At 38.4% G+C, this 72,089-nt stretch overlaps 1 pseudogene; it reads left to right on the top strand.

Annotated features, from left to right (window-relative positions):
• The first annotated feature begins 13,538 nt into the window (after positions 1 to 13,538).
• Positions 13,539 to 46,931, top strand: LOC130863391 (interferon-induced transmembrane protein 2-like; annotated as a pseudogene).
• Positions 46,932 to 72,089: the final 25,158 nt, after the last annotated feature.

Below are 72,089 nucleotides of genomic sequence, written 5' to 3' on the forward strand. Positions count from 1 at the left end.
ATGTTGAACCAGCCCTGCATCTCTGGGATGAAGCCTACTTGATCATAATGGATAATTTTTCTAATGTGTTCTTGGATTCGGTTTGCCAGTATTTTATTGAGTATTTTTGCGTCGATGTTCATGAGTGAGATTGGCCTGTAGTTCTCTTTCTTGGTTGTGTCTTTGTGTGGTTTTGGTATCAGAGTAACTTCAGCTTCATAAAAGGAATTTGGCAATGACTTCTCTGTTTCAATATTGTGAAATACATTAAGGAGTATAGGTATTAGGTCTTCTTGGAAGTTCTGGTAGAATTCTGCATTAAAGCCGTCTGGACCTGGGCTTTTTTTGGTGGGAAGGTTTTTTATAACAACTTCTAATTCTTCGCGACTAACGGGTCTATTTAGATTGTTCACCTGGTCCTGGTTTAACTTTGGTATATGGTACTTATCTAAAAAAGTGTCCATTTCTTTTACATTTTCCAATTTTGTGGCATACAGGTTTTTGTAGTAAGATCTAATGATTCTCTGAATTTCGTCTGTGTCTGTGGTTATGTCTCCCTTTTCGTTTCTGATTTTGTTAATTTGCGTATTCTCTCTCCGCCGTTTGATTAGTTTGGATAGGGGTTTATCAATCTTATTGATTTTCTCCAAGAACCAGCTTTTTGTTTCATTGATTCTTTGGATTGTTTTCTGTGTTTCTATTTTGTTGATTTCAGCCCTCAATTTGATTATTTCCAGTCTTCTACTTCTCCTAGGTGAGTCTGCTTCTTTTCTTTCTAAAGCTTTAAGGTGGGCTATTAGGTCTCCAATGTGTGCTTTCTCCGTTTTCTTTATGTGGGCACTTAATGCTATGAACTTTCCTCTTAGCACTGCTTTCATAGTGTCCCATAGGTTTGAGTATGATGAGTCTTCGTTTTCATTGAATTCAAGAAAGACTTTAATTTCTTTCTTTATTTCTTCCTTGATCCAGGTGTGGTTCAGTAGTTGACTGTCCAATTTCCATGAGTTCATAGGCTTTCTGGGGATAGCATTGTTGTTGAATTCTAACTTTAATCCATGGTGATCTGATAAGACACAGGTGGTTACCGATATTTTTTTGTAACTGTGTAAGTTTGCTTTGTTACCGAGTATGTGGTCTATTTTCGAGAAGGTTCCATGAGCTGCAGAGAAGAAGGTATATTCTTTCTTATTTGAGTGGAATGTTCTATAGATGTCTGTTAAGTCCATTTGATTCATTACCTCCCTTAATCCTCTTATTTCTCTGTTAGGTTTCTGTCTGATTGACCTGTCCATTGGTGAGAGAGGAGTGTTGAAATCTCCTACTATTAGTGTGTGTGGTTTGATGACTGCCTTGAGTTTTAGTAACGTTTCTTTTACATAAGTGGGTGCTTTTATATTAGGGGCATAGATATTCAGGATTGAGACTTCATCCTGGTGAATTGTTCCTGTTATGAGTAAAAAATGTCCATCTCCATCTCTTTTGATTGATTTTAGTTTGAAGTCAACTTTCTTAGAAATTAGTATGGCCACACCTGCTTGTTTCTTAGGTCCGTTTGCTTGATAAACCTTTTCCCAGCCCTTTACTCTGAGTAGATGTCTGTCTTTGTGGTTGAGGTGTGTTTCTTGTAAGCAGCAGAATGTTGGATCCTGTTTTCGTATCCAATCTCTTAGCCTGTGCCTCTTTATAGGTGAGTTGAGTCCATTGATATTAAGTGATATTAATGACCAGTGGTTGTTAACTCCAGTCATTTTTCCTTTCTTTCCTTCTTTCCTTTGGTAGTAGAGTTTGTGTGTTTCCCTTCTTCAAGTTGTGCTGGTGAAGGGTCATTAGATGTCTGAGTTATTGTGGGCATTGTTGGACTCCTTGGTTTGTGATTTTCCTTCAATTACTTTCTGAAGGGCTGGATTTGTGGCTACGTATTGTTTAAATTTGTTTTTATCCTGGAAAATTTTGTTTTCTCCATTTATAGTGAACGAAGGCTTGGCTGGGTATAGAAGTCTGGGCTTGCATCCATGGTCTCGTAGTTTCTGCAGTATATCTATCCAGGACCTTCTGGCTTTCATGGTTTCCATAGAGAAATCAGGTGTAAGTCTGATAGGTTTACCTTTATAGGTAACTTGACCTTTTTCCTTTGCAGCTCTTAATATTCTTTCTTTATTCTGTATGTTTTGTGTTTTGATTATTATATGACGAGGAGATGTTTTTTTTTGATCCAGTCGATTTGGTGTTCTGTATGCTTCTTGGACCTTCAAAGGAATATCTTTCTTAAGGTTGGGAAAGTTTTCTTCTATAATTTTATTAAATATATTTTCTGGACCATTGAGCTGTAGATCTTCTCCTTCTTCTATCCCTATTATTCTTAGGTTTGGTCTTTTTATTGTGTCCCAGATTTCCTGAATGTTTTGTGATGAGAATTTGTTGGTTATGCTGTTTTCTTTGATGAGAGTGTTTATTTTCTCTATGGTATCTTCAGTGTCTGAGATTCTTTCTTCTATCTCTTGTAATCTGTTGGTGGTACTTGTCTCTGTAGTTCCTGTTCGTTTATTCAAATTTTCCATCTCCATCCTTCCCTCGGTTTGTGTTTTCTTTATTACTTCCACTTCATTCTTCAAGTCTTGAACCGTTTCCCTTACCTGTTTGATTACTTTTTCTTGTTTCTCTTGGTTTTCTTGGGTATCTTTGAGAGATTTATTCATTTCCTCTACCTTTTTGTTTGTAATCTCTAATTGGTTGTGGCAGTTTTTCACCTCCTGTTTAAGGTCCTCTATTATTTTCATAAAATTCACTTTTGAGTCGAATTCTTCTAATTCTTCTGGATTAGGGTGTACACTTCTCATTTCGGGATTCCTGGATCCTGGTGATGTCACGTTGCCTTTCAAGTTGTTGGGGGAATTCTTGCATTGGCGCCTGCCCATCTTTTCCTTCAAATGGAGCCAGGAGAGGCCTGATGTCTTGGACCAGTCTTTGCTGTGACTAACTCTCTAGGTGTATCTCCTCAGTGTAGGGGCAGGAACCGTTCTCTTCCAGGTGAACTCCTCAACACCAAAACATGGATGCGTGGTATTCCAATGACCCGCGTAAAGAAGGCCGAATGCAAGGGGTCGGGCGGGGTCAAGTAGAACACAGGCGACACTGCAGTACAAGCTGGAGGTGCCTGCGCTCCCTTTCGGGGGTTGCTGAGGCCTGCCCGCTAGGCAGGCACTCACCGCTCTGGTTGGGTATCCTTAGTGTAGGGGCGTTTGTGCTCTCTACCGGGACCGTCCGCCCCAGGATAGTACACACTCACCCGTCCCGATGAAACTTCTGGCACCTACACAGGAACTCCTGGATGCCCCAATGAGCCAGGGACTAAGGGAAGTAGGGCGCAGGCAGAGCAGGTCCAGGAGATCACAGCAGAGACTGCAGCCCCAGCAGCAGGGGCCCGCTTTCCCTGGCGGGGACCTTGAGGCCTGCCCTCTAGTCAGGCACTCACTGGTCTGGGCTGGTAGCCTTAGTGAAAGGGCAGGAAACTGTTCCACAGCTAAGGACCTTGCAGACAAGGCAGGCTTGGGGGTGGGGGTGGGGGCGGGTGTGTAGGAGAGAAAGCCTTGCAGCAGGAGCTGGGGGAGGGGTGTTTGTGCTCTCTACCGGGACCGTCTGCCCCAGGATAGCACACACTCACCCGTCCCGATGAAACTTCTCGGCACCTACACAGGAACTCCTGGATGCCCCAATGAGCCAGGGACAAAGGGAAGTAGGGCGCAGGCAGAGCAGGTCCAGGAGATCACAGCAGAGACTGCAGCCCCAGCAGCGGGGGCCCGCTTTCCCTGGCGGGGACCTTGAGGCCTGCCCTCTAGTCAGGCCCTCACTACTCTGGGTTGGTAGCCTCAGTGAAAGGGCAGGAAACTGTTCCACAGTAAAGGACCTTGCAGACAAGGCAGGCTTGGGGGTGGGGGTGGGGGGCGGGTGTGTAGGAAAGAAAGCCTTGCAGCAGGAGCTGGGGGGGGGGGGGCGTTTGTGCTCTCTACCGGGACAGTGCGCCCCAGGATAGCACACACTCACCCATCCAGATGGGACTTCTCAGCACCTATGCAGGGATTCCTGGTGGCCCCAATGAGCCAGGGACCAAGGGAAATAGGGGGCAGGGAGAGCAGGTCCAGGAGATCACAAGCAGAGACTGCAACCCCAGCAGCAGGGGCCTGCTTCCCCTGGCGGGGACCTTGAGGCCTGCCCTCTAGTCAGGCACTCACTGGTCTGGGCTGGTAGCCTTAGTGAAAGGGCAGGAAACTGTTCCACAGCTAAGGACCTTGCAGACAAGGCAGGCTTGGGGGTGGGGGTGGGGGCGGGTGTGTAGGAGAGAAAGCTTTGCAGCAGGAGCTGGGGGAGGGGCGTTTGTGCTCTCTACCGGGACCGTCTGCCCCAGGATAGCACACACTCACCCGTCCCGATGAAACTTCTCGGCACCTACACAGGAACTCCTGGATGCCCCAATGAGCCAGGGACAAAGGGAAGTAGGGCGCAGGCAGAGCAGGTCCAGGAGATCACAGCAGAGACTGCAGCCCCAGCAGCAGGGGCCCGCTTTCCCTGGCGGGGACCTTGAGGCCTGCCCTCTAGTCAGGCCCTCACTACTCTGGGTTGGTAGCCTCAGTGAAAGGGCAGGAAACTGTTCCACAGCTAAGGACCTTGCAGACAAGGCAGGCTTGGGGGTGGGGGTGGGGGCGGGTGTGTAGGAGAGAAAGCTTTGCAGCAGGAGCTGGGGGAGGGGCGTTTGTGCTCTCTACCGGGACCGTCTGCCCCAGGATAGCACACACTCACCCGTCCCGATGAAACTTCTCGGCACCTACCCAAACATTCTTATAGTTGCTCTTTGAGTGGATATTTGTGCTGCGGTTTTACTGTTGTGATGGTCCTCCATGACTAAAAGCAACTTAAGGAAAAGTTAGTTTTGTCTGTGATTCCTAAGGGGTAGAGTCTATAATGGTGGAGAAGGCCTGGAAATAGGAGCAGGAATCTGAGAGATCACATTTTATCCAAACACAGGAAGCAGGAGGAATGCAAGCTCGCAGGAAGTGGGGTAAGGTCATAAATCCTCAAACTGTGTAAGGGGGCAGAACATACCCAGACACTAACTTCTCACTATAAATGAGATTTATTAGTCCAAAGCTATAGGCACAGGGGAGGAGGGCTGCCTCCAGATCAGATAAAGACAGACAGTAAGTGTTTCTGTAGGAGTGGGTTTTTAAGGAGAAAAAAGAGGAAGTCTTTATTAGAATTAGTTGGTTAACTCCTGAATGGACCTGTTAGCCAGTGTATCCAAAATACGAATTTTGATTTCTGGACCTTTTTATTTAGTGTCAGAAATGAGTCACTGGCCAAATACAGGAGGCCCTGGGGCCAGCTTTAGGAGTGTGTTATAACAGTTTAGCAATGAAGAGGGATGGTAAAGAGTCAAAACCTGCTAATGCCATACTTGTTATGATTGGGTCTGTTAAAGAACCCTTCACTCTGCCCTTAGTGATATTCTTCCTACTGAAGGCTTCATTTCTTAAAGGAACTGTAATACAGTAGTTCTCAGCGTGTGGGTCTCAACACTTTAGGGTTGCATATCAGATATCCTGTATATCAGATATTTGCATCATGATTCATAGCATTAGCAAATGTTGTAATATGAGCGGCGGGGCTGCGTCCCCGGCACCCGGGCCGCCCGCATGGCTTATGCCCCAAAATAATTACACAGAAACTGTATTCTTTTAATCACTGCCTGGCCCATTAGTTCCAGCCTCTTATTGGCTAGCTCTTACATATTGATCTAACCCATTTCTAATATTCTGTGTAGTACCACGAGCTGGCTTACCAGGAAAGATCTTAACCTGCATCTCTCTGGAGTGGGAGAATTATGGCGACTTTTTGACTCAGCTTTTTTTTCCCCCAGCATTCTGTTCTGTTTACTCCACCTATCTAATTTTCTGTCCTATCAGGGCCAAGCAGTTTTCTTTATTAATTAACCAATGAAAGCAACAGATAAATACAAGACCCACCTCCATCAAGCAAAATTGCTGTTATGAAGTAGCAACAAAATAATTTCATGATTGGGGCCACCACAGCATGAGAAATTGTACTAAGGAGTCACAGCATTAGGAAGGCTGAGAACCACTGATCTATAAGCAATGCCACCAACTGGGAAACAAGTATTCAAATATGTGTGCCTATGGGGGACATTTCCAATTCAACTTATCACATGTATGTTTCTGAAGCATATTTGAATCATAAGCATAGAAAGATTGGCATGAAAAGAAATCATTTAGCTGAGAAGAGATTATGCTCTGTCTTCTCTTTACAATAAATTGTGTCATCTGATTTTCATCAAAGAAGGACATTAGAAATTTTTTCTTGAAAAAATGAGGATGTATTGAGAAAGTAGTTTGTTTGCTGAAACAAAACTTCTTAGGTACAGAAGGTGGTCAATGTTCTAAAGAAGTGCATTTTACATACAACTACCTATTCTTCAGAGCCGGGAGGAGCAGTGCATCTAGCTTTTCTTTCTTACACATTGAATCCTGTGTGACAATTTATCAACAAGTTTTTCTCAAGCATTTAGAGCCACTCCTCTTTGCTGCTGTGTAGAATGTCACTCTTGGTTTGGGTTTTCAGTTCTGGTTCCCACACCTGTCAGTTGTCTAATTAGGTGAGCTGATTGCTTTATCATTCTTCTTTTCTTTATATGGCATAAAATTTTTTCAACTCTTCTAGAAACACATTGATTAATTGCTACCTTGTGCCTTCTTGTACTGAGCTACACTGAGTTTTTGCAGTTGGAGACTCTGTATAATTTTTTTTTTTTTTTTTTTTTTTTTTTTTTTTTTTTGGTTTTTCAAGACAGGGTTTCTCTGTAGCTTTGGTGCCTCTCCCGGAACTAGCTCTTGTAGACCAGGCTGGGCTTGAACTCCCAGAGATCCGCCTGCCTCTGCCTCCCGAGTGCTGGGATTAAAGGCGTGCACCACCACCACCCGGCTGACTCTGTATAATTTTAGTGTGGTTGGTGCTCACTTTTGGAATTAGTTCCACCAAAGGTACACTACTCAGACACAGTAAGTTAAGTCATATCATTTAGTATTCTAAATATAAAACTTTTTACAATGTTTGTTTCACAGTATCCCACTCAAGTTGTCCTGGTGATTTTTATGTGATCTTTTTTTTCAGTTCTTTTTATTGTTTATTTATTTATTAAAGATTTCTGCTTTCTCCCCGCCACCACCTCCCATTTCCCTCCCCCTCTCCCATCAAGTACCCCTCCCTCATCATCCCTAAGAGTAATCCAGGTTCCCTGCCCTGTGGGAAGTCCAAGGACCACCCACCTCCATCCAGGTCTAGTAAGGTGAGCATCCAAACTGCCTAGGCTCCCACAAAGCCAGTACGTGCAGTAGGATCAAAACCCCATTGCCATTGTTCTTGAGTTCTCAGTAGTCTTCATTGTCCATTATGTTCAGCAAGTCTGGTTTTATCCCATGCTTTTTCAGACCCAGGCCAGCTGGCCTTGGTGAGATCCTGATAGAGCATCCCCATTGTCTCAGTGTGTGGGTGCACCCCTCGCGGTCCTAAGTTCCTTGCTTGTGCTCTGTCTCCTGCTCATGATTTGGACCTTGAGATTTCAACATCATGCTAGGCAAACAAAACTGAACATTTTGTATTTTCAGTGATAATACTACTGTTTATCTTTCCATTGTATAATGCTAGTTTGAATGGAAATATAGGACTGTTGAAGAGATATATTAAATCCCTGAAAGTACAAATTGGTTATATATAATATTGTTATATAAAATATATACTATAAATACTTGCTATATAAATAGTCACTTAGTTGGACAATGGAAATTGCCCCAGACTAACTCAACTGATTCAATTTTTCCATACACATTTTACCAATAGTTTATCTTTGTATTACTTATAAGTAAGGAAGTTCTCATTTCATTCTGAAATGAAAGAGAACTATGAATTACCACTTCTTTTTTGCAATGTTCCCTTTGGGCACACAAATGATTGACTAACTCAGAGAAGCAATGTCAGCTATAAAATCTTGATAAGATTCTATAGCGATGTACATTTCTTAGGCTGTCATTACTTTTTGCGTAGAAGGCAAGTTCTAATTTAAACAAAAAACAAGGTGTGGTTTCTCATGGTGGTCAGCATAGGGAATGACTTTGAATACTTCCTTAGTCCTTTCTTTGAGTCTTTTTGAGCTCTTGTACACCAGAAGTCCAAGGAAATTTTTGTGTTCATAAAGCAGAGAAATAACATGGGAAATAACAATATGCTTCACTTTCATATCAGGCTTCCCACTGACATACAAGTTCAAAACTTAAATCAGTGAGAATCCTGGGTCTGTGACCATGAAGTATCAAACCAAGCCCTTCTGGCCTACGACTCCACCCACACCTCTTATTGGCTGTATGTCTGTGTTGCCTCACTCTTTGTAATATAACTTGTTGATCCTCAAGGCCTTGAAGTGATTTCCAGACAAGCGGACACACTGTGTGCCAGGCCCAGTGCTCCGCACTTGACATAGGGCTCTTTCCTTAGTCTCCAAACAACCATGAGGGGTACATTTTATGATAGCTCAATTTTACAAAATGTAAAGCTTATGAAGTGCTGTAGTTTGAATATGAAATGTCCCCAGCAGTTTCATGTGTTTGAACACTCAACTCAGTCTCCAGCTGCTGGTGTTATTTGGAAACAGTGTGGTTTGGTAAGAAGGGTCTTTGGAAGGTATATACTGGTTACTAGGGATGAGATTTGAAGGTGAGAGCCAGTTCTGATTTGGAACTATTTCTCTGTTTCCTGAATAAATAAGATGCCAAGATGCTGCTGCTGTGTGCCCCTAACATCATAGACAGGAGTTGGTCCCACACCAATGCGTTTCCCACTGTAAAGTCCTAGACACTATAAACTGTTAGCCAAAAGGAATCCTTCCCACCTTTAAGTTGTTTCTATCAGGCGTTCCATCACAGTGACAAAAAGCTTATTAATATACAAAGTTTAGCTTTGTCCTGTGAGGTCACACTGTCCACAAGCAACAGAAGCAGAGGAGACTGCTCTTCTTCAGATAAAACAACTTAATGGCATCCTATAAACAAGGAGTACAGTATGAACTACCATTACAGAATGAAGAGTATATGGCTTAGTAAACCAATTTCATGGAAACTTCCAGTAATACAGAAATAAGTGTATGGTCCAAGTGTGGATTACTGGTGCTTCTTAGGGTCCTGTGAATCATTTAAACAGACATTAAGTTGGACCATTCAAGTCCTGAATGAATTCATTCCTTCCCTGCGCTGCTAGTCAACTCCTCCTCAGTCACAGTCTACCCCACACTCTGTTGGATGGATACACTGCTAAGAAGTCTAAGTATCCATCAAGATCCAAAGAACCTCCATAATTAATTTTGAGGTTCAGAGACTTTGATTAATGAAAATTCTCGAGCTTCAGCTATTTCTATTACCGAACAAATGCTAAAACTGGAGGGGTAACTTTTCTCCAAACTTGTCCTGCCAAATATGCCTGGAAAAGCTGCCTGCGAATATCTTCTTGGTCTGCACACAGAAATAATGGGCATTAGTTCAATTCTTAACTTTCTGTGAGAAGAATAAAGCTTCTCGGCTGGGTGTCTTCTCAGAAACAGGCTTCCTAAGCCTTGCAAAACACCCTCTGTCCCCAGGAACTGCCTAGGGCCATGCGGCCTTTGTTTGCAGCTCTGCCACAGGGACTCCACAGGGAATTTGGGCTTGAACTGTGACTATTTGGGCACACTGTCCACGACCTTAGCAATAAAATATCCTTCTTGAGGTTTTCAGACCTAGGTTGCTGACTTTTCTGCTCTCCCCTTTCTCAGATAGGCGAAACTGTAGTTCTTGATTTATACTGCTATTAAAAAGATCTCACATTCTGGAAATGGATGACAATAGAAACAGTGTCTAGAAGATTCCTTTGGAGAATGCTTAGAGAAGAAAGTGAATGCTAGGTGTGGTGGCCCATGGTTGTAACCCAACTCTTGGGGGCAGAGGCCTGATTTCAAGGATGACGTGGTCTATAGTGGGTTGTAGTACAACCAAAGCAGAAAGGAGGGAGGATCAGAAACAAGCTAAGGAAAAAGGCTAGTCACAAAGGAGTGTGTGTGTGTGTTTATGTGTATGCATATGTGCATGTGCGTGTGTGTGTCTATGTTTTCCTATGAATTACTGTTTGAGGAGTTTCTCAATTGGTACTTTTCTTTTTGGTAGAGTGCTGTGGGGCATTGATTTTGTACCCTATAAAGATCTGTCAGTTGTATTGCTTTAATAAAATGTTGATTGGTCAGTAGCCAAGCAGGACGTTTATGTGGGACAACCAGGAAGAAAACATAAGTGGGGCAATGAGAACAGGTGAATTCTGGGAAGAGGAAAGGCACAGTCTGCAGTTGTCACCCAGACACAGAGGAAGCAAGATGAGAATGCCTCACTGATAAAGGTACTAAACCATGTGGCTAATACAAACAAGAATTATGGGCTAACATAGGATGTGAGAGTTAATAAGATGCCTGAGCTAGTAGGTCAACCAGTTTATAATTAATGTAGACCTCTGTGTGTTTCTTTGGGACTGAACGAGACTGGGAAGGACAGAAATCTCTGGCAACAGTAGAGTCTGCCTCTCTATCCCAGGCAGAATTGGAAAGAACCAAGTAGTCCCAGCTGACCTTGAACTTGTGATCCTCCTGCTTCAGTCTTTTTAGTGCAACCTCATCCAGCAGAAGTATAATATTTTACCCAAAAAATCTACATCAGCCTCTTTAAAGGGTTTAGGAGAAAATTCAATATTTCTCAGTAGATTTAAGTGACACAGGACAGATAGTTTAGAGTTTGAAAATGAGGGGTAAAAATAATCAAAATAAAATAAATAAACAACACCTTCCCTAACCCTGACCTCTATCACTGGAAATATGAAGGGAAAGAGCAGAACCGGTGGCAGAAGGCAACTTGAGGTAGAGATGAGCACAATACTCTTTTAAATAAAAGCCATATAAATAGCTTGTGAAGTTTGAGAAGTGGTGGGTACAGCATGCTGTGACACTCTGCCTTCCAGAGTGATGCCATTTATAATCTATGAAACTATGGGTTTTTGGAGCCGTCCTTTTGTTCTGGCATTAACATATAGGGACACAGTCTGGACAAGATAACAACACAAAGGAAGTACTGTAAAAAATGCTGTGTTGTTTGGATTCAGTCACTAATAATATTGGCAAATCCTTGAAGATTTTCATTGTCCTGTAAAGTGGAAGTAAAAGAAAACACAAAGGTGGATGCCAAATTATTTTGAGTTGAGTGAGTTCCACTTTATTCATGTCAATAGTTTTTTAAAACCTGGTGCAGTGGGTTCAATAAATTTCTGTTTTCCTTGTATTTATTTACAAACTGCATGCATCTCTGACCCTTCTTTAGATTTAATACTAATTACTAAGGATCTGATTTCGTTTATGAAATTCTCTAAGTCCACAAGAATGAAAGAGGTCAAATACTGCTGTTCAATGAGTCCTTCTATGTGTGGATGCCAGGTAAAAAAGGCTCCTGGTCAGTTCTTCTGTTTGATCAATTGGCTTGCCATTTAATCTATTTGACTATGGACAGTTGGTCTGACGTGACTTCAGATTAGCTTAATGGGGATTAAGGTGGTATGAAATGTATAATGTTAAAAATTTATAAATACAAAGATGACTAGAAATTAATTTATCTTTGGGGTTGGAAGTGATTAGGTCAATCTCTAACTATAATTACAAATAGATTCTTGCTGCCCCCGAGCAGTGTGGAGCTGGGGAAAGTAACTGTGCTTGCCTTTACTTAAGCCGCAAAGCATTTTGGGTTCTGCCCAAATAAAGCAGCCTTTTGTCATGGCTCTCTTAGCTGGCAAAATAACTGCATAATGCCTGCAGAATTTAGAATGGGCAGGAGGGGCAGGTCAAAGACAGCCAAATTATGATATCACATCCATAAAACCTCATCAATGGCAGCACACAGAAAACACTTAGTGAATTGCTTTCATTAACTTATCCTTAATTAAGAAATTCTAAGTAGAGCAGTGTCTACATTCCTTGACAGATTTAACATTCTGTCCCTGTCCCTTTTTCATTCATTGCTTTTCAAACAAACAAACAAATAAACAAAAACCAGGTTACTATAGGTATCGATTGACAGGAGCTGAAGTGGTGTGACTTGGGTAACCTGGGTTGCTGAGGTAGTCTGGTGGTGGGAGTATGTATTGTTAATAGTGTCTTTGCTATGGGGATTGTCAAAGATGTTACTGAGTCTTCTACTCTGGTTAGTATCGGAGCACACCCTACAGTGCAGTGAAGGAGGGATGACTACAGAATTCTGTCTTTATTGTCCAGCTAGGGACAAGGTGACACTGTCCCCGTAGAGCTGAGGGACCAGCTGATCCAACCTTGGCTAGCTTGGGGGTCAAATGATCAGATTCTTTTGGAAAGAGGGAATAAGAATGGCTGTTAGGCTGCCAGAATAGAATCAGGATCAGGGAAACAGTGGAATATGCGGTTGAATGCCAGCCCAGTTTTTCTTTGGGTCACACATGTTTTTAAAGCTAAAAATCTGGCTGGTCTACAAAACGACATGAGGAGGAACTGAGAGAAGGGAGAAGAACTGATGGGAAGCATTTCCTGGTAACCGTCTGACCCTGTCGGGAGTCGAGAATGTCACTGTGTGGGGGCAGATATTCAGAAGTCTCTTCAGCTGTGTTGTCTGGGTGCCTGGAGTTTTGCTCAGCCAGCAGAACTTAAGAGCTATTGCAGCGCCAGGAGGCAGAGAGAAAGCTCTCTGTATGGTCCAGAATGGAAAGGAGAGTGGGAGGAAATCACAGCCACGAGGCTGGAAATGAGCCAAAGACACCAAAAGATTTACCAGGGCAAGGAGAAGATGAAAATAAACAGAGAAAAGGTTTGCAAGACCAAAGTGTCAAAGATTTTTTTTCACTGCTTTATAGGCAAAATTTAAAAGAGCAATGTATGAATCAGGAATTATAAATAAATATTTGTTCCTTTATGTGGTCATGTTACTGTATTAACATTTATTTTTCATATTTATTCATCTTTGAAAAATCTAATTTCTCAAATGCAATTCCTTTTTTGACATTTTATTAACAATAGGAGCTATTGTTCTTGTCTGTAACAGATACTGATCAGAACTAATCAGCAACTATTAGGAACTGTGAGATATTTTGGTTATTTGGAAAAGTATAGGTATAGAGATGTATCTTAAAATATTTACCTATATTTTCAAAGTCCTGGTATCTATCTGAAGCTTTGTATAAAATCCAGTGAGGTGATTTCTACCTGATTTTAATCTTGGCACTTGGGAGGTGGGAGCTGGTGAAACGGAAGTTCAAGGTCATCCTTTTTGGCTATTTTAAAAAATCAAGGTCATCCAGGGTTGCATGAGATCCAGAAAAAGCAAAACAACAACGAAAATAAAAGGGAAATGGTATTCTTTTAATGTAACCTTGCGAGTCAGTTGCATTCCTGAGGACTTTTATATCGAATAATCATGTCAGGTAAGTGTCAGTTGGACAGGCCTTGATGCATGCTATGGAAGCCCTGATAAAGTAAACAGCATGGACAAACCCCAAAGTATGGCACAAATAAAAAAATCAAAGAGGATAGCAGGTTTTCTCCCCTTTCTCCTTATTATATTTGTGAGGGAAGTCCTGAATTCAAGTAAGGAAGAGACAATCACAACTACACTCAGATTTCAAGTGAACGAATCAAGCTAGAACTGAGCTTCAATTAGCTAAGAACATCTGACATGAAGGTTTCCTGGTATTTCATAATGAGAGGATCAAGAGACAAAGGAAGGAAGCTGGTGTTTGAGACAACATAAGACCCACTAACAGACAGAACAGTAGAGAAAGGCACCTTGGTGAAAGGCCCTGGCACAAGGCAGGGGCAGAGTTCAGGTGTAGGCTCTACTGCCTACCAGTGGTGGAGGAAGGTACCAGCTGGGCTCTGGAGTCCTTCGGACTCTGCATTTCTGTGATTATAATTCCTGTTTCTGGAGAAACATAGTTCCGGTTTCATTGAACAGCACAGGAGAGTGACTGGATAAGGTTTACTTTAGTGAGGGAGAACTTGCTCTTTTATTTCACTACCATTAGGGCTTCCTTCTGCATATGTTGTCATTATTATCTTGAAGTTTATAGTGTGATTTCTTGGGAAGATGGAGTAGAACATGATTATAATGCTTAGTTGGGGTGGGGTGGGGTAAATCTACTCCCTGGTACCAGGTCTCAATATTTCTCCTTGACAGTTAGCTCTGGCAGGTACAGGCCAGACTTGATTTATCTTAGCCAGTATGCTTAATGTCCAATGCCCATGCTGCTTCTTAAACACGGAGTTCCCCACAACTCCATGCGAGTTTAAACAGCAATAACTTATAGTTTCTGAGTTCCCCTCTGGGTGGAGCAAAATTAACTTACAAGCTCTGGCTGAATGAACTCAAGTTTTTATATCATTCATAGTATGTTCAGGTCAACCATTTAAGCACGTTTAAATAAGAATGAAAATGGAGATGGTTCACAGATTAAAATAATCTCTTGGCTTCCAGAAGAATTTGGCTGATGGGTTTTGGGTATCACTGAAATGGAAATACCAGGAAGGTTGTTACACAGGCACCCTCACCCTTCCCATACTTGCCTCAAGAGGAATGCACACGAGTCTTGCCATCCCTAATGTCAATATGTTTAAAACACCACCACTGTAACACTCAGCGTCAACACCCCTGGGAAGACCTATTTACTGAATGGGGAAACTGACAAACTGATAGTTTCTCACAATTCTTGATAAATAAGTATAAAAATGAAAACAGTGTGCACATGTGTGTGTGCCCATGCTCATCAATGTGCACATGTGTGCTCATGTTCATCAGTGCGCACATGTGTATGTGCTTAAGTTCATCATTGTGCACATGTGTGTGTGCTCATGATCATCAGTGTGCACACATACATATTCAAGCTCATTCATGTGCATATGTGTGTCTTCACACTCATCAGTGTGAACATGTGTATGTGTTTAAGTTCATCATTGTGCACATGTGTGTATATTCATGTTCATCATTGTGCACATGAGTGTGCTCAAGTTCATCAGTGTGCACACATGTGTATTCATGTTCATTCATGTGCACATGTGTGTATTCACACTCATCAGTGTGCACATGTGTATACTCAGATCATCAATGAGCACATGTGTGTTCATTTTCATCAACGTGCACATATATTTATTCACACTCATCAGTGTGCAAACTTGTGTTTGCTCATGCTTATCAGTGTGCCTGTATGTGTGCTCATATACTCACCAGTGTGCACATGTGTGTGCTCACACTTATCAGTGTGCACATTGTGTGTGTGCACATTCTTGCTCATGAATGTAGGAGAGAGAGATGAGATATTCATACTCAGGTTTCTTCAACTGGACTAAGTACTAATTTTTGAGCCCTTTAATTTTTATATAAGAACTCTGCCTCCAGAAGAAATAGAAGCAGCACTAACCCTTGTTTGGCCCTCCTGTGGGAACCCACAGATGATCTGAAGATCCAGTCAGTGTGGGAAAAGTCTCCCTTATCTCCAGATTGAGTGAAAGAAGGTGATATACTATGAAGTAAAAATTCATAAATACATAAATTACTTGACTACTTCCTTTGATGATAAAAATAGGCTCAAAATTGAAGAGAACAAACAAATCATTTCTTCTTTTTAGGTAATTTCTACTTCTCTGAACACATAGGTACGTGAGGGGGCATCCATGAGATGACAGGCAGGGAAGCTAGATACCTGCATTGGCCTTATGTGAATCTGCCTATCTTGTGTGAGACAATTTGTTAAATTCTATTCTTATGATGTGTAGAAACCACTCCATGTCCACACATTTATCACTCAGATGCAAAACAAAATGCAAAATACCAACTCTCTAAAGTTGAGCCAGATCTTTCTTGTCTTTGTACAATCTAAGCTTATAAAAAATTTATGGAAATGAAATATTTTATGAATGATCAAATTTGCTAAACTTTTAACCATTGTTCTTGGTGAAACAAAATGGTCTACATTATGTTGTATTGCTATAAAGATTCTGACCAAAATGTATTTCCAAAAGAGAATATTGTTGCTTTGTTACCTGTTTTTATCTACCCTTAGGCATTACATCAATAAATAACTTTCTGGGAGATTTTTTTTCTCTAAAAGCTCTTCTATCCAGGACAAACATTATCTTCTCAATAGAATGTTAGTCTCTCTTAGGCCAAGATTTATACCTTGTCACAGGGTCCCCAAACAGATACTCAATATCTTTCCATCTACCAGGGCATAGAATATGTAGATTTAGGTTTGAGGAAAGATAGACCATTGACTAATAGTAGACGAATCTTACACTGTGGGAACTCAAAGTATCTCCTATTATTTCTCTCGCTGCCAAGAATATCTCCATAACCAATTCTCAGAATGTCACTGTTGTTTGCACCAATGGGCCAATGTATTGCTTTTGAAAGCATTCTTATATGGAAATCTTTGACTTTTATTCTAAGTGTATTCTTTTTAATTGACTTCTTAAATACTTTAAACTTCTGGATTCTCTTTCTGTGAATACAGATCTGGGGAGTAGGAAACACATAGTAGTTATGTCAGAGAAAGAGAACCACAAGTTATATCTGCTTCCCTTCCTTCTACCTCAGCATAAAAAACACAGAATATGGCACACTAAAAACATTGCTAGCCCAGTGTAGGTCTACAGAAAGTCAGTTTGTTCTTATCACTGTGAATTTTTGGTGATGGGTGCTTGGCCTTTTCATGAGATGTTGATTCCCTGGATGGATAAATAATTGTATTTTCTTAATGTCTGACTTAGTACATTATCATTTTTTTTTTTTTGGTTTTTCGAGACAGGGTTTCTCTGTGGCTTTGGAGCCTGTCCTGGAACTAGCTCTGTAGACCAGGCTGGTCTCGAACTCACAGAGATCCGCCTGCCTCTGCCTCCCGAGTGCTGGGATTAAAGGCATGCGCCACCACCGCCCGGCTAGTACATTATCATTTTTAAGAGAAATAATAAATTCACATAAAAATGATCTCTTGACTAATCTTGAAATCATCATTAACAATACCACTCTTTCATACTTCAGCAAAATATTCAGTGTTTTGAGTTTTTTAGCATTCAGAAACAATGATTGGAGAATTATGAATTGGCTCAAGCACTTCGGAAATAGCTTAGCATATGAGAATAGTAAATCCACAGTTCTTGAATTAGTTTTTGCTCTTCACAGAGAGAGAATATAGAGAAGATATAGTAGATCTCAGTTCAACAGACCATTATGGGTTCTTTTTTATGTAATCTCGGATCTCAAGTCCTCTGATCTCAGTAATGGATTGCTTAATAATGAAGTCACACATGGAGAAATGCCTCCTGGTATTATTTCCTAGTATGAATGTTATAGAATGCAAATATATAACATAGTCACAGTGTTGTTAGGTGACATGCTATGCAATCATAACTATGCATGTGGTATTTCACTACCCAAACAAAATCAGTATACAGTGTAAGAGTGTATCCTTTCTTTTAACAGATGAGTTAAATAAGTAACACTATCACTTACACTAACAGCACAAAGTCCACATGACTCTCTGAAGTGTCCCAGAAAACTGGGATAGGATTGGGACAAAGCAGAAGTACATGGCTTGAGCTTTCCACAGCATGCTCCAGACTCCTGTAAAAAGCATTGCCAGGTTCCTATGGCACTTCATCTCTGCCATTGTAGCCTTAACCTAGCTGATTCACCAAGTACTATTCCTATCATTGTTCTCAGAACTTCTATCATAATGTAGGAGACAGAAAATATTCAACAATGAATGGATCATTGTTTTAACAATGGATGAGTTACGCCACACTGTTGTTTGCTGGATATTCAGAGGCCCTTTCCAGACTGCGCCTGTCCTGAGTGGTCAGACTGTCACCTTTTGAAGTAATGTGGTTGAGAAAATTATGGCATACCTGTAGATTAAAGAAATAGCCTCTTATATTTTATTCACAGAAGATTAATTTATATGCTATAATTAAATGAGAAATGATCTAATATTAAATAACTATATACTGTTCAACATTTAAAATACTTAAAAATAAGCAGAAGTAAATAAACTAAAATGTGAAGGCTACATATTATTTGTGGTAAGAATTATTTTATGTTTCTAAATTGAAAACTATCTATTGTGTTTGTGTATGTGCTGCTGGGCGTACATGTATGTATGCATCCAAAAAGAGCCTGGATATATATGTAGGTACAGAAATATCACAATGTATGGGTAATTAATATTCACCAATGATTTTATCAAAAATATCCATAGATAAGTCATATTTTATTCTAATTGATTATTGTGAAATAGGGCCGTCTTTTAAACTATTGTCCTAGACCATGAAATGTTACAAACAAACCTAGCACTCTTGTGGTTGAGAATTTTTTGCCTGAGGCCATATACTTCACTTAGACATTGTCTTCACTAAGAAGAGTGTTAGCAATCAAGTAATTGCTGCTTGAGGCCTAGGTGTACATTGGGCTATCTATATCACTGGAGTGTTGCAAACTTTTTCTTTTTGGGTCACCAACCAGCTCCCAAATCATGACATGGAGATTTATTGCTGGGTTTGAATGCTTGAGCTAGCTTAGGTTTCTTTTTTAACTTAAATTAACCTGTTTCTCTTTATCTACCTTTTGCTTTAGGACTTTTTACCTTTCTTGCTTTTGTATATCTTAATTTCACTGCTGTTAGTGTCTGACTGACTAGTGGGCTGCCTGGCTTCTGGCCACAGGCATTTCCCTTGTTCTCTCCTTCTTCTCTGGTTCCTCCTGCCCTTAAGCCTTTATTTCTTCTCCTATTTATTTTCTCTTCACAGTGGTCCTTTTTTTCTGTCTCCTTCTTAGCTATTGGCTATTATATTAGACCAATCAGGTACCTTAGGCAAATAAAGTGAGACAGATGCAACTCATTGATACATGATTAAACACACATCCTTACATTGTTAAACAAATAAAGTGTAAACAAAAATAACACACCTTTACACAGTTAAAGAAATATCCTATGAGTGACCTCCACAGGAACAGGCTCCAGCCAGTGATCTCCACGAGACCAGACATAAGCCACCAGCCTCCATGGGACCTGGCCCAGGTCAGTAACATCTTTGGAAACAGACATGAGACAGGGGCACCCACACGAGTAGGAACAAGTAAGTGACCTTCTCAGGAGCAGGCACTAGCCAGTTGCCTCCTCAGGAGCAGGTAAGAGGGAGCAGGACTGAACCAGAGACCCCTGTGTGATAGGACTCCAGCCAGAAACTTCCTCTGGAGCAGACCTGAGAAAGTGATGTCTGTGTGAGCAGGCCTGAGCCAGCAAACTCCACAGAATCAGGCCCAGTCCAGTGACCTTCGCCAGAGGAAGCCCAAGTCAGTGACATCCACTGGAGCAGACCCAAGCCAGCAACCTCCTCCAGAGTAGGCCGGAGCTAGTGATCTATATGGGAACAGCCCAAGCCAACCACCTTCATTGAATCAGGCTTGAGCAAGCAACCTCTGCTAGAGCAGGCCCAAACCAGTGACCTCCTCCAAAGCATGCTTGAGCCAGAGACCTACAGAGTAGCAGGCCCGAGCCAAACACCTCTGCAGGATGAGGCTTGAGCTAGCTACCTCTGCAGGACCAGGCCTAAGCCAGCCTATTTGATGACAATAGGCTCAAATGACTTCTGGGGTTGCACAGCGACTTGAGGAAGAACCAAGAGACCTCCAGGAATGCTGGGTGACTTCTAGAGTGACTGGAACTATGGCTCTGATCCCAACAGAAGGAGAAACCATCTGAGCCTTGGATCCACTGGTACCTAGAAGAGTGATCACCAGAGATATGGCCCCAAATATATTAGTCAGAGATAAAGATGGGTAGACCAGGTAAGAACGCACTCAATGCCACAAAGAACAACATGACATCAACAAAAACTAGTGTCTCTAAACCAGCAAGACTTGAATATCACAATACAGATAAAGCAGAAGAAAATGACCTGAAAATAACTTTAGGAGAATGTTTGAGGCCACTAAAGAGGAAATGAAAAATTCTCTCAAAGAAACAGAAAAAAAGACAAACAAAAGTTGGAAGAAATTAACAAATCCTTAAAAAAAAAAGACAAGAAAAAGCAATCAAAAGATGAAAAAATATTTCAAGACTTGAAAATAAAAATAGAGATAATAAAGAAAATACAAACTGAGAGAATTTTGGAAGAAGAAAATATGGGGAAATGATCAGGAACAACGAATGCAAGCATAGACAGCAGAATACAAGAGATGGAAGAGAGAATCTCAAGCATTGAAGATGCTATAAAGGAAATAGACTCATCAGTCAAAAAAATTGATAAATCTAACAAAAGCTTAACACAAAATATCCAGAAAATATGGGACATTATGAAAAGACCAAATCTAAGAATAATAGGGATAGAAGTTTAACTCAAAGCACAGAAAATATATTTAACAAAGTTATTAAAGAAAACTTCCCCAACCTAAAGAAAGATACACATATGAAGATAAAAGAAGCCTACAGAACACCAAATAGGCTGGATCAAATAAAAAGTTCCCTTGCCACATAATAATCAAAACACTAAAGATACAAAATAAAGAAATAATATTAAGAGCTGCAAAGGAAAAAGGCCAAGTTACATATAAAGACAGACCTATCAGAACTACACTAGACTTCTCAATGGAAACAATAAAAACCAGAAGGTCCTGGTCAAGCAATATGCAGACATTAAGAGACCACGGATGCCAGCCCAGACTACTATACACAGCAATACTTTCAATCACCATAGATGGACAAAACAAGATATTCCGTGGCAGAACCAGATTTAACCAATATCTAGCCACAAACCCAGCCCTACACAAAGTACTAGAAGGAAAACTCCAACCCAAGGAAGTTAACTATATCCACAAAACAGACAATAGATGATCTTACAACAGCCAATCCCAAAGAAGGTAAAAACATACACAATGACATCTCCAACAAGAAAAACTTAACAGGATATAGCAATCACTGGTCATTAATATCCCTTAATATAAATGGACTCAATTCACCTATAAAGAGACACAGGCTAAAAGATTAGATATGAGAACAAAATCCATTCTTCTGCTGTATGCAAGAAACACTCCTAAAAGACAGATATTATCTCCAAGCAAAGGTTTAGAAAAAAAAATCCAATCAAATAGACCTAAGAAACAATCTTGTGTAGTTATCATAATATCTAACAAAATAGACTTCAAACTAAAATCAATCAAAGGAGACAAAGAAGGACATTTCATATTTGTCACAGGAAAAATCCATCAAGAAGAAATTTAAATACTGAACATCTATGCCCCAAATATAAGGCACCCTCATTTGTAAAGGAAATACTACTAAAGCTTAAGTCATACACTAAACCCCACACACTAATAGTAGGAGACTTCAACACCCCACTCTCACCACTGAACATGTCTGCCGGACAGAAACTTAATAGAGAAATAAGGGAACTAATAGAAGTTATGACTCAAATGAACTTAACAGACATCTATAGAACATTCCATCCAAACGTAAAAGAATATACCTTTTTCTCAGCACCTCATGGAACCATCTCAAAAACTGACCACATACCAGGTAACAAAACAAACCTCAACAGATACAAAAAATGTAATAATCCCATGTATATTATCAGATAACCATAGCATGAAATTAGAATTCAACAGCAATACTAATTTCAGAAAGCCCACAAACACATGGAAATTAAACAGTACTCACCTGAATCATCCATGGGTCAAGGAAGATATAAAGGAAGAAATTAAAGATTTCCTAAAATTCAATGAAATGACCATGCAATATACCCAAATTTATAAGACACAATGAAAGCTATGTTAAACAAAATTCATGGCACTAAATTCCCGCATATAGAAGTTGAAAAAATATCTCACACTAGTGAGTTAATAGAATACCTGATAACTCAAGGACAAAGAGAAGTAAACTCACCAAGGAGGAAGAGATGGCAGACAATAATCAAATTAAGAGCTGGAATCAATGAAATAGAAACAAAGAAAACAAGACAAAGAATCAATGAGACAAAGAGTTGGTTCTTTGAGACAATCAACAAAACAGACAAACCTTTATCCAAATTAACCAAAAGACAGAGAGAGAATATTCAAATTGCCAAATCAGAAATAAAAAGGGGGACATAACAACAGACATGAAGGAAATTCAGAGAATCATCAGGTCATACTTTGAAAACCTGTACTCCACAAAACTGGAAAACTTAAAGGAAATTGACAGTTTTCTGGATAAATATTACTTACCAAGTTAAATCATGATCAAATATGCAAATTAAATAGACTTATAACTGCTAAAGGAATAGAAACAGGAAACAGTCATCACAATCTCCCAACCAAAAAAAAAAATCCAAATGGTTTCGGTACAGAATTCTTAATACCAATACTCCTCAAATTGTTCCATACAATAGAAACAAAAGGGACATTGCCAAATTCTTTTTACAAGGTTACAATTACCCTGATACACAAACCACAAAAAGACATTATCAGGAAAGAGAATTACAGACCAATCTTATACATGAACATGATGCAAACATACTCAGTAAAACACTGACCAACCAAATTCAAGAACACATCAGAAAAATCATCAATCATGACCAAGTAGGCTTCATCCCAGCGATGCAGAAATGGTTCAACCTACAAAAATCTGTCATTGTAATCTACCATATAAACAAACTGAAAAAAAAAACCCACATCTAATAACTCATTAGATGCTGAGAAAGCCTTTGACAAAATACTACATCCTTCATGATAAAGGTCTTGGAGCGAGCGATACAAGGAACATACATAAACATAATAAAGGTAAAATACAGCAAGCCAACAGCCAACATCAAACTAAATGGAAACACTAAGTGATCCCACTGAAATCAGGAACAAGACAAAGTTTCCCCTCTCTCCATATCTATTTAATATAGTACTTGAGGCTTTAACTAGAACAATAAGACAATAAAAGGAGATCAAAGGCATACAAATCAGAAAAGAAGAAGTCAAACTCTCATTATTTGTTGATGATATAATAGTTTACACAAGTGACCAGAAAAATTTTACCAAGAACTCCTACAACTTATAAACACCTTCAATAATGCAGAAGGATATAAGACTAAATAAAAAATCAGTAGCCCTCCTTTATAGAAATAATAAATAGGCTGAGAAAGATATTAGAGAAACATTGCCCTTCACAATAGCCACAAATAAGATAAAATTTTCCATAGTAATGCTAACCAAACAGTTAAAGACCTGTATGACAAGAGCTTTAAATCTTTGAAGAAAGAAATTGAAGAAAACACCAGAAAATGGAAAGATCTCCCATGTTCTTGGGTAAGTAGAATTGACATAGGAAAAGTGGCAATCTTACCGAAAGCAATCTACCCATTCAATGCAACACCCATCAAAATTCCAGCAAAATTCTTCCTCAGAAGAACAACACTCAACTTTATATGGAAAAGCAAAAATATCTAGAACAGCCAAGACAATCTCGTACAATAAAGAAACTTCTAAAAGCCTCACAATCCCTGACTTCAAACACTACTACAGTGCTACAGTACTGAAAACAGTCTGGTAATGACATAAAACAGACAGGAAGACCAATGGAACTGAATAGAAGACCCATATATCAATCCACATACCTACAAAACACCTAATTTTTGATAAAGAAGCAAAATATATAAAATGGAAAAAAGAAAGCATATTCAACAAATGGTGTTGGCATAACCAGATATCAACATGTAGAAGAATGAAAATAGATTGATATCTGTCACCATGCATAAAACTCAAGTCCAAATAGATAAAAGACCTCAACATAACACCTCATGGAAGAGAAAGTGCGAAGTACACTTGAATGCATTGGCACAGGAGACAACTTCCTAAATATAAACCCAGTAGCACAGAAACTGAGTGCAACAATTGATAATTCGAACCTCCTGAAACTGAGAAGATTCTGTAAAGCAAAGGACATGGTCAATAAGACAAAACGGCAGCCTACAGAATGAGAAAATATCTTCACAAACCCCACATCAGACAGAGGACTGATCTTCAAAATATACAAAGAACTCAAGAAATTTGTCATCAAAAAAACAAATAATCCAATAAAAAATGAGGTAAGGACCTAAACAGAGAACTTTCAATAGATGGATCTAAAATGGCTGAAAGACACATTAAAAAAATGCTCAACATCATTAGCCATCAGAGAAATGCAAATCAAAACAACTCTGAGATTCCATCTTACACCTGTAAGTATGGCCAAGACCAGAAACACTGATGACAACTTATGCTGGAGAGGATGTGGGGTAAAGGGAACACTTCTCCATTGCTGGTGGGAATGCAAACTGGTACAGTCTCTTTGGATATCAGTGTGGTGATTTCTCAGAAAATTAAGAAACAACCTTTTTCAAGACCCAGCAATACTACTTTTGGTTATATAACCAAAGGTTATATTCTCAATTATACTACAAGGACATGTGGTCAACTATGTTCAATGTAGTATTATTTGTCATAGACAGAACCTGAAAACAACCTAATTTCCCCTCAACTGAATAATGGATAAAAAGGTGTAGTACATTTGCACAATGGAGTATTACACAGTAGAAAAAATAAATGTCATCTTGAAATCTATGGCCATATGGATCAATCTAGAAAACATCATATAGAGTGAGGTAACCCAGATCCAGAAAGACAAATATCATATGTACTCCTTTATTAGTAGCTTTTAGACATAAAGCAAATAAAAACCAGTCTATGATTTAGAATCCCAGAGTACCTAGACATAAAAGAGGACACCAAGAGAGACATACATGGATCTAATCTATACGGGAATCAGAAAAACACAAGATATCCTGAATAAATTTGGAGCGTGGGGATCATGGGAGAAGGTAGGAGTGAGGGAGGGGATTAGAAAAAATATATAGCTCAATAAAAACAATAAGAAAAAGAAAAAACTTAAAAAAATATCCTGCAGCATAAACAAATATAATACATCTTTGCCTAGTGAAAATAATATTCTGCAACCCTGGAGCTCCTACAGTTTAGGTACTCATTGAAGGTAGTTACATTCTCCTCTAAATGGCTTCTTTGGGGTGGTGTTCCTGCTTAAATATACCTGTTTGTGGTGGGTGTACCTGCTTAAATTAGCCATTACTGAGTAATAGGTGTGCAGGGTTTCCCAAATTATCCGAATATCTTATTAGTAAATACAAAGCAGCCTTTAAAAATTTTTTGTTATTTCAATTTTTTTCATTAAGGCATAATCTGCTTTAGCCATGTTACTGAATTTGAAATTATAATTCTCTTCCTTTTTCATCCTTTGCATGTATAGGAATATATATATGAAGAAGACAGTGAAGGGTTTCTGTTAATAAACACATATTTGAGGCTCATTCCCGCTCACCCTTTGGGATTGCAGCTTTCTCACCTTCAGCAGTCTATGCTATTTCTCATGTCTAAAAGACAGAGAGAAGAATTATCTTTAGCTCCGGCTAGACTGGATGTGGATAATGTATAGCACCTCACTGATTTTTTAGAAGTACTAAATAATTGCTGTAACATACAACAAATATAAGGAGGAAAATTCTAAGCACTTAATAAATATCCACTTTTACTCTTTCTCTTGGCATTACTAATGAACAAATCTAAGAGAGGAAACAAATCAGACAATAGCCTTGAAAGATAGATCTATAATTAAGAACACACTGCTGCCATGAATCTACTCTGTAAATCAATGAAAATCTAAAGGCTCTTGTAACATCAGAACCCAGTTTTAATCAACTGTCTCAGAAAATTGGAAAGCACTAATATGACATTGATCAGATTGGCATATTGTATAGAAAGACAGTGGAAAATAGCTTTGAACCAATCTCAGTTAACAATATAGATGGAAAAGTGTAATAGTTAAGACCTAATAACTTCAAAAGAATATTGAATACACTGGGAAATACCAAGTATTCCCTCAAAGAGAAAACTATATAAGCAAAACAACTGAGTTACTTCAATAAATTCAGAAAAAAATAAACTTTAACACAAATTTGTGTTAAAATGCTCCATAAAATAAAAATACACATAGAGATGTTTAGTGCTTCTCTTAGAAGTTTTTAGCAAACATCATACTTAATGTTAGGTCTTCATTAAGGAAAATATTATGCAATATAAAAGTCTGAAAAGGAAAAAGATTTGTTAAACAATGTGATGGTCACATAATTAGATAATAACAAATTTTTAAGAGCAGTGTGATTGACTGACTATAGGCTACACAGCTGGTATAATTAACCCAATGCTTTGCCATATAACAGTCCTGTAGAATATGCTACAGAAACAAATCTCATCTTTTAGCTACTACTGGGTTTTTAGAGACAGGACTAGAATATTCCTTTTTCTTGAAGATTGTAAAAAATTTACAGAGAGTCATAAGCACTCATTAAATGCCTGAAATTATCTCACACATTGTGTTAAAATATAGACAGAAACATCATTAAGATAGACAAATAAGCAGAAAACAATGGAAAATTCTTGGTTTAGCATTTCAAAGAAGACATTGAAATGTCTCATAAACACTAGAAAGGTTGACCAACCTGATTAGCAATCAAGTAAACACAATCCAAAACTGCAGCAGGATGTTCTTCATGCTTACAATTGCCCTGTTGTTGAGTAACTACTCTACCCACACTGCTACAAGAGTGCAGACTGTTACAATCCAGAAACATTAAGGATGGCGTGTAAGATAATAGAGCAATTGTACTCTTAAGATATAAGCCCTAGGAAAATTTTCACAAGAACCCTAAAAGGCACGGACCAGATTGTTCTAAACAGTATTGTCTGTAGTAAATAACTTGATGCAGCCTAAGTGTCCTTCAGTAAACGAATACTCTCTGAAAATCATGGGAGCATATTCATATTCACGTTTAGAGACTTACACACAGTCCTGTGAATAAGTACCAAGAAAATGCAAATTCGGAGCTAAGCAGCAATAGCCTCAAAAGTAAGGTGGAAGGAGAACATATCCCTAAAATTGTCTTCTCATTGTCCCATGTCTGTCTACCTTGGCACTGGTGCTTATATACTTCAGCACTCATGCAAACACACATGCACACACATATGGACACACACACACATGCACACATACACACACATGCACACAACATGATAACTAATAACCTAATGAACGTTTCTAAAGTGTATTCATCAACATGATAAATATCAAAAGCATAGTATCAACTATAATTTGGACACTGTATCTCTCACTTCCTCTCACAACCCAAAAAGATCATTGTAATGATTTCTTTCCTGCAAGACTGAATTTCCCATATGCACTTATTACTCCCTTGAGCACAGAAGTTGATGCATCTTGTCCTTCACTTTCCCTTCATCTAGACTTTTGGGTGATAGAACACTGAAAGAGGTGACTACATTTAACATCTACAAATCCTCTCCTCCCACTACCTTCTCTAAACTTGCTTTGGTTCCCTTACTTTGAAAGTAGATACTCAGGAGTTTATCCACAAATATTGTTTGTGTTTCTCTATCATTTTAAGATTGTAAATAGGTAGTATGCCCACATTTCAGAAATTCTAAGAAGTGAATATTTTTATTAAGAAATTATTAATACATTTTTCTCATTTTGCATAGCTATACTCGTTCCTACTCCCTCCCCTCCACTGGTCCCATCTTTCCTCCACCTCTCCCCATCTACTTCTCAGAAAGGTTAAGTCTTCCCATGGGGAGTCAACAAAGTCTCACACTTCACTTCCAGGCAAAACCAAGCTTTCCCCCACCCCTTTGTATCTAGACTGAGCATGGTATCCCTCCAAAGAGAATGCGCTCCAAGATGCCAGTTCAAGCATTAGGAATAAATCCTTGTCCCGCTTCCAGTAGCCCCACAGACTGCCCAAGCCTCACAACTGTCCCCCACATTCAGTTGGCTTGATATGGTCCTATGCAGTTTCCCCTGCTGTCAGTCCAGAGTCAGTGAGCTCTTACTAGGTCAGGTCAGTTGTTTCTATGAGTATCAACACCATGGTCTTGACCCCTTTGCTCATATTATCGCTTCTCCATTTCTTGGGCTGGTCTCTGGTAGCTCAGTCCAGTGTTTCACTTTAGATCTCTGTATCTGCTTCCACCAGTTGCTGGATGAAGGTTCTATAATGACAGTTAAAGTAGTCATCAATTTTATTACAGGGGAAAGCTTATTCAGATTCCCTCTCCACTGTTGCTTACAGTCTTAGCTTGAGTCATCCTTGTGGATTCTGAGGATTGCACTCTCTCTCTCTCTCTCTCTCTCTCTCTCTCTCTCTCTCTCTCTCTCTCTCTCTCTCCTTCCCTCTTGAGCATCCCATTCTACTGGTTGGTTGAAAAAAAAGACATCTTGAAATTTGCATGTAAATGGATGGAACTAGGAAAAAAACCATCCTGAGTTAGGTATCCCGGACCCAGATAGACAAACATGGAATATACTCACTCATAAGCGGATATTAGACGTAAAGCAAAGGATAACCAGCCAATAGTCCATGGTCCCATAGAAAAAGCTAGGTGACAAGGAGAACCCCACAAGAGACATACATGGATGCACCTGGGAAAAAGAAGCAGACAAGATTTTCTGAAAAAATTGTGAGTGTGAGGGGAAAGTAGAAGGGAGGGTAGGAAGGGAGGGGAAAAGAGAAGGGGAAGTTTGGGGAGAACAAGAGAAGTGAATATTTTTAAAACTTTAAATTTGTATGTATGTGTCTGTGCACACACACGTGTTCCAGGGATTTAACTCAGGTCACCAGACTTGTGCAGCATGCACCTTTACACACTCAGTTAACTTGTTATCCTAGTTCCCACAGAGTTTATACACTGCAGGATCTCTTCTTTTTACCATATTTTTTTTCTTTTAAGTAATTTCTCCCAGTTATTACTTTTTTGTGCATTAGCTCAGCTTATTTGTGCTACATAAACAAATATAAACATACTTGCTGTCACTGGCATGGATGCAATTGTAGAATGGCCTACCAAATGCTGCTGTGTTCATTTTAGCTTGATGGGTCATGGGTTGTATTTCATATCAACTTGTAGAATCTTCACAATTTTTGTGTGTTTGTGTACATCTGTGTGTGCCTGTACACATGTGCTTGTGTGTGGAGGTCTGAAGTTGATATCACGTCTTCTTCAACAACTTGCCATCTCATATCTCATTTCTTGAAAGAGGTTCTTTCACTGAGCTTAGAATTTATTGACTTTCCCAACACTGGGGTGACAGGCATGCACCTCCATGCCTAGCCTTTTTTGTGAAGTCCAGGAGACTGAATTGGGTCTGCAGGCTTGCAGTGCAAGAGCTTTAAAAGGAGCCTTCTCTCTTGCCTCTTTCAATTACTTTTTGCAATGATTAATATTCAACTGAATGTAAAAATGCATGATTTCCTTTACTGAACAATTCCCATATGTTTGTATTACAATGGTTTAATATTAACTTTGTATGTAAACATCATATAAAAGTATGAGGATGGATTTCCAGAGTGAATCCCATAGGTCAAAATGAATGGAAATTTTGATGCATTCCTTTGTGTAAGTAGTGTGCCAGCTTACATTTCTAGCAATGTATGGTACAACCTGCTCCCTTACAGCCTTCAGGGTTTTTATATATATATAATTTTCCAACTATACATATATAGAAAATGATAATTCTAACTGGATCTTTTTAACTAAGCATAACAAATGCCTCTTTATTCATTTAAAAGTTCAGCTTTCCTTTTTCTGTGAATGCTTTTTAGTGATTTATTTATTATTTATTTCAGTTCTCTGAAAATTCCTCACAGTATATTTTGATCATATTTGCTTTTCTTCCTTCAGATCTTCCCAGACATACCCTCCTCGCCTTCTCATCCAACTTAGCATCTTTTTATTCTTCATTTTCACTTAGATCATTGATCTCATTAAGTCCTGATTATTTAAATGCTGGAGATATTAGCCATTGAATCTCTGGCATACTCTTTTTTTTATTTTTATTTTTTTTTCTTTTTAAATTTTTAATTAAAATTTTCACCTGCTCCCCGTTTCCCATTTCCCTCCCCTCCTCCCAAATATTGCCCGCTCCCCCCACTTCCCTCCCCCTATCCCCACTCCTCTTCTCCTCCCCCCACTTCATTCCCCCTCCCTCTCGATACTGAAGAGCATTCCAAATTCCCTGCCCTGCAGGAAGACCAAGGTCCTTCTATCTATGTCCAGAAAGGTGAGCGTCCAAACAGGCTAAGCTCCCACAAAACCAGTTCATGTATTAGGATCGAAACCTAGTGCCATTGTCCTTGGCTACTCATCAGTCTTCATTGACCGCCATGCTCAGAGAGTCCGGAATCAACCCATGCTTATTCAGTCCCAGACCAGCTGGCCTTGGTGGGCTCCCAATAAATCAGTTCCACTGTCACAGTGGGTGGGTGCATCCCTCGTGGTCCTGATTTTTTGCTCATGTTGTCCCTCCTTCTGCTCCTCATTTGGACCTTAAGAGCTCAGACCGTTGCTCCAAATTGAGACTCTGTCTCTACCTCGATCCATCGCCAGATGAAGGTTCTAAGGTGATATGCAAGATATTCATCAGTATAGGATAGGGTCATTTCAGGTTCCCTCTCCTTAGTTGCCCAAGGTACCAGCTGGGGACATATTCCTGGACACCTGCGAACCCCTCAAGAGTCAAGTCTCTTGCCAACCCTAAGATGGCTCCCTTAGATAGGATATATACTTCGCTGCTCCCGTATCCATCCTTCCTATATCCCAACCATCCCAATCCCCCGAGCTCCTCCCATCCTCCCCTTCTCATATTTCTCATCCCATTTCCCCTTTGCCCCATGCCACCTCACCCGCAAGTTCCCAGTTTTTGCCCTGCAATCTTGTCTACTTCCCCCTCTCCATGCGGATGACTATATGATTTTCTTTGGGTTCACTTTCTTATTTGACTTCTATAGGATCACACATTATATGCTTAATGTCTTTTATTTATGGCTAGAAACCGATTATGAGTGAGTACATCCCATGTTCCTCTTTTTGGGTCTGGGATACTTCACTCAGGATAGTGTTTTCTATTTCCATTCATTTGCACGCAAAATTCGAGAAGTCATTGTTTTTTACTGCTGAGTAGTACTCTAATATGTATATATTCCACACTTTCTTCATCCATTCCTCCATTGAAGGGCATCTAGTTTGTTTCCAGGTTTTGGCTATTACAAACAATGCTGCTATGAACATAGTTGAACAGATACTTTTGTCATTTGATGTGGCATCTCTTGGGTATATTCCCAATAGTGGTATTACTGGATCTTGGGGTAGGTTGATCCCAAATTTCCTGAGAAATCGCCACACTGATTTCCAAAGTGGTTGCACAAGTTTGCATTCCCACCAGCAATGAATGAGTGTGCCTCTTTCTCCACAACCTCTCCAGCAAAGGCTATCATTGGTGTTTTTGATTTTAGCCATTCTGACAGGTGTAAGATGGTATCTCAAAGTTGTTTTAGTTTGCATTTCCCTTATCACTAAGGAGGTTGAGCATGACCTTAGGTGTCTTTTGGCCATTTGAATTTCTTCTGTTGAGAATTCTCTGTTCAGATCAGTGCCCCATTTTTTTCTTGGGTTCATTAGCATTTTAAAGTTTAGTTTCTTGAGTTCTTTATATATTTTGGTGATCAGACCTTTGTCTGTAGCAGGGTTGGTGAAGATCTTCTCCCAGTCAGTGGGTTGCCTTTTTGTCTTAGTGACAGTGTCCTTTGCTTTACAGAAGCTACTCAGTTTCAGGAGGTCCCATTTATTCAATGTTGTCCTTAATGTCTGTGCTGCTGGGGATAAACGTAGGAAGTGATCTCCTGTACCCATATGTTGTAGAGTACTTCCAACTTTTTCTTCTATCAGGTTCAGTGTGTTCAGACTAATATTGAGGTCTTTAATCCATTTGGACTTGAGTTTTGTGCATGGTGATAGATATGGATCTATTTTTATTCTTCTACACGTTGACAACCAGTTCTGCCAGCACCATTTGTTGAAGATGCTCTCTTTTTTCCATTGAATACTTTTAGCTCCTTTATCAAAAATTAGGTGTTCATAAGTTTGTGGGTTAAAATCAGGGTCTTCTACTCGGTTCCATTGATCGACTTCTCTGTTTTTATGCCAATACCAAGCTGTTTTCAATACTGAGGCTCTGTAATAGAGTTTGAAGTCAGGGATGGTAATGCCTCCAGACGATCCTTTATTATATAAGATTGTTTTGGCTATCCTGGGTTTTTTGTTTCTCCATATAAAGTTGATTATTGTCCTCTCAAGATCTGTGAAGTATTTTGATGGGATTTTAATGGGGATTGCATTGAATCTATAAATTGCCCTTGGTAGAATTGCCATTTTTACTATGTTGATCCTCCCTATCCAAGAGCAAGGGAGATCCTTCCATTTTCTGGTATCCTCCTCAATTTCTTTCTTCATTGACTTAAAGTTCTTGTCAAATAGATCCTTTACTTCCTTGGTTAGGGTTACCCCAAGATATTTTATGCTATTTGTGGCTATCGTGAAGGGTGATGCTTCTCTGATTTCCATCTCTGCTTACTTATCCTTTGTGTATAGGAGGGCAACTGATTTTTTGGAATTGATCTTGTATCCTGCAACGCTACTAAAGGTGTTTATCAGTTGAAGGAGTTCTTTGCTGGAGTTTTTGGGGTCGCTTATGTACACTATCATATCGTCTGCAAATAATGAAAGTTTAACTTCTTCCTTTCCGATTTGAATCCCTTTGATCCCCTTATGTTGTCTTATTGCTATTGCTAGAATTTCAAGCACTATACTAAAGAGGTATGGAGAAAGTGGACAACCTTGTCGTGTTCCTGATTTTAGTGGAATAGCTTTGAGTTTCTCTCCATTTAATTTCATGTTAGCTGACGGCTTGCTATAAATAGCTTTTATTATAGTTAGGAACGACCCTTGTATTCCTAATCTCTCTAAGACCTTTATCATAAAGGGATGTTGAATTTTGTCAAATGCTTTTTCAGCATCTAATGAAATGATCATATGGTTTTTTTCTTTCAGGTTATTTATATGATGGATTACATTGATAGATTTGCGTATGTTGAACCAGCCCTGCATCTCTGGGATGAAGCCTACTTGATCATAATGGATAATTTTTCTAATGTGTTCTTGGATTCGGTTTGCCAGTATTTTATTGAGTATTTTTGCGTCGATGTTCATGAGTGAGATTGGCCTGTAGTTCTCTTTCTTGGTTGTGTCTTTGTGTGGTTTTGGTATCAGAGTAACTTCAGCTTCATAAAAGGAATTTGGCAATGACTTCTCTGTTTCAATATTGTGAAATACATTAAGGAGTATAGGTATTAGGTCTTCTTGGAAGTTCTGGTAGAATTCTGCATTGAAGCCGTCTGGACCTGGGCTTTTTTTGGTGGGGAGGTTTTTTATAACAACTTCTAATTCTTCGCGACTAACAGGTCTATTTAGATTGTTCACCTGGTCCTGGTTTAACTTTGGTATATGGTACTTATCTAAAAAAGTGTCCATTTTTATAACATTTTCCAATTTTGTGGCATACAGGTTTTTGTAGTAAGATCTAATGATTCTCTGAATTTCCTCTGAGTCTGTGGTTATGTCTCCCTTTTCGTCTCTGATTTTGTTTATTTGCGTATTCTCTCTCCGCCGTTTGATTAGTTTGGATAGGGGTTTATCAATCTTATTGATTTTCTCCATGAACCAGCTTTTTGTTTCATTCATTCTTTGGATTGTTTTCTGTGTTTCTATTTTGTTGATTTCAGCCCTCAATTTGATTATTTCCAGTCTTCTACTTCTCCTAGGTGAGTCTGCTTCTTTTTTTTCTAAAGCTTTCAGGTGGGCTATTAAGTCTCCAATGTGTGCTTTCTCCGTTTTCTTTAAGTGGGCACTTAATGCTATGAATTTTCCTCTTAGCACTGCTTTCATAGTGTCCCATAGGTTTGAGTATGTTGAGTCTTCGTTTTCATTGAATTCAAGAAAGACTTTAATTTCTTTCTTTATTTCTTCCTTGATCCAGGTGAGGTTCAGTAGTTGACTGTCCAGTTTCCATGAGTTCATAGGCTTTCTGGGGATAGCATTGTTGTTGAATTCTAACTTTAATCCATGGTGATCTGATAAGACACAGGTGGTTACCGATATTTTTTTGTAACTGTGTAAGTTTGCTTTGTTACCGAGTATGTGGTCTATTTTCAAGAAGGTTCCATGAGCTGCAGAGATGAAGGTATATTCTTTCCTATTTGGGTGGAATGTTCTATAGATGTCTGTTAAGTCCATTTGATTCATTACCTCCCTTAATCCTCTTATTTCTCTGTTAGGTTTCTGTCTGATTGACCTGTCCATTGGTGAGAGAGGAGTGTTGAAATCTCCTACTATTAGTGTGTGTGGTTTGATGACTGCCTTGAGTTTTAGTAACGTTTCTTTTACATAAGTGGGTGCTTTTATATTAGGGGCATATATATTCAGGATTGAGATTTCATCCTGGTGAATTGTTCCTGTTATGAGTGAAAAATGTCCATCTCCATCTCTTTTGATTGATTTTAGTTTGAAGTCAACTTTCTTAGAAATTAGTATGGCCACACCTGCTTGTTTCTTAGGTCCGTTTGCTTGATAAACCTTTTCCCAGCCCTTTACTCTGAGTAGATGTCTGTCTTTGTGGTTGAGGTGTGTTTCTTGTAAGCAGCAGAATGTTGGATCCTGTTTTCGTATCCAATCTCTTAGCCTGTGCCTCTTTATAGGTGAGTTGAGTCCATTGATATTAAGTGATATTAATGACCAGTGGTTGTTAACTCCGGTCATTTTTCCTTTCTTTCTTTTTTTCTTTCTTTCTTTCCTTTGGTAGTAGAGTTTGTGTGTTTCCCTTCTTCAAGTTGTGCTGGTGAAGGGTCATTAGATGTCTGAGTTATTGTGGGCATTGTTGGACTCCTCGGTTTGTGATTTTCCTTCAATTACTTTCTGAAGGGCTGGATTTGTGCCTATGTATTGTTTAAATTTGTTTTTATCCTGGAAAACTTTGTTTTCTCCATTTATAGTGAACGAAAGCTTGGCTGGGTATAGTAGTCTGGGCTTGCATCCATGGTCTCGTAGTTTCTGCAGTATATCTATCCAGGACCTTCTGGCTTTCATGGTTTCCATAGAGAAATCAGGTGTAAGTCTGATAGGTTTACCTTTATAGGTAACTTGACCTTTTTCCTTTGCAGCTCTTAATATTCTTTCTTTATTCTGTATGTTTTGTGTTTTGATTATTATATGACGAGGAGATGTTTTTTTTTGATCCAGTCGATTTGGTGTTCTGTATGCTTCTTGGACCTTCAAAGGAATATCTTTCTTAAGGTTGGGAAAGTTTTCTTCTATAATTTTATTAAATATATTTTCTGGACCATTGAGCTGTACTTCTTCTCCTTCTTCTATCCCTATTATTCTTAGGTTTGGTCTTTTTATTGTGTCCCAGATTTCCTGAATGTTTTGTGATGAGAATTTGTTGGTTATGCTGTTTTCTTTGATGAGAGTGTTTATTTTCTCTATGGTATCTTCACTGTCTGAGATTCTTTCTTCTATCTCTTGTAATCTGTTGGTGGTACTTGTCTCTGTAGTTCCTGTTCGTTTATTCAAATTTTCCATCTCCATCCTTCCCTCGGTTTGTGTTTTCTTTATTACTTCCACTTCATTCTTCAAGTCTTGAACCGTTTCCCTTACCTGTTTGATTACTTTTTCTTGTTTCTCTTGGTTTTCTTGGGTATCTTTGAGATATTTATTCATTTCCTCTACCTTTTTGTTTGTAATCTCTAATTGGCTGTGGCAGTTTTTCACCTCCTGTTTAAGGTCCTCTATTATTTTCATAAAATTCACTTTTGAGTCGAATTCTTCTAATTCTTCTGGATTAGGGTGTAGACTTCTCATTTCGGGATTCCTGGATCCTGGTGATGTCACGTTGCCTTTCAAGTTGTTGGGGGAATTCTTGCATTGGCGCCTGCCCATCTTTTCCTTCAAATGGAGCCAGGAGAGGCCTGATGTCTTGGACCAGTCTTTGCTGTGACTAACTCTCTAGGTGTATCTCCTCAGTGTAGGGGCAGGAACCGTTCCCTTCCAGATGAACTCCTCAACACCAAAACATGGATGCGTGGTATTCCAATGACCCGCGTAAAGAAGGCCGAATGCAAGGGGTCGGGCAGGGTCCAGTAGAACACAGGCGACACTGCAGTACAAGCTGGAGGTGCCTGCGCTCCCTTTCGGGGGTTGCTGAGGCCTGCCCGCTAGGCAGGCACTCACCGCTCTGGTTGGGTAGCCTTAGTGTAGGGGCGTTTGGTTCTCTACCGGACCGTCCGCCCCAGGATAGTACACACTCACCCGTCCCGATGAAACTTCTTGGCACCTACACAGGAACTCCTGGATGCCCCAATGAGCCAGGGACTAATGGAAGTAGGGCGCAGGCAGAGCAGGTCCAGGAGATCACAGCAGAGACTGCAGCCCCAGCAGCAGGGGCCCGCTTTCCCTGGTGGGGACCTTGAGGCCTGCCCTCTAGTCAGGGACTCACTGCTCTGGGTTGGTAGCCTTAGTGAAATGGCAGGAAACTGTTCCACAGCTAAGGACCTTGCAGACAAGGCAGCCTTGGGGGTGGGGGTGGGGGCGGGTGTGTAGGAGAGAAAGCCCTGCAGCAGGAGCTGGGGGAGGGGTGTTTGTGCTCTCTACCGGGACAGTCCTCCCCAGGATAGCACACACTCACCCGTCCCGATGAAACTTCTTGGCACCTACACAGGAACTCCTGGATGCCCCAATGAGCCAGGGACTAAGGGAAGTAGGGCGCAGGCAGAGCAGGTCCAGCAGATCACAGCAGCGGGGGCCCGCTTTCCCTGGCGGGGACCTTGAGGCCTGCCCTCTAGTCAGGGACTCACTGCTCTGGGTTGGTAGCCTTAGTGAAATGGCAGGAAACTGTTCTCTGGCATACTCTTAATCTTTTGACTTCGACCTAATTTTTTTGTTTTGGACCTTGGGGATTGGGCCCCACATCATGTTAAGGAAATTTTCTAACCTTTTCTTCTGATGCTCTCATTTTATCTATTATTTAGAGCATAAAAATCTCTGGACAGCTTGAATATAATTGAAATTATGCATCTAATTTTAGTTGGAGTTTTGTTTGATTGTTTCTATGATTGCTAGGTTTCTTTTAATGTGTTGACAATCCTATCTTTAAATGCCAGTTTCAAGTTATTTAGCAGTTCTTAAGTTTCTATATATTAATTTGTTTACATATAAGAATCATATAGATTCTGTGTATAACTGAGAAATTAAGTAAGTTTTAGTAATTAATAAAACTAAATCCTCCTTAACTGTCCTTTCTTCAGAGGTTTTCCAATATTTGTTTATTTTTTTCAAACCAATAACATCAAAAAAGCATCTGTTTGTCCAGTGCCACAAAAATCCCAATTTTTTTATTGGAAGATTATTGCATTTATAAAGTAGCTTACAAAATTATAATCTTTGCCTTTTAAAGTCTCAGTCTAAGACTCTGGTGGGCACCCTTTGAGCAGCATTGCTTTCATATGGTTTGTGTATTTGTTCTAGCAGTTTCTTTTTGTGTAATATGCAGATTTCTTTTTGTTCTTGGGTTCTTGATTTTTTAATGTCTCAGGGAAAATACATTTTTTTTCCTTTGAGTTCCAACCAGTTAGAGTAACCTGAAATTTTAAAACGTTTTATTTATGTACACAGTGTGACCTCAATCTTGACTTAGTGTCCTAAGTTTGAAACTGTAGCATGCACCATCACACCTGTTGAAATTTATTCTTTCATTAAAAGAATTGTTTGACAATTTTACATACATTTTACAATACATTTTGGTCACACTGCTCTTCAGGCCTCTCTTACCCCTCCTCCCATCAAGTTCCCATTCCACTTTCATATCTTTTTGCTTGTTTTTGTTTGCCTAGCAACTGGCTGCATTTCATTGGAGCTGCCCATGTTGGTGCAGAATTATCCTCTGGTAAGGATAAGTTAAGTCACCATCATGAAATCAATGACTTACTTCACCTTAGAACTCTAAAGTATCAAAATCTCCTCTGGTCAGGGCTGGGCTTCATGGCCCCTTCCATCATCTATAACAATGTTTATGGGCTCAGTCTCAAGCAGTTTCTATGTAAACAGTCATGGCTGTTGTTTGTTCTGAGCCTTCAGCCTCATAGTTTGGAAAGATAGTTGGTAGTCAGAGTCAGAGACATGTGTGGAAAGCCTGTGCTGTCACCAGCGCCACATTCCTTAAACACCAGAAACATCAGATGGAGGCTGCAGCCCAGAGAAATGCTCAGGAGTTCCTATTTGCCTTTCAGATATAATGAGCTTGGCAAATACTACAAGAGGAACAAATTCCTTACTTAGGAGCCAAAAGGGAAGGGCAACACAGACATTGTGGAGCACTCATGAATAGGCAAGCTTGCATGAGACCTCATCTGACACCAAGAGTGTATGAAAGAATGGTGCTACCATGGGATGGTACAAAACTGAAGGAACTCAGAAATGCCTAGCTGCCATGGAACTGCTCTTCCGAAGGGCGGCCTGTAACAAGCCCTTCATCACCACAGCTCTCACTTCTGACATAATCTATGTAAGGTTCCAGAAACTGTAATGAATACACAATCAGACCATTCATAAATGGTTATAGCTACTACTGGATGAAGCAATGACCCTGAAAATAAAAGGCCAGGGGCAAGTAACACAAATAATAATTCTCCATAAGTGAAGATGCATGATGCTTTCGTTTATAGAACACAATTCAGAACAGCAACCCCTCATTTTTCTAACTTATATGGTTGGTATTGATATATGCATGCTTCCGTAAGCCAAAATCACCATACATTTCCACCTCCTTATATCCCTTTGCTATGTACAGACAATGCCTGAAAGACAGCAAGTTAATTTATTTTTGTTTCCCTTGCCAAGTATGATTAATTGATATAATATGTCAATTCCTTTTATGCAAATGTTAAGCTGCATCTTCATTTGTATTCATATATATGTATCACAGATAAATACTTTCCAAAGAGATGATCTCACCAGGGCAGTCGTGGGCAACTGTTTCTTCATAGTGTAATGTAGGAGGTATTTAAGACTTTTTCCACTTAAAATATTTTTGTGGTCTGGAAGAAACAGATAAAACTCTTTTTTTGCTCTCAAAGAGCTTAGAATTTAGCAGGAGAGGTCAGGCTTGTCTTATCGCTCTCTTCATCTGCACTGCCTGCTACCTCCTTGATCTCAGCAAATGGACTCATTAGTCTGTGAGTGCCGAAGCCAAAGATATGTCATCCTTCTCTCTCCATTCTTCACTCTCGCATCCATTTGTTCAGTAAAGTTCTCAAATCCTCATTTGAAAAACCCATCATGAATCTCCTTTTGTCACCTTCACTGAACCATCCATTTCTTATCTATTGTTAAAACAAGGTGTTCCTCAAGTTTGTGGCCTAAGACAAACTTTTCCTTTCTTGGCAAATATTTCTATGGCTCAGAAACTGAAACAGAGGGCTGTAGGGACAGTTTGTCTTTGCTCCTGGTACCTGATCTTCAGTTTGGATGTCTGAGGAGACACAAGGCATCTGAAAGGAGAGTCCCTCCCATGCTAAGGATGGAGGTGGTTGAGGATGACGGTCCCAGTGTCCTTCCACATCATAGCTTCACATAGGTAGTTTGTGCTTCATTTAGCTATGGTGACTTATTTCCCTGACACCAGAGTCCTGGGGAGACGAGAGAGAACAAGAAAGACATCAAGACATCTCAGGCTTTGATTAACTAGATGGTAAAGTTGTGGCGTTCTTCTGCAGATCTCTGGTGCTTGCCACAACCCTATCCTTGCCCTATTTAGGAGCTGGAGCCCTGACTCCTCTCTATAGGAGCTGTGTCAGAGCAGGGGGGACAAAGACATTGCCCGAGTCACTTCTGTGAAGACACAATGTGCCTACAGAATTGTTCCCATGCTTCTAACAGTAGATGCCCTGTTCCTACATTACCATCTTCTGAAATCCATTTGTCCACTAAAGGCAGAGTGTTCTTTTCTGTGACCATCTAATGTTCTGTTTCATTATTTTTAATAGAATAATTTTTGTTCCTTGATAATTTTAGACATAGAAACAATGTATTTTGATTATATTTACCCTTAGTTCTCCCCCCAACCCTCTCCACACACTTTCTCTTGCTTTTATGTTAACCTACTGAATCCAGTTAGTGCTGCCTGCTGAGCTGTCCACTGATTTTATTGCTCTGTATTGTCAGGTAACCACAGTTATGGTGGATAGGTTCCATAAAGATTACTAGTTTAGCCTGAGATATATACATAATAAGATCATGTCTCAAAAGAACAAATATTACAACTATTTATCTGTGTATGAAGTCATTGTCAGCCATAGTCTAAAGGCATGCCCTTGACACATAGCAGGTGTTCAAGAGATATATACTGTGAAATAAGCTATGGATATAATAGATGTTTTCTGTTCACAGATACAGAGGAATTTAAATGTGCCTAGTTCTACTGAGGCTAAAACATAAGTGGGATGAATTTCACTTAAGAAGATGGACTGGGGAATGTTTCATATAGATAAATAAGTGGGGTTTAGAAAACATACCAAAGAGAAAACTAGGGTCCCTCAGATGAGAGCAAAAGACCTCAGTGGGAAACTGAGTGAGAGGGGTGGAGGGCAGAGCATGGTCAAAGATAAATGACATTTTTATTTTTAGGTACTTTGACATATTTCTGTATATGATAAGACCTTATGTAGTGGTTTTGACCAGCGGTAGAAACAAACTGCAGGAAACTATTAGGGAAAGCTGACAACAGAATAGAGTGCACAAGGTAAACTGGTTAAATCCTCCATCACTTTTTGACCTAGACAGGTTACTTATTAAGTACTTACAGAATTTTTAGTTAAACATTGATCCAAAAGCATGAATTATTCAATTATTCTAGCCCAACTACAAGCTCAAATTGGGACATCTTTGTAGCAAGCTTTCTTGTCAGACTTACTTGTACTATGAGCCCCCAAATAATGGCACAAAGATTTATTATTAATTTTGAAAGCTTGGCTTTATCTGAAGCTTTTCCCCAACTAGCTCTTATAACTTCATTAACTCATATTTTTTTAAATCTACATTCTGCCACATGACTCCATTATCTCTTCTTTGTACGGTACAGCTGACTTGCTCCAAGCCTTCTGGCAGAACTGCACACCTAATTTTATCTTCCTCTTCTTGTCTCTCCCCCAAAATCCTGCTTATCCTGTCCTGACAAACTATTGGGCCATACAGCATTTTATTAAACCAATTAGAAGGTGCCTTAGACAGAGACACATCTTTACAGAGTACACAACTGTTCTGCAATACACATTGTCTGTTTCTGTAGTAAAAACCTATATATGTTCCCAACAGAGCCTCATTTTCTCTGAGATTCACCACTGACTACCAAAATTCATCACAAATAACATAAATAGGATGAGTTCTGAAAGTAAATATTAAAATTCTGGTTTTCTCTCAGATAGAAGAATTGATTGCCTACATGCAATGAGGACCTGTGTAAGTGGAGGCTGCTCATTTGTTTCCTGGCCACCCAGAACGGAACAAATTACACAGAAACTATATGAATTACAACACTGCTTGGCCGATTAGCTCGTGCATATTTCTACATAACTCATACATCTTGAATTAACCCATTTCTATTAATCTATGTATTAACACAAGGCTTGTGGTTTACTGGTAAAGTTTCCTGGCCTCTCCCTCCTTCAGCAGCTACATGGTGTCTCCCTGACTCTGCTGACTCTCATTCTATATCTCTTTTATTCTGGCTATATTCTGCCCTACTATAAGGCAAAAACAGTTTCTTTACTAACCAACGGTAATAAAGCATATTCATAGCATACAGTGGGTAATCCCACATCATCTCCCCCTTTCTGTCTTAATAAAAAGGGAAGTTTTAACTTTAACATAGTAAAATTACATATAACAAAAAGTTACTAGCAAGAATATAATTATAATATTTAGTGGATTTACATTCATTAAATAATGTAAAATACTTCATCATCTATCCTATCTTTGTGAGTCTAAAGTTTAATATCTAATTTAACTTTTATAATTACAACTAATTTTCTTCAACCCCATCAAAGACTCCAGAAGAATATAATATTACCTAAGTAAAGAGGAAGTGCATTGAAAGCAAATTCCAAAGTTCTAGAATTGACAGAGACATCTTGCTGTCTGGACAGTCACCCAAAGTTCTTCTGTAACATTGGGGCATCCATCTTCAACCTTTGGGCCCATAGTATCTGGCAGACTTTTCCTTGAAGCAGGAAATTTGAAAGTTGTTTTTGTCTCTATTGACAGTTTACCAGTCACTTTCTTTTGTGTCCTACAGAATGTTTGGCAGACTCTTTCATGAAGTAGGAACCCTGAAGGACTGTCTCACCTTTAGGCAAGTTCGGAAGTCATTTTTTTTGTGGGTCCTGCATGTCCAGTTCATACAGCATACCATCAAGCAGTCCAGGCAAGAGCAGTTTCTTGCCCAAATGGTTAGCCTTGTCACACTGAAGGCAAATTCCATAATGAGTTTGTTCAAAGCCCATCAACCTCTCTGAAGTAATTGATGCTGTCAGAAGCAGACATGTCTCACTATCAAGAAAAGTCTAAGTTCTTAAAACATTTTAAATGCTCTATTTTGTACATTTTTGAAAGATTTTAAGAATACCTATCCATCTGAAATATAGCTCTGTATATTTAGAAAACCTAACATAACTATAAGTTTGACTATTATAAATTACTTAACTATACATTGCATTTTTAAATGAGCTACATACGCACAATACTTTAAACAAAAGCAAAAATACATATAACAAATTTTATCTTTAATTTGTATCAATAGACCAAGATCTGCATCAATGCAAAGTATTCATCTCTATATCATATTCTTCATTTAAATAAAAACAAACATTTATATACAACAAAGGCCAATAGTTTTTAGGATATCAGCCCACTTTGGGCATGGTCTCATGTACTATAAATGCAGATATAAAGTGTAAATGGGCCTCTTGGCTACTGGATTTGGTTTCCATTCCCATCACATGCAGAAGACTGCAATCACTACACTTTCTTTGAGTTTACCCCCTATTAAGTAAACCTTTATTATACTCCATGCTGGGCTATGTGGAACTTTTTTATATGCCAACAAATTGGGGTCCTGTTTGGGGCAGGGATCCACATAAGACCTAAAAAACTGATTTGGCATTCCCCTCTGTATGCTGTGAATACCTTTGGTGAATAAAGAAACTGCCTTGGCCTGTTGATAGGGCAGAATTTAGGTAGGCAGGGAAAACTAAACTGAAAGCTTAGCTGGGAGAAAGAAGGATAGAGTCAAGGAGAAGTCATGGAGCCACTGCCAGAGACAGAGTGCTAAAACTTTGCTGGTAGGCCATGACTTTGTGGTGATGCACAGATTACTATAAATGGGTTAAATTAAGGTGTAAGAGTTAGCAAATAAGAAGTTAGATTTAGTGGGCCAAGCAGTGTTTTAATTAACATCGTTTCTGTGTGGTCGTTTTGGGACTGGGCAGCTAGGAACCAACAAATAGCTTCTTACAACATATTGGCACCCTCTCCTCCAACAAAAAAGCTTAACAAAAAAGAGGGCTTCTAGACCCACAAAATGGCAACCATGTGCAGCTTTTTGGTAGTCACACATTTACAGATAGGCTCTGTTTGCTGGTTACAAGCAGTGGCATGGCTTCTTTAAAAGCTGGCTTCCTCGCAGGGCGGTGGTGGCGCACGCCTTTAATCCCAGCACTCGGGAGGCAGAGGCAGGCGGATCTCTGTGAGTTCGAGACCAGCCTGGTCTACAAGAGCTAGTTCCAGGACAGGCTCCAAAACCACAGAGAAACCCTGTCTCGAAAAACCAAAAATAAAATAAATAAATAAATAAAAATAAATAAATAAAAGCTGGCTTCCTGATTCATTCTGGCATCATTGAATGACTCTGGCTCTTGCAGGAGGCCCTATTATGGAGCATTTAAATAGGGTTTGTGAGCAGAGTGGTGCAAGTTGCTTAATGGTGACATGGAACCACTGTATCCCTGGATCTGGGGCAGTGAGCATGGCTCACAGAGGTGGTAATGAACATATTTCTGTCATATTGGACTGGATGGAGCCAAAAGGGAAAGCAACCTTAGTGCTAGTCACACCCCTTAGCATTTTAAGAGGCACTTCTGGTCAGAAATGATTACAGATATACAATAAAGATTCAGACAAAAAAGACTTTTAAATGAGACATAGTGTGTTAAAAAATGTACCTAGACTTGGAAGAAATGAGAAAAAGAGTATAGACAGTTATTAAAAGACATACATAGTTTTGAAAAATAAAGCACAATCTTTAAAAAGACAGTAAAAGTAATATAAAAGAGTACAGAAAGTCATAGATTAAAGGAGTAAAGAAAAAGAAGTCATGTAAAGATGAAATATACACAGAGAATTTGGATTATGTACAATATTGTATATTCTTTAAAGTTTTTTTGACTGCAGAGAGACATTTTATTCTGGGAGCTGCTAAGCTAAATCGACATATATATTTTAAAAGTATATTGACTTTATAATTTGAGTTTAAGGATATATTACTTTGGAAAAGATATTCTGCTTTTGTTCCCAAGAAGGTGAGAACCTCTGGATTCTTTCCAGGCTAATGTGGTTTGATGGAACAAAACCCTCTGAAGAGTCTCCATGAACTCCTAAAAATACTTTGCCCAACAAACATAATTATACAGTTTGGAGAAAACTATACCCAAATTCCCAAAATGCTTGTTTATGAGTTTTTTTTTATTTTAAAAGGGTCGATTATAAATGGTTAATGGTAACAGTCAAAGTCTTTCTTAAGAAAGAAAAAGAGGACGCCTTTAATCCCAGCACTCGGGAGGCAGAGGCAGGCGAATCTCTGTGAGTTCAAGTCCCAGCCTGGTCTACAAGAGCTAGTTCCAGGACAGGCTCCAAAACCACAGAGAAACTCTGTCTCGAAAAACCAAAAAAAGAAAAAAAAAAGAGGAATAGATGGGATAAGATAATGGGTAGATTAGTGTGAGCTCACTTATGCTACTAATAATAGCAATAGTGAAATTACTTGTGAACTATTATTTATAGATAATTTACATTGGTGAAGATTCTTGTTTTTTGATGCAAATTCATATTATATTTCTTATATTGAATATGCTCCTGCTTCTGTGTTTAATGCTGTGTACCTATGCAAAATTATTTTGTCATATTCTATGCATGTTTCTACCTCGGCTTAAGATATTTTATATATTGATGTAATTTTAGGATATATTTATCATATTATCCTATATATTCCTACCTTTGATCAAGATACTTATACATTGCTTATATTTTGAGGTCATCTTCAACCACTTCAAAGAACTATGGAATATGGCATTTAAATATTTAGGATTCTGTTGATGTGAGACGCGATTGTTCATGGCAGCACTGATCTGTTCCTAAGAGAATGTTGGGCATTGAAGACACTTCAATTAAAGCTTGTTTTCTTCTTGGCAAAACTGGCCTTTGGGCAAATAACTGCCCTTGCCTTGACCACTGATAAAATGCATGGTGTCCGGACTGGAAAAGTAGGATAAAATGCTAAACCTTGCCAAGACAGGGTTAGACAGTGTTTAAATTTTTCCTGCCTCTGCAAATGTTCTGTTAGTTACTCTAGTACTTGGCCAAAGTTGGTTGCCCTTGTTAACTGAGGTTTCTATCATACCTGGTCCCTTAGTCGTTCAGTCCTAAAGAAGTACACAGAGGTCTACATTAATTATAAGATGGCTGGCCCAATAGCTCAGGCTTTCTTATTAACTAATTCTTACATCTTAAATTAACCCATAATTCTTGTCTGTGTTAGCGATGTGACTTGGTACTTTTTATCGGTGAGGCATTCTCATCTTGCTTTCTCTTGTTCTGGGTGACAACTTCAGATTGAGCCTTTCCTCTTCTCAGAATTCTCCTATTCTGTTGCACCACCTATATTTCCTGCCTAGCTACTTGTCAATCAGCATTTTATTAAACAAGTACAAGAGACAAATCTTTACAGGGTACAAGACCATTGTCCCACAGTATGCCCCACTGCTGCAAATGAGACTTTAAGTGATTGCCCAGATAGCCAGTTGTCTTTGTCATTTCTTGCACCTTTTGGAAGTTACTTGATTGCACTTCCTATTTTCCCAAGTAGTATTATTTCTCTTCTCAGGTTTTTGATGGATTTGAAGACTAGATAGTCACAGTTACTTTCTTTTCATGACTTAGCCAAACTATTTCTAATATAAGACTTAGGCTCGGAGAAAGGGCGGGCCTACAGAGCCAGGGTAGCTGCAGCCATCCTCCAGATGGGGCGATTGTTCAAGTCAGTACCATGAGCCTTCTTGAGCACCAATGCCGGACTTCCCCCAAGCTATGAGACAATCAAAGAAGAGTATGGGGTGACTGAGCTGGGGGAACCCCACAACTCAGCTGTGGTGAGAACCACTGTGATCAACATGCCCAGAGAGGTCTCTGTGCCTGACCATGTGATCTGGTCCCTGTTCAATGCACTCTTCTTGAACATCTGTTGCCTGGGTTTCATTGCCTAGCCTACTCTGTGAAGTTCAGGGACAGGAAGATGGTGGGTGATATGATTGGAGCCCAGGCCTATGTCTCCACTGCCAAGTGCCTGAATATCAGCTCCCTGATCTTCAGCATCCTAGGGTTATTATCTGCATCATTATTGTCTCCACCACCTCTGTGGCTGTCTTTCAAGCCTTTTCACAGAGAAAGCCACATTCTGGATTCTAGTCCTGCCCAGTGCACCACAGTCCACAGCTGCCCGTCCCGTGACCCTTCCTTTACCCTACGCATACGCAAATGTTACCTTCCTGCATCTGTCCACAGTGGATTCAATAAAGTGCACATGACAACAACAACAACAACAACAGCAACAACAACAAAAGACTTAGGGTCCTTAGGATAGGATAATTGCTGAAATATTTAGCATATGTTTTTTTGCTTGATATTGTTTACGCTTGTTGTAATTCTAATTTTTATACTTGCTATTTGTTCTTATTGTATATAGTTTTGTATTGTGTTTGGAACTCTTATTTAAACAAAAGGGGGAGGTGCTGTGGGAACTCTTTCAGCCAATAACCTTTAAAACACCAGCCTCGTTTGGGTACAGTTTCATGTACTATAAATGCACAGGACTCTCAACTGCTGAATTCAGTTCCAGCTCCGAATGAACATAGAGGACTATGGATCTCTACCCTTTCTGTTAGTCTACCACATATTAAATAAACCTTTATTATACTTCATTCTGGGTTAGTGTGAGACTAATTTATTATAAATTGCAACAGACCTGGCAGTTGATTTCCTCCACTAGAAGCTTTTAACACCTAGCTGCAAAGAAAATATCATGATTATCACAATGGATGTGTTTTAGAATATTAGTTTAAGATCTGTTATATTCATTTATGCTGTGGAATATTTGTTTAATGGTGGAAATATGTGTTGCGTTCTTTTATGTTGCATTTGTTTAACTTTGCAAAGCTGTTTTACTGTGTCTGTCTAAATCAACTGTTTAGTCTAATGAAGAGCTGAGCAGACAGTAGCCAGGCAAGAGAGGGATAGGCAGGACTATCAGGCAGTGAGAATAAGGAGTAGGAAAAATTTAGCGAAGAGGAGAAGCAAAAAAAGGAGAAGGAGAGGAGAATGCCAGAGGCCAGCTACCTAGCCACACAATTAACCATGAAATAAAAAGGAAAGAGATATAGAACAAAAAAAGGAAAAAGCCCAGAAGCAAATAGCAGTTAAAGAGAAATGGAACAATTTAAGTTAGAAAAACTGGTTAGAAACAAGCAACCTAAGGTTGTACATTCATAAGTAAAATTAAGTCTCCATGCAGGCACCCAAAGGGGGGAAAAAAAAAAAACAACTACAGAGATGAAGATTCTGGGTATTATAATAGTTAATTTAGGAGAAACTATGTCTCAGTTCATCTCATCCTGGAGTTCCCAGGTGCTTGTAACATTGTAACATACATGTATTACTTCCCATATTGATGAAGGGAGTCAAAGGCTTTCCATAAAAGGTACCTGAGATTAATTGCTTTATTGAAGTTTTCCATACAAATGCTATCTTTTCGCTATCAAATCTATGGGCCAGATAATGGGAAATCTGGTAAAATAAAGCTATAGCTCACACCAACCAGGAAGATCCTACCCCATTCTGCTCTTTCTTAAAGACACATATTAAATTATTAATAATGTTTATTAAGTATTATTATATTATATTAATAACATTAAGTTAGTGTTGCCAAATATATGCATGAAATTAAGCTTGTTCATTAACAATTCTATTACTGACTATCTCTGCCTTAGACCTTTCTTGTGTGTTGCTCCCCTTGGATATTTCCTACTAAGCCATTCTTAGTGCTATTATTGCATCTGCATGTACGTGGTGCTTCATTTACAGAGTCCTGAGAAAGTGAGCAATCTCCATTTCCTGTGCAACTTCATTAATGATCTTTAGTTGGGCATGTTCTGATGATATCTGATGAATAGATTGTTGAGAGTGTTGTCTGTTTTAGCAGACTCATCTTTGATAAACAAGGCCTTTACTTATTGATTTTTCATTTGAAGCACATATCACAGAAACATAAGGGAAGAACCCGATTAAGTGGGCTATGTGGCACTCAAGTTGGAATACCAAAAGCATCCTAAGAACGTGTAGGGTGTAATAAATGCCTGAAAACTTTGAAATGTCACAAAACTAGGAGTGTAATAAGCTCTTGTGTGAAGACCTGGGGTTGGTAGTTAGACTTTAATAATCACGGTAGAATCTGGAACACGGTTACTGACAGTATGGCTCTAATGAGGCCTCTTAGGGTGCACATTTCCATATACACATGTGGGAAATTCATCTCAGTGCTCTATCCAGGTAACACCACACATGCCACTCTCAACTGTTTGTCTTCTCTAACCTGTGGAATCTTTGAAGGCAGATAAATTTTCCCCATTTTTCCTTCCTCAGATATTTAATCTTAAAAAAATATCATTACAGTTTGTTACTGTGTGTGTGCAAGACAGAGAGGCCATGGCTCTGAGACTGCAATGACCTTAATGACAACCTCCCCTGTGGACACCCTGCTCCACTTCCTCATCCTCTGTTTTAGAGGGGAACAATGTGTCCACTTTAGCCGAAAAGAAGCAATGCTATATGCTAATCTTCATCTATTATTAAAGCTATTCTTTCATTTTAAAATTTATTGTCTCATATATTACATCCTGACCAGTTATCTCTTCCTTATTTCTTCCCATTCCCTCCCCCTTTCACGTCTGCCCCACCACTCCTTCACCATCTCCCTTCAGAAAATAGGTAGGTCTTTTAGGAATATCACCCAAACATGGCATATGAAGTTACAAGTCTAGGCACCTTGTTTCATGTTAAGGCTGGACTACACAGCTCAGTAAGAGAAAAGGGTCCCAAAAGTAGGCAAAAAAGAGACAGCTGGCTTTAATTTTAAATGCTCTATCTTATAAAGGAACTTTGGTTTTGTGTTTAAGATTTTGCTAGTAAAATTATTGTGGTTATTAGTGAAGTCATAGTTATTAAATCTTAATGCATAATTGTAATTTTAAGTCATTGATTTTCAAATAACATTCCTTGATCATTTAAGGACTTCAGAGTTTTCATAGTTGAGAATCTCTGTGTTCTCAAGAGTGTGAACTACTGCAGTAGATGCTAGTGTCTAAGCAAACTTGTGTTTCCAATAATTGGAGAGTTTTTATGTAGATTGAGTCATTCTAAATCTATTGGTCTTTGGTAGCATCCCATGCTTGATGAGTTTAACATCAAGTCTTTCATTCCTCTCTCCTTTCTCCTTCCTTCCCTTTCTTTTCTCTCATTCTCTTTTTTTTTTATCAGAGAGTGAATAAAACTAAATGTCTAAACGTCTCATCACCAAAGATGCATCTAGCAAAAATAGAGATGAGGAAGCTATGAGCACAGAGCAAGCGCTTGACTTCATTGGTTGTTTGCCTGCTAGTCCCAGCCCTACTTTAGTTTTCATTGTCACCCTTCTACACCTGTGGCTCAGCAGCTGAGGGTTTACAGACCAAGAAATCTGATACAAAATACTTCTTTTAAATTCTTAAAACAAGTTTTGTTCATTATAGATTTGAAAATGATATCAAAGCATGTGATGTGTAGATTTAATTACTAGTTTTTTGTCACAATGTCACTGTCTCTCCTGCCCCTGTCTAGCTTAGCCACTGCTATCACTTTGCTCTCTGTCTTTTGTTTTCACACCCACCTCCCATCTAGGTATGTGTGCACATTTTATTTTAATTTGCTTTCAAAGCCATCACAAAAAGAAATCTATTTGCTTTTGATTTTCTGAATAAATGGGATATTTTTCTTTGTATATAAAACTTAAAATAATATAACACAATATATTTAGTATATACATAATATTCTAAAACTCCCCTCAAGGAAGGTATAATTCTAATGAATGCCCTCAACCTGCCACATCATTAGTGACTATACCTTTGCAGTCCATGTCTCTAGAACATGAAAAACTTATAGTCATGATGGGAATGGTTCTTAGGATTGGATTGTGTTAAGTAAAAAAGGAAAACTGAATATTTCTAAACAGTGGATTGTAGTTACTCAACAGGAAAATTCTTTGGGTGAGCCAGAAAACCTGGTAAACTCTTTTAATCTCAGCCTAGAGATGAAAAATAACAATTCAAGCTGTATATGTTCTTCTTTTGGTCTTGAAAGAATAGACCACCCTGAAACTCACAGAACCTCAGGGAGGACAATATTAAGCATCTTCCAAGATTGTGAGAACCATGTACAGGCATTGGCTGATACAAAGAAGGGGACATTCTTGAGATAAATGAAATCAACAACCAGAGAGTTCAGACAAGAACTTCCAATTAATTGTTAGTTCTGGCTAACATGATAATTTCAGCTTGGTGGTGGCAAAGAGAGACTGAATTAATCTGAGCAGGATTCCAGGTCCACAGTACCTGTGAGATGACAAATGTGTTGTTTGAAGTTGCCAACTAAGTTGAGTTGAATGGTTCTTATGAACCTCAGAATTTGATCTTAGATACACCATATTTGCTGATACAATTAATGTAAGTATATCAAGATGAAATGTTCCTGGGTCAAGATGGGCAGAAAGTGAGACAGAAAGGAGGCCTGATAAAATATCACAGATGAGAAAAAACTGTTGTCCCTAAGTCAGGTGTTACTAAGGGCCATCCTCTGCTCTTCCTCATTTTCTCTTCTTTCTTCTTCTTCTTCTTTCCATGATCTGACTCAGCTTTCCTGTATTCATCTTAACCTTTCCTGCTCAATTTAGAATATACACTTAGGATCTTATAATTCAAAAACAACTAACAATAATGGACTTTCAATGGACACTTAAATTGATGCTATTAGTCAAACTGAAAAAATGAGATGCTGAGAACTGTTGGGAGGAATGGTCAGACTGTTTCTGATGGTTACACTGAAGTAGAAAAAGCCCTGTGCAAAGCAACATTCTATCTGTGAAGCAAATTCTGAAGTGTAGAGCAAATCATTTTTGCAATAAAGTTTAAGTCAAGTGATTTATTGGGGTAAAGTAAATACTTGACGAGGGTTACGTCAACAAATATTGAAGACAGAAAGTTCAAGTGCTAAGTAAGTAATCTAGAGGCATGAAATAGTATGGCTTATACTATTCGTTTTTTTTTTCCTTTCAATTTCCCATAGCCATTGCCCGGTTCCAGCAGGAACAGTACTTCTCTTCTTCTCCCTCTTGGGTTAAGGCAGGAAAGTTGACCAAGCACCATGGGAAAACCACAGATGGTCCTCACTGGTCTCCATAACAAGGAAGAGGGCTTTTTTTCTCTTCTTGACACAGTTCTACCTGTAACATGGTCTGGTCTGCAGGAAAATGACCTTGAAATTCTGATCCTCCTGTCTCCACCTTTAGTGGCTGCTTTCTTCTTTCTGTTCTCTCTTGCCATCTTCTGGAGGTTGACAAGTAAAGATACTGGTAAGTAATGGTGCTTATATTTTCATCTGTGAGTGTGTGTGGCAATGGTGAGCAGAGAGGAGAGGTCATTGCTCTTTTCTAAATGATGACATAAGCATTTCCTGCTAGGTTTTCTGACTGGCACATGCCACCATGTGTAGCACAAGTCATGCTGGAATCAAACCCAAGGCCCCTTAGGTTTGTGCTCTACCAACTCAGCTCTTGAGTTTTTATTTTTCACAGATTTGTTTTGCTGGATAATTTCACTCATTTATTCACTAAATGTGAAATCAATAATCACTGATGGATATCTCCCTCACTCTGTCTCTTTCTCTATGTCTCTTTTTATGGTTATTTATTTCTGTTTCTCTTTCTTTATAGCAAGTGGATATTTATTAGTTGGAGGAATTCGTTCAACAGTGTTTTTGTTATTACTCATTGGGGCATTTTTTAAATACTTCCTCTTTATAATTCATTCAGTCTTAATACACTATACAATAAAAGTCAATTAAGTCAGGCTATTGATATAATTAAATATTTCCATCTTGAATTTGATATGGGAGTGTCATATCAATCTGTTGATTTCATTGGTTAAGTAATAAAGAAACTGCTTGGCCCTCATAGGTTAAAACATAGGTGGGTGGAGTAAACAGAACAGAATGCTGGGAGGAAGAGGAAGTGAGCTCAGATGCAGGGCAGCTCCTCTGAGAGACAGCCACCATGCTCTCCTCTCCAGAGCAGATGCGATGAAGCTCTGACCCAGGATGGACGTAGGCTAGAATCTTCCCGGTAAGCGCACCTTGGGGTGCTACACACATGAACAGAAATGGGCCAAGCAGTGTTTAAATGAATAGAGTTTGTGTGTTGTTATTTTGGGGCATAAGTTAGCCATGCGACCGGGAGCTGGGGCGGCATGAACACAGCCAGCAGCTCCCCACAACATGAATTGGTTCACCTTTTGAATAGATTATTGTCTGTCATAGCTGATATGGCTATGTAGATATGTGAAGTCATACATATATAAAGATCCAAATATAATGATATTTTCAAAGACAATTGAAAATTTTTTCTTGGAAAGAAATACAGATTTACTGATATAACTGTAATAAAAAAGTTAAGAAGGAAAATGCCATCATATTCATGTCTGTGGCTATTTTTTAAATTCCATTGAATGTAGCTAAATGACTGAGTGGAATAGGATGTACAGTCTTATGGACTGATGTTATGGAATGGTACAACTTGTCACACCAACTCCAGTGTCATCTGTATGACATGACATATGCCATTATGCCGGACGAGAGCTATGTGTCCTATGGGACTAGGCTTCCTGGAGGTCAATGGCAGACAGCCCGGTATTGGCCACCCTTGGGACATAGATGGATTTCTCGATTAGCTGACCATGTGGGATATGGGCTTTGCACAATCTCTTTTATAATAATGATAGTCTTTATATATACAAGACAAGAATGATCTCTTCAGGAACAGCTCTGGGATAGGGAAGCACAGTATGAGAATGTATAAGACTACAGCAGAACCTTTGTCAACACGGGAGTGTATAATGAACAAGGGAATATATGGGTTAATGTTGATGGACAAAGACTGTTATATTATACTTTGAACTTTATGGATAGGCTTGCTAGATCCCAACCCCCATCGTGTCTGCTGCATAAGAAAGTATAAAAAACTATATTTCAGCAGGTGCAGAGAGCTGTTAGTCATATTTGGTCACTAAATGTGATAAAGAAAGGGTTAGAAAGAGGAAGGGCCATGATAGCAATAATGAGACAGAAACTTTCTATTCATAAGATGAAACCACTTGTTTACGTTCCCAAGGACAAGATTTCCTCTTCTAAGGATGTTTTATGTCTAACACCTGTTCCTGGTAATATACTTTTCTTAAAAATTGCTGATCTAACTAAAAGAAGCTTTCATACTGTGCCAACTGATGATATATGACCTTTTGATTTGTTCTTTGTTTGAATACTATATAATGAAAACATGAATTCAGTAAAATCACAGGAGATTCCAACCACTCTCTTGTGTATTGTGTCTGTCATTCACCGAACTTGTGCCTTCCTGATTACCAAGACCCTGCTTCTCCCACAGTCTGAGTGGCTCCCCTGAGCTGGTCCATGGCAACAGCTGGGCCATATAGTATATTTAAATCATGTGCGTACAACACTGAATGGACTCTACATGATGTGTTTGAATACATACACATGTGCATATATACCCACACAGGGTCAACAGGAATTTGAAAAGAAGAGACCTGGAGTTTGAGAGGGGATGGAGATTGCATGGGAAGCCTTGGATGAAGGAAAGGGAATGGAGACCAATAATGTAATTACATTTTCTTTTAAAAATGCAAAACAGGTAAAAAAAATCCTTAGCACTGTTATCTGCAACCAAGATTTTTATTTATTAATTATAGGCATTGTATATTAAAAGTATTTTCACTTAAAGACCGAGTTAGACTACAAAGAGATATGAGCACATATTAATTAGCATCCTTTCCAGCATAAGCTATCATTCGTGTTTTGGATCTTAGCCATTCTGATTGGTATAAGATGGTATCTCAGAGTCATCATGATTTGCATTTCCTTGATGGCTAAAGACACTGAGCAGTTTCTTAAGTGTCTTTCTGCTATTTGAGATTCCTCTGTTGAGAATTCTCTGTTTAGATCTGTACCCCAGTTTTTAATTGGATTATTTGATATTTTGATATCTAGTTTCTTGAGTTCTTTTGTATTTTGGAGGTCAGCCCTCTGTCCATTGTGGGACTTGTGATGATCTTTTCCTACTCTGTAGTTTGTTGTTTTGTTTTATTGACTGTGTCCTTTACCTTACAGAAACTTCTCAGTTTTAGGAAGTCCTATTTATTAATTGTTGATCTCAGTGTCTGTGTTACTGATGTCTTTTTCAGGAAGTGGTCTGTTTTACCAATGTATTCAAGGCTAATTCCCACTTTCTCTTCTATGAGGTTCAGTATTGCTGGATTTGTGTTAAGGTCTTTGATCCATTTGGACTTGAGTTTTGTGTGCAGGGATAGATATGAGTCTATTTGCATTCATCTACACATCAACCCCCAGTTACGCCAGCACCATTTATTGTATATGCTTTCTTTTTATCCATTGTATGATTTTAGTTTCTTTGTCAAAAATAAGGTGTTCAAAGGTGTGTGGATTAATATCAGAGTCTTTGATTTGGTGCCATTGGTCCACCTGTCTGCTTTGTGTGGTTCACCAAGCTTCTTTAATTGCTGTAGCTCTATAGTAGAGCTTGAAGTCAGAGATGGTGATGCCTCTAGAAGTTCTTTTATTGTACAGGATAATTTTGGTTATCTTGTTATTTTTCCATATGAAGTTGATAATTGTTCTTTTGAGGTCTATGAAGAATTGTTTTGGGAGTTTGATGGGGATTGCATTGAATCTGTAGATTGCTTTTTAGTAAGATTGCTATTTTTACTATGTTGATCCTACCTATGCAAGACTATGGGAGATTCATCCATTTTCTGATCCTTTCTTCAATTTCTTTCTTTTAAAGGCTTAAAGTTCTAGCATTGAGACTATAATTCATGATTCTAGAGAAGCTAAATAAGAAGGTGAACCCAAAGAAAAACATATAAGCATCCTCCTGAATATTAACCTTCATCAGGTGATGAAAGAAGACAGAGACAGAGACCAACATTGGAGCACTGGACTGAAGTCTCACGATCCAAAGGAGGAGCAGAAGGAGAGTGAGCACGAGCAAGGAACTCAGGACCTTGAGGGGTGCACCCACACACTGAGACAATGGGGATGTTCTATCAGGAACTCACCAAGGCCAGCTGGCCGGGGTCTGAAAAAGCATGGGACAAAACCGGTCTCGCTGAACATAACAGACAATGAGGACTACTGAGAACTGAAGAACAATGGCAATGGGGTCTTGATCCTATTGCACGTAATGGCTTTGTGGGAGCCCAGGTAGTTTGGATGCTCACCTTAATAGACCTGGATGGAGGTGGGTGGTCCTTGGACCTCCCACAGGGCAGAGAAACCTGCTTGCTCTTTGGGCTGAGGAGGGAGGAAGACTTGATTGGGGGAGGGGGAGGAAATGGGAGGTGGTGGCAGGGAAGAGGCAGAAATATTTAATAATTAAATAAATTAATTAATAAAAAAACAAAAAAGTTCTAGTCATTCAGGTCTTCCCCTTGTTTGGTTAGAGTTACCCCAAGATATTTTAAGTTGTTTGTGGATATTGTGAAGGGTGATATTTCTCTGATTTCATTCTCAGTCCATTTATCATCTGTATAAAGGAGAGCTACTGAATTTTTTGAGTTAATCTTGTATATTGCCACATTATTGAAGGTGTTTATTAGCTGTAGGAGTTTCCTGGTAGAAGTTTTCAGGTCGCTTATGTAAACAAACATATCCTTTGCAAATAGTGAAATTTTGAATTCTTGCTTTCAAATTTGTATCCCCTTGATCTCATTTTGTTGCCTTTTTCTCTAGCTAGAACTTGAAGTACTGTACTAAATAAATATGGAGAGAGTGGACAACCTTGTCTTGTTGCTGATTTTAGTGGAATCACTTTGAGTTTCTCTCCATATAGTCTGATGCTGGCTGTTGGCTTGCTGTATGTTGTGTTTAGGTATGTTTCTTGTATCCCTGATCTCTCTAAAACCTTAATCATGAAGGAGTGTTGAATTCTTTCAAAGTATTTTTTAGCATCTAATGAGATGATCAATTTTTTTCTATTAGTTTGTTCATATGGTGGATTACATTGACAGATTTTCGTATGTTGACCTATCCTTGCATCTCTGGGATGAAGTCTTCTTGGTCATGGTGGATGACTTTTCTGATGTGTTCTTGGATTAGGTTTGCCAGCATTTTATTGAGTATTTTTGCATCAATGTTCATGAGAGAGATTTGGTCTGTAATTCTCTTTCTTAATTGCATCTTTGTGTGGTTTGTGTACCGGGACAACTCTCATTTTATATAAAAAGTTTAGCATTGTCCCTTCTGTTTATATTGTGTGAAATAATTTGAGGAGTGTTAGTATTAGCTCTTCTTTGAAATTCTAGTAGAATTCTGTGCTTAAACCCCCTTGCCCTGGGGTTTTACAGATTTTTGAATTATGACCTAAAGATTCTCTGAATTTCCACTGTGTCTTTTGTTATGTCCCCCTTTTCATTTCTGATTTTGTTAATTTGGTTATTCTTTTTCTGCCTTTTGGTTACTTTGGATAAGGGGTTGTCTGTCTTGTTGATTTTCTCAAAGAACCAGATCTTTGTCTCATTGATTCTTTGTATTGTTTTCTTTATTTCTATTTTATCGATTTCATCCCTCAATTTCATTATTTCCTGGTATCTACTCTTTCTAGGTATTTGCTTCTTTTTGTTTTAGAGCTATCAGGTGTGCTGTTAAGTTGCTAGTGTGAGATTTATCCACATTCTTTATATAGGCACATAGTGCTATGAACTTTCCTGTTAGCACTGCTTTCAAAGTGTCCCATAAATTTGGGTATGTTGTTCATTAATTTTCATTGAATTTGAAGAAATTTTTAATTTCTTTCTTTATTTCTTCCTTGACCCAGGCATGATTCATTTGAGCATTATTCAATTTCTATGCATTTGTGGGCTTTAAGCAATTAGTGTCATGACTGAATTCTAACTTTAAACCATGTTGATCTAATAGGATACAGGGGATTATTTCAATTTTTTTGGGGGGGGTGTATCTGTTGAGGTTGAGGTTTATTTTGTCACAAAATATGAGGTCTTTTTACAGAAAGTTCCATGAGGAGTTTAGATGAAGATTATTCTTTTGTGTTTGGGTGGAATGTTCTACAGAAACAAGATTTCTCAGTTACTATGAAAATTTAAGAGCCCCACATTGCTACACCAAAATGTTATTGCTTTATTTTGTTTTGCTTCTTTTATTACTCCTGGTTCTTTCCTGTTTTCAATTCCCAAATAATTACATGGAGGTTTATTATTACTTAGGAATGCCTAACTTTAGCTTGGCTTATTTCTAGCCTGTTTTTCTCAACTTAATTATCCCATCTGTCTTTTGCCTCTGGACTATTTTTTTCTTTATGTGTACCTTTTTGTTTTACTTCTTACTCCATTGATTGGTGTTTAGCTGGGTGGCTGGTCCCTGGAGTCATCCTCATTATCCTGTTCCTTCTTGATCCCTCTTCTTAGAATTCCTCCTATTTATTGTCTCTCACAACCAACCCCACCTATTCTTTCTCTCTGCCCAGCTGTTGGCTTTTCAGTTCTTTATTAGACCAATCAAGTGTTTTAGACAGGCAGAGGAAAACAGCTTCACAGTATTAAACAAATGAAACATAAAAGAATATAACATACTTGAATCATTAAACAAATGTTCCACAGTATAAACAAATGTAGCGCATATTTTTTTTTTTTTTAAAGATAGGGTTTCTCAGTAGCTTTGGGGTCTGTCCTGGAACTAACTCTTGTAGACCAGGCTGGCCTCAGACTCGCAGAGATCCACCTACCTCTGCCTCCCAAGTGTTGGAATTAAAGGTGTGTGCCCACCGCCCAGCTAAATGTAACACATATTAAACTGATATTCAACAATAGGTATCTTAACTACTTTGGCATTCCAAAGAATGCCATGCTAGACTACTGTCTTGTGGATATCATACAGATTAAATCGCACAAGCAGAAATAACAGTTATCATAAGCAGTGAGAAATGGCAACTACATGGCAAGTGGGGTAGTAGAATCCACAAACCTCAGGGACTTCCCACCCCTAGACATATATGAAGCTCAGAGGGATTATTTCTCTGATGTAATGAAAAATGTTACTTTTGCATATCTTTATTTCTATAAAGGAAGACACAATCTAAAAATTTTTCTTTGGATTTTGTAGACAGCATATACTTCTCCTGAATGTTATTTATTTTTAAAGCAATTAATTTTTAAAGAATTGAAGAGTATGTTTTATCAGTTCAAGAACAACAAATGTGCAAAGGTCTGTACCTCTTGGGTCAAAGAACCAGATATCTTAGGGTTTTTAAAGTATTTGTGGGAAATAAGAATATGTTAAGATCCATTACCATTCTTCTGAAAGTAAATATTTGTGCAGAACATTGTATTTGGGAGTAAGTTATATCTTCCTCTGAGTATACCAGTTTTTTTTTAAAAAACAAATTTCTAATTTATTGATGTCTTTAGTAAAGGTAGAATCTTGGGAAATAGGCCATAAGTTTGCTGTGCCATCTGATACAGCCTCCATGAAGTAGGAGTTGTCTGAGCACTAAACGATGACACTAACAAAGCACAGCTTCACTTGCACATGGAGAGGAAGTGGTTGTTACATTTCAAGTTTATGATATCAAGAAGGTACATGTGTTGGAGGAGGGTGCTTGTTCATTCAGGTCACCCAGAATCAAAAGAACCACACAGAAACTATATTAATTAAAACACTGTTTGGCTCATTAGCTCTAGCTACTTATTGGCTAATTGTTATACTAATTTAACTCTTTTCTATTAATCTATATATTGTCATGTGGCAGCGGCTTATCAGCAAAGATTCAGCATGTCTGACTCTGGTGGCAGCTCCATAGTATCTCTCTGACTCTGCCATTCTTTCTCTCAGCATTCCATCCAGTCCTCCCAACCTACCTATGTTCTGTCCTCTCAACAGGCCAAGGCATGTTCTTTATTCATTAATGGTAATCACAGCACACAGGGGAGCCCCACATCACCTCCCCTTTTCTGTTTAAATAAAAAGGAAGCTTTTATCTTTAACATAGTAAAATTACATATAACAAAACAGATATCAAGCAAGAATTACAGTTACAATATTTATATTTACTTTATCCTTTATCACAACTAAGGAAAACTATAACTATAAATTCTTCAGCTCCATCAAAGACTCCACAAGGATATAATATTACTTAAGTTAACAGGAAGTGCATAGTAAGCAACTTCCAAAATTCTAGAATTGACAAAGACATCCTGCTGCCTGGACAGTCAACCAAAGTTCTTCTGTACCGTTGGGGCATCCATCTTTAGCCTACTGCCCCATAGTATCCATCAGACTTTTCCATGAAGCAGGAAATTGTTTTTCCATTACATATTTCTGTGTCCTGCAGAATGTCTAGCAGACTCTTTCATGTAGCAGGAACCCTGTAGGACCATCTTAACTTTAAGCAAGTTCATCAGTCATTTCTCTGTGGGTCCTGCATATCCAGTTAAGCAATCCAGGAAATAGCAGTTTCTTGACCAAATGGCTAATTATCTCCATAAGGAGCCCCTTCAATACCGATCTTTCTCTTGAAGTAATTGATGCTGCCAGGAGCAGACATGTCTCATTGTCATGAAAAGTCCTAACTTCTTAAAATGATGTGGGAGTGATTTCTTTCTAATCTGTTGCTTTCATTGGTTAATTAATAAAGAAACTGCCTAGGCTCATTTGATAGGTCAACCCTTAGGTGGGTGGAGTAAACAGAACAGAATGCTGGGAGAAAGAAGCTGAGTTAGGCAGTCGCCATGATTCTCCCAGTCCAGACAGACACAGGTTAAGATCTTTCCTGGTAAGCCAGCTCGTGGTGCTACACAGAATATTAGAAATGGGTTAGATCAATATGTAAGAGCTAGTCAATAAGAGGCTAGAACTAATCGGCCAGGCAGTGTTTAAAAGAATACAGTTTCCATGTAATTATTTCTGGGCAAAAGCTTGCCGTGCGGCAGCCGGGCCAGGAATGCAGCCCACCGCTTTCTATTACAACATTAAAATAATTTAAATGCCATATTCTGAAGGTCTCTGAAAGATTTGAAAAATATCTAACTAAAATATATCTATATATATTTAGAAAACCTAACCAAAATGACTATAATCTTGACTATTACTTAGATAACTATCTATTGTCCTATATTTCTTAATTATACATTATATTTTTAAATTAAATGAACAAACACAATATCTTAATAAAGGGCAGAAATATATATATATATATAGCAAAATTTACCTGGAATTTGTATCAAGAAGTCAAGATCCATACCAATGCAAATTATTCATATCTATATTGTATCACCTGTTAAATGTAAATAAACATTTATAGACAATATTTGGGACTATGGGCATAGTTATTTCTTTCCAAACTGCTTCCTACTGTTTATTGGGCAAAGTATTTTCTTTGTGGGGGTATTCATAGCAACCTTTCTTGGGTCTTGTTCCATCATACCATACTGGTCTGGAAGCAATCCACAGGTTCTCATCTTCTGTGAAAACAAAAGAAAAACCTCTTTTTCAAAGCAACATATCCTTAATATTCAAATTTTTGAGTCAAAATACCTTCAGCTATATATACTGATTTAGCTTAGCAGCCCATACAATGAAATGTCTCTCTGTATTTAGCTCCTTCACAGTCAAAAAATTCAAAGAAAACTCAATAATATACATAATCCAGACTCTTTGTGAATTTTCCATTTTTATGTGGCTTATTTTTATTCTATTACTTTTTAATATTTATTTTATTATCTTTACTCCTTTAATCTATTACTGTCTGTACTCTGTATCTCTAAAGACTTTGTTTTATTTAAAAAAACATTTACTTTTTTTTCATAAATGTCCATATTATTTTTCTTTTATCTCTCAAGCCTGTGTACATTTATCCAACAGTGTGACCCATTTATACGTCTTTTTATCTGGATTTGTCCTTATTGTATATCTGTAATTATTTTTTGACCAGAAGCATTTTTTTAAAATGCTAACAACTTCTTAAAACTTAAGTTGCTCCATTTGTACGGTATATATGGTACTTTCTGCTTGCTTGCACAGTCTAAATTTTAAGCTGTGCTATTACTATGGTATATATGGTAATACCTTCTTGTTCCACACAGTCCAGCATGGCAGAGCCACTTGTGTCTCTGAGCTGTGCACTCCACCCCAGTTTCAAGCACAAAACTGGTTCAAATTGCCATCAAGCAAATTACAGCATGATGCTCACAAACCCCTGTAGCCTGACCTCCTGTCTGAAAGAGTCAGAGGTCATACTGGCAGCATAGCCTAGAAATCTGGCATTTCAAAACTGTGTCTATTTTTCTTGCTATGACTGAATCAAGAAAACAAAATACAGCTAAACTTTTATTTATTTGTTTATTTTTGTATATAGATCTTCTTTTTAAGCTTTCTCAGGCTTTACATGGATTTAATTGGCCACGTGGGTGCCAATTTGTGGGAGGGAGGCTGTTTGTTCATTCTGGCCACCCAGAACCAAAATAACCACACAGAAATTAAATTAATTAAAACACTGTTTGGCCCATTAGCTCTCACTTATTATTGCCTAACTTTTATATTAATTTGACCCATTTTTATTAATCTGCATATCATCATCTGGCAGTGACTTACCAGCAAAGATTCAGCATGTCTGACTCTGGCGGCAGCACCATAGCATCTCTCTGACTCTGTCCTTCTTTCTCCCAGCATTCAGTCCAGTCCTCCCTGCCTATCTAAGTTCTGCCCTCTCAACAGGCCAAGGTAGTTTCTTTATTCATTAATGGTAATCACAGCACACAGAGGGGACTCCCACATCATACATGCAAGCTTTAAGTTGTCTAAGTTGTCCAAATGCAAGTGGCTCATTCATCCTTCATGATTCTCTCTTTGTTAACTCTATGTGTGGAACTTGGAAAATTCTCATATTTACAATTGGAAAATATTTATATCTAGTTTCCCAAAAGATCTATAAGAGTTTTCTAGCAACATCGTTTCCCAGGAAGATCAATCAACTATCACCTGGGAAGCTGATTGCACTACTGATTTTTCCATTACGAAAGGAACAGTACTTTGTACTTGGAACAAAGATTAAATTGAGGCATAGAACTGCCTTTGCTGTGCATGTTTAAATATCACCTACTTTGCGTGCCTATTCCTAATGGCTATTTCATACAGCATCATTTCTGACCCAGAAACTTAAATAACAGTTAATAGAGGGTAAATAATAAGAAGACCTTTGAGGATTTAGTTACATCGTCAACAGAATGGCAATGTTCTTTAGGAAGAGCTAAATTTATATCCTCTGTTCATATTTCATACTACAAATCAATAATCATATTATAGAACTATTTCACTCCATGCATGATCAAGAAATGGTATTGTTTCTATAATTAGAACCCTCAATGATCTCTAGCATAAGTTTAATTTATAGTATTTTTTCAATTCTAGACACTATTAATTTAAGAAAAATATTGTTTTGTAAGAGAATAATCCTTCTACTAGGGTTTCCAGTAGTGGTTCAAATAAATTGGAAGTTGATGTTGCTCCCCAGAAACTGTGATGGTAGTAAGCTAATAGACACACTTGAGTTACTGCATTGGCTGCGGTGCTAACAATCAAAGGAATGAGTGAGTTTTCACCATATATTGTGTATAAAAAGTTATTTCTTAAATATAGTATTTCCTTATCCTCTAGTAAAGTTAAGAGAAAACTATAATAACTAATAAAGTCAGTACTTCTTGTGGCTCAAACACTCTAGGAATGAAGCCTGAGTTATTCTAGCAAGTATGGCATTAATGGTAAAGAGGATAAAGAAAAAAACAATAGATGAAGGAAGTAATTAATATAAGATATGAATAATTTTTCCCTAAAATTGTACATTTGTTTGTGTATGTGTATGTAAGTTTCTCTCCCTCAGTTTTTTCTGTCCAATATAAAGCATTTTGATTTTGATTAATTTCAAGGCTCATATTTAAATCAGTGACTCCTTTAGAGAGCTTGTGCCCTCTTCCTTGTGTAAGTAAGAACAGAATTGTGTTCTCACATATTTAGCCAGAAATTAAATATCCTGGAAAGGTGTAAATAAGGGTGCTCCATTAATAGGAGCTGAAAATGGATTTTTGAGAATCTTCTTCCATGTATGGTTCCTGATTAGAATTGAATGTCTGACCAATTTGACAAGATTTGCAAAGTTCAAGCAAAGCAATCTAACACTTTGGGGAAAAATGTAGTACTGCTGGCATCTATCCTAGAGTACAACACTGTGAAAAGGTAGACTAGAAGTCTGTCTTGTAGATAGTCTTGAACTAAGTATGTATACAGGTCCTTGAGAAAGAACTTTCATTTTCCTCTATAGGTACTGGGATTGAGTTACATCTAATTGAGCTGTTGGCCAAGGGCGTCATATGGCGGTCCCCAAAAGTACCAGGCTGTTGGCAAGACCATATAGGTTTGCTCTCCCCAAACTGATGACAAGGCCCCTTTTGCTGAAGACATCTACACAACTCATTTAACATGGAGATATCAAGCTTATGCCTATATAGACCATTTGTTGTGAGAAGGGACCCTGTTCACTACCAAAGACAACGAAACCCCTTTATCTACAATGGTGTCCTGCCTGTCAGATTGCTAGGGCAATGGTGGCACAAACTTTCTTGGAATGACTTATAAATATTTGATGTGGCTTAAAACCCACTCGAAGATATGGAACCTGTATTCAACGTTGCTTGAGTCATCAAGAACCAGAGACTAGCTAGCCCAGGGCCCTAGGGTAAAACCAAATACTACTGTTCTAAAAACAATAAATAACCATGACCAGAGAATGATTCCTAATGATATTTTGCTATACTCATAGACTAGAGCCTTGCATTCATCCATCATCAGAGAAGCTTCCTCCTTCAGCAGATGGGAACTAATACAGAGACCCACAGCCAGATATTATGCAGAGAGTGAGAGAGATTGAAATATTCAGGATTAAGCAGGATGTCTGTATCAAACACTTCCCCTCAAAGCTCAGGAAACCCTGCAGAAGAGGAAGTTGAAAGAACATAAGAGTCACAAAGAATGGAGGACATCAAGAAAACAAACCCTCTGAACCAACATGGTCAAGCTCATATGAACTCATAGAGTATGAGGCAGCATGCACAGAGCTTGCGTATGTCTACAGCAGATCCTCTGTGTATATATAATGGCTTCCAGTTTAGTGTTTGTATGAGATTTGTGAGTATGCAAACAAGCAGGTATCTTATTCTCATGCCTTTTCTTAGTCTCTTTTCCTTCTGTTTGTTTGTCTTGTCCAACTCTGAAGTGTTCATTTTTGTTTTATCTTACTATATTTTATTTTATCATTATCCCTTAGAAATGTTTGTTTTCAAATAAGAGACAGAAAGGGAGTATATCTTGATATAAATAGGAGGAACTGGGAGGAGTAGATGGTATGGGAATGATAATCAGGATATATTATGTGAAAAAAGTCTTTTTCAATAAAAGGGGAAAAAACAGGCATTTAAGAATGTAATTAACTAATTTTAAATGGTGTTGGGACCAGAAGGTCCACCATCCCATCCCTGTTAGAGGATGAACCAATTATGGTCTGTAAGTGGATATGTCAGGTTTTTCTCATTTTTAACATTTAACAAAGTTAAGGTAAGATGAAAAAGATCTATTTTAACTATGTGAGAGGATACATATCAAGATAAACTTTCTGATATTTTACCTATAATGGACAGACTCATTCTGAAGTAACAATGACCAAGTTGTAACTTCAGACTCCACTTAGTTAATTACAAATCATTCCATATGCTTCCAGGGAATATGAGAGCATATCATCATCATCATCATCATCATCATCATCATCATCATCATCATCATCATCATCATTACTATGCAATCAGGAACTTACCATATATACTCTGATTTTTCTCTTTATTTTTGCCGAGAAACTTATCTAGGATGCTGTAGATTTACATGACAATGTGACCCCAACCCTCTCCACTCTGGAGCTGAGCTTCTGTGACCACAACTACCTTATATTTTCTAGCATTTAGTGGTATTTTATTTTTTAAAAATGCTTTGTTCTTTGCATCTATATTGCATTTAATTCATTATAAGTCCTTGTTGAAGGCACAAGCCTTCTTGTCTCCCTGCAATGTCTGTTCTAATGTCTACTAGGTGTGTGCTGTGGACTGTGTGTGTCACCTATTCAGGGAAACAGCCGTGATTAATGGATTATCACCAGGGTGAGGGAGCAGCCATTCAGACTGGATCATGAATGAAGATATACTGGGGATTATCTCTTCTGTAGCATGTAGATCCCTAAGGATGAGACTAATCTCTGCCATTACCACAAATGTTTCACTGTTTTTCACTTGCTATTTTACCTCAGGCTTCATAACTCCCACTTAGTTTTCGCCACTATGATAACTCTTATCCTGTAACTAAGCAACAAAAGGTTAGGGTATGGTTGTTTCCAGTCAATTATCCTTTGTTAGCTAAAATTACTGTTGTGTGAGACTTTCCTAGAGAGTTGTGACACAGGCCTACTCTCCTCAGGTAGGGCACCTACAACAGACCAAAGCAATGATTAGCTGAAGTTCAGCCGGGCAAACCAATGGTTGAATGTGGTTGCTAGTGGCAGATGCAAGTGACACAGAGGCCTCTACATCTCTGAAAATCTCACCCCAACAGGAGTGATGATTCGTGCATGTCCCTGGAGTGCTCTGCACAGCTCACAGGCAGCTTAACTGGAGGGCTAGTGAATCTTTCTTGGCAGCTCTCCTGGCCTGTTTCCTTCTCCAGAAATTGCTTACTGCTTCCATTACTTTCAGGAGGAGCTCACATGAATCTTGTAAGTTTCAGTTTTTCCCAGATCTGCAAGTTTTTACTTCCCATTCTCGTGGGCATCTCCCTCCTTTCTAAGAGGATGTTTCAGTTAGGAGGAAATTTCTGGACAACAATAATCCACAGGGTCTGTGGACCAGGAAGACTTCACTGATCTGACCTATACTAAGATAGTTACTACTTGATGCCTACATGTCCTCTCTCCAACAACAAAGATGTGATAGTATTTCAAGTGGTGAAATATCAATGCTTAAGGTATAAGTAGTTCTCATAATTACTTTTTTATGGTTTATGTTTAACTGGGTAAATGGGAGGAGTTCTCTATGTGGTAGTTTTTTTTTTCCATAGACATTTGTGATTTGGTAGGTCTGTTTCTTCTGGAAAGCTCACTTTTTTCTAAAGTCAATGGATTATGAGTTGAAAACTGATGGAAGTGTGGAAATTGGGGAAGGTTTATGATTTTTTAATATGTATTCATTTATTTTGGTTCTACCATTATCATATCCTAGTATTACCTCCAAAGCTGTCTGTGGGCCGAATCCCATGAGGACCTCTTTGTATTTTCTGTTTATAATCATACCATCTTACAATCAATTGTGGCCACTTTGGATGAATGAGGGTAAATTTCATCATTCTTATTGCTGTCATTATGCTCAGTTATCCTATCATCAAATTTAATGTACAATGACAAACAGAGTCACTGACAAACAGATTCAGTGATGATGAAACCTTCAACTTACGTTGGAAATGGGAGTTCAGGCATTTCCATGCTGTATTCATCTGGCGGGTTCCCAATACTTATTAGTTTGTAACCCCAGCCTATGATTTATTTAATCTATCTCTCCTGCCATTTACTGTATTCTATGACATTATTGGCATTCTAAATTCATTAAGCTTGGATCACTGCTTTCTCAAACAGAACATTATCAAGGCATTACATGCCCTCTTATTCATTTTATATATTTTCAATCTCTCTTGATCAAGTAACTTCACAATTCAACCATATAATGCTCTACCACTTATTGCTGGTGAAAGACTTTTATAGTTGCTTCCATCCTTTATACAGCTCAACTCTTCCCCAGTTGAATTACCTGCATCTTATTTTAAGTGTCATCTGGACCAAATAAGAGTAGGTGTTTGCACCAGGGCTAGATGAAGAAGACCTTTGATTATCTTCAAGTAAAGAAAGAATGCAAAATTTTTACAAAGCAAGGCAGACTACTTGCATAAGCTAATTCAGAAGTCTTTATTAACCATCCCATTACCTCCTTCAAGAGTTCTACCCTTTGTTTGGTAGATCTATTTACACTATTGAACCTTCTTTGAAACTTTGAGCCTCAGCTTTCTCAATTCTTCATGAAATGAAAAACTTTGTATACTGTCCTGAATACTTTGTGGATTTCACACTTTCTTGTTAGTTGATTAATCACTCTTAGTCTTTAACTGTCTTTCACAAGAGCATTAATTGCTCCTAGCATTAAACCACCAATCCCTCTGTTTTTATAATTCCTCTGTTTCCCATTTATTTTTCTAAAAGGCCTGTTACTTTATTCATTCTGGTATATTTTCCTTCATACCTGTAGATAGCAGTTCACTTTAAAGAAAGATGGGGCAGATGTTTTTCTGCCTTGCCCCCAAAAACTCGGAGTAAAGTAACCCAGCTACTATGAACATTGACGTTCCTGTGCCATACAGCCTTGTCACTTAGTTCCAAAATATCACCTTAATATCAGTTTCTTTTCTTTTTTTTAATATAAATATAATATAAATATATTTATTTTCAATGTCAAACAACCTCAAATTGCCATCTTTTTTTTGATTTTTTTTTTCTTTTTTTTATTCTTTTTTAATTAAAATTTCCACCTGCTCCCCGTTTCCCATTTCCCTCCCCTCCTCCCAAATATTGCCTGCTCCCCCCACTTCCCTCCCCCTACCCCCACTCCTCTTCTCCTCCCCCCACTCCATTCCCCCTCCCTCTCGATACTGAAGAGCAGTCCAAATTCCCTGCCTTGCGGGAAGACCAAGGTCCTTCTATCTACGTCCAGAAAGGTGAGCGTCCAAACAGGCTAAGCTCCCATAAAGCCAGTTCATGTATTAGGATCGAAACCTAGTGCCATTGTCCTTGGCTTCTCATCAGCCTTCATTGACCGCCATGCTCAGAGAGTCCGGAATCAACCCATGCTTATTCAGTCCCAGACCAGCTGGCCTTGCGTCTGGAGGCATTACCATCCCTGACTTCAAACTCTATTACAGAGCCTCAGTATTGAAAACAGCTTGGTATTGGCATAAAAACAGAGAAGTCGATCAATGGAACCGAGTAGAAGACCCTGATTTTAACCCACAAACTTATGAACACCTAATTTTTGATAAAGGAGCTAAAAGTATTCAATGGAAAAAAGAGAGCATCTTCAACAAATGGTGCTGGCAGAACTGGTTGTCAACGTGTAGAAGAATGAAAATAGATCCATATCTATCACCATGCACAAAACTCAAGTCCAAATGGATTAAAGACCTCAATATTAGTCTGAACACACTGAACCTGATAGAAGAAAAAGTTGGAAGTACTCTATAACATATGGGTTCAGTTTCTTTTCATAATTGAGAAAAGTCCTTGCCTTTTCCCCTTCCTGATATGACCTAGAAAACTTTCTTTACTGTTCAAGTCTCCTCTAGTGGTTATAATTCTTACTCAGCATCTGCTAACCATGGTCTGTGAAACATACAAGGTATGTAGTAATGAAGTAAGAGTGTTTTCCCTCTTTTGATCTGTTCCATCCTTCTCTTGTAGATTAAAAACTTTAGTGTTGTTCTATTAGACATATGTCATGCAGCATCAAATATCCCTTGCTTTCTAGACACTGAGATTGGTTTAAATATAAGACATACTTATTAGGATATTTATGTACACAAAGCTACACAAGACAAAATATAAAATAACGACAACTGCATCAGGTGTAATTGGTGGATGTAATTGAGTATTAAAAACTAAAGGGGTTTGTATGCAGACACTTTAAGTTCAGTGTTATTATTTATTACCTAGAAAACCACATAACACTTCATTTTTTGTTAATCATCTGATTTATGCTACATAGTTGTTATGGCAACCTAATTTTATGTGCTATTTCTCTGGTTTAATGATCCCTCAGGTGTTTTTCCTTTACCACTACATATTCACTAGGACAGATTTTCTTAATATAATTTAATTGATTTAACATGTAACAACACAGTACACATAGAATATAATTATCTTTCACTAAGAAACTCAATAAAGTGCTTTGCAAGACAAGGAAAACGTTATTTGTAGTAGCTTTTCATCTATTTTAGAAAATACAAATTTTTAAAGGAAATATATTAGCAAGTAGTGTTATATTGCAATTTACATTTATTATTTTGGTGCAAATGATAGAAACCAGGGAGCTTGTATTTACTAGGCCTGTGCTCTACTACTGAACTATACCTCCAGACCTTTTTTTTTCATTTTTATTGTAGTAAGTATCAACAAGTATAAGTCATATAAACAAAGATATTTTTGGAGGGGTACTCTCATTAATTTCTAAATTTTCTACAATAAAACAGTTTATATGACATCTAATTTTACTGAAAATAAAAAAAATGATCAATTCTCAACTTTCCACTAAATACAAAAGCATAGAGAAGCACAAAGTTTTGGTGGTAGACTTGTGACAATATTTATGGTCATCCAAATACTAGTAGAAATTCTTAATCTTGAAAGTTAAGGTAAAATCTCTCAGATAGTTAATCCGTGCAGAAATGCTAGTAATAAATTTCAACATAAGCACTTCTGAAAACCCATTTGCTTAACAAAACTAATGCCTACAGAAGGGAAGGACAAGTGAAATCACTCCTGATTTGGCTTACTGCTATGTAATCTTGACCATCATTACAAGAAATACGTCAGAGTGGAAGGTGTTTTGTAGTCAGGACAGGATGGTAGATCAGGCAGTGTGAAAAGGAAAAAACAAACCACAGGCAGAATGTATTCTGCAGATTAATGATTCTCATTCATGGATTTTGGCATGAGATCTATACTCTGATCACCCAAACCTACAGTTTATTATGTAGTTGATATAGGTGTATTTTATTCCCAACGATCCAGGTTTTAGAAACTTCCAACATTTACCTAAAGCTAGAGGACATTAACCAAACATTAGCCCATTACACAAACAGAGGATTCTAATGAGAATCAGAGAGCCAGAGTGGAGAATTGTGGGTAATACTCAGTAATCCATCTTAGATTATACTTCTTATAAAGAAAGAAAGAAAAATATGAAGCCTATGAGACAACTCTGCAGGTTTCAAGCTGAAACACTGCTTACTACCCGGGATCAAGAGGACTTTACTTTGTTACTTCAAAGGGAAGTCTTGGTCCTCATGGTAGGGTCTAAGGGTCTTTGTATGTGATGAGACAAAAGAGAAAAATTGTACTGATAAGAACACAATGAATATAATAAAAACAAGTTAAATGATATTAAAACATTAAACTATGATCCTAGGACTAAAATCAAATTCAAAATGACACAAGTGACATTGCAGAACATGAATTCGCGAAAAAAAAATTTCTCTATGCAGAAATTAACAACAAAGAAACCAAATTAAAAACGTAAAAGCTATCATATTCATCACGAGTAATAATAAATATACCAAAAATTTAAGTGACGCTAAAAAGGATATTTCTTCAAAAAAAAATCTCTCCAGCTAAAAATAAAATTATTAAAAAAAATCTAGTGACACTTAATAAACACATACAGATCTCATGGCATATTAAAACTATTCCAGCTAATAATATACTAACAGTTTCTGGAAAAATAACATGTATATATATCTTATACATATTAAGTAAGAAACATAATAGTTGGAGCATAAAACAGAAGAAATGTTGCTAACATAATTTTTAATTATTAAAAAAGACTACAGAAGGTACACTCTGAATAATTAAAAATTTATCAACTCAACTAAATAAATTTGAAGAAAATGAAAGTGACAGAGTATAATAGATGAAAGTACCTTTAAAAATCTTGGAGGCCAACAGTATTTTTTTTCAAGCCCAGTGTGTTTTTTACAAAGCAATAATTGGCAGCTCTATTTATACCCACAAAAAATTTTGTATATGTTAAAACCCACCAATTTTTAATAAGTAAAAGACAAATTACAAGCTTCAAAAGCATTTTTTTTGTGATGGATACACCAGAAGGGAAGTTTCAGAAATATACAGAATGTTTAAAATCAGTCAGAAAATAGGAATAGGTCATTCAAGAAAGTAATTGTTGAACACCTAAGACACAAACACACACACACACTTATTCTCAGTAACCACAGACTTCCAAAATGATTTACCAAGAGTGA

The sequence above is a fragment of the Chionomys nivalis genome, chromosome 21, assembly GCF_950005125.1.
Source record: "Chionomys nivalis chromosome 21, mChiNiv1.1, whole genome shotgun sequence".
NCBI classification, from domain to species: Eukaryota; Metazoa; Chordata; class Mammalia; order Rodentia; family Cricetidae; genus Chionomys; species Chionomys nivalis.